At 45.0% G+C, this 72,089-nt stretch overlaps 2 protein-coding genes across 3 annotated transcripts; both read left to right on the top strand.

Annotated features, from left to right (window-relative positions):
* Positions 1-16,064: 16,064 nt before the first annotated feature.
* LUM (lumican) lies at positions 16,065-37,184 on the top strand. 2 transcript variants are annotated; one of them, XM_054989429.1, is made up of 4 exons: positions 16,065-16,500; positions 18,306-18,351; positions 25,506-26,426; positions 36,122-37,184. In XM_054989429.1, exons 3-4 carry the CDS (start codon positions 25,526-25,528, stop codon positions 36,274-36,276), a joined length of 1,056 nt encoding a protein of 351 aa, XP_054845404.1. In that variant the 5' UTR covers positions 16,065-16,500; positions 18,306-18,351; positions 25,506-25,525; the 3' UTR covers positions 36,277-37,184. The 2 variants fall into 2 exon arrangements, with proteins under 2 accessions (XP_054845404.1, XP_054845403.1); XM_054989428.1 differs by lacking the exon at positions 18,306-18,351 and having other exon boundaries at positions 16,066-16,500.
* Positions 37,185-46,329: 9,145 nt separating this feature from the next.
* On the top strand, positions 46,330-51,192 carry LOC129336035 (uncharacterized). The gene is made up of 2 exons (XM_054988993.1): positions 46,330-46,481; positions 50,049-51,192. The coding sequence occupies exons 1-2, from the start codon at positions 46,331-46,333 to the stop codon at positions 50,648-50,650; spliced, it is 753 nt and encodes a 250-aa protein (XP_054844968.1). The 5' UTR covers position 46,330; the 3' UTR covers positions 50,651-51,192.
* Positions 51,193-72,089: the final 20,897 nt, after the last annotated feature.

The following is a 72,089-nucleotide window of genomic DNA, read 5'->3' on the forward strand; positions in this document are numbered from 1 at the left end:
AACATCTGACCTGCAGTATCATTTACAGTAGATATGGAAGTATACTTCTCAAACTGTGCAGTGATCAGACATGAAAACATGATTGCCAGGTGAACTTATCTTGGTCAAATATCTTCAGTTACATACAAAGAAAGCTCCTGATTGGCTCACCTTTAAGATTTTTGTCAAAATTTGTCAATAACTGCCCAATAACTTCCTATGCTACACAGTCATTTCATGCTTTGAGAAGATTTAAAAACAACAAAAAACACACTTTCCAGTCTCCAAAGAAGAGACATGTATCTACTGGAGTCATACCACATCATTAAAATGACATGATTGCAAGTTCAGAATTGCTTACAATTCATCCTCAATTTGCATTTGTGCAGCTCCCTGCTTTTTGCTCCTGCTCAAGCAGCACCATTCAAATGTGATTGCAAGAACTAATTGCAAGATTTGTTAGGTTCATAGGTAGAAAGGCAATGAAATCACACTGAGTCAACTAAGTAGTAAGTCTACACTTAAAAATCTCAAACAGATATTGAAACAATTGAAACAATTAAAGTCAGTGCTGACAGATAGGGGCAGCTGGAAAAAATGTAATCAAACAAATGGCTGCAACCACACATGTCTGGATGCATCTGAAGAGCTCAGTGTGCTATCAACTCCTTGATCATGGCAAACACGCAATATGTGAGTTGTATATATAGTGCCCTCAAGTCATAGCTGACTTATGGAGACCCCTGGTGGGGTTTTCTTGGCAACAGACTATCAGAAGTACTTTGCCATTGCCTGCCTCTGCAACCCTGGTCTTCGTTGGTGGTCTCCCATCCAATTACTAACCAAGGCTTCTGAGATCTGATAAGGTCAGGCTCACCTGGGCTATCCAGGTCAGACTCTGGGGGTGCTGGAGTATAACTAGCAATAATACCAAAATGTATTGAAGCAGACTTGTTTATGAGATCATAGTCAAACATGGGGGGGAAATCTAAAAATGACTGTATTCATGGAGAAAATTATTTACAATTTTCTCACAATGCATTGAAGCTGCTTGGGGTTATATTTTGTTCACTCTTGGAGGTCCATCCAAACAAACAATCTAATGTCTGATTCCAAGATTCATCCTTCATTCCTCTGGTTTGGCAGGGAAAAAGAAATGCCTAGCCCAGTTTTGAACTCAGGAGCAGCTCATAGTTTTTTTCTCCGACTGCAAATAGGAAAGGGGAATGTCTTTTCCCTGCCAGCTCTTTTTCTGCTCCTTTGGGACTAGAGCTTGAGAGAAAGGAAGCAACAGTCCATCTGTTGGAAAGCTGTGCCATGTTTGGCCACCATTGCTGAGCAGCAGCAAGGAAGTCACGTCTTGGCATATGCACTGCTCCCTCTCTCAGTGTTTAGTAGTGTACTGTCGATGGGCCAATGCTGAAAGATTGGGTAAGGCCAATGCTGAAAGATAGGGTAAGAGCCAGGTCCAGTAACAACTTAAAGACCAACTAGATTTCCAAGCTTTCGGGAATTAAAGCTCCGTTTGTCCAGGAGCTTTGACTTGTGAAAGCTCTTATCTTGGAAATCTAGTTGGTGTTTAAGGTGGTACTGAACCCGGATCTTGCTCTTTGACTGCAGACCAACATGGTTACCCACCTGAAACTATCTTGCCGAAAGAAGAGCAACAAACTACAGATGCAGATAATAACTAGACATGGGCACTACCCCCCCCAAAAAAACTCCAACCATGCGGTTCATGGTTCGTAGGGTTTCTACGAACCACAAACTGGTACGGAACTGGCCCAGTTACGAACCAGCTCATGGTTTGTGGAGAAAGCCAAAAACGCCCTTTTTCTGCCTTCTCTGCTGCCCTGCGCCCCTCAAATGGTAGCCGCGGCTGCCATTTAAGGGGTGGAAAAGCCATTTTCAGCTTCCTCTGCTGTTCTGCGCACCCACAGGGCAGCAAAGGATGCCAAAAAGGGGGCTCCCGCACCTCAAATGGCAGCTGCGGCTGCCATTTGAAAGGTGGGAGGGCCCTTTCCCACCTCCTCTGCTGCTGCGCGGGCCTCAGCATCAGATGGAAGATAAGTGGGGGGCTGGGCCTGGGGCTTGTAAGGGGGGTGAGGGGCTGGTGCTTGGGGGTGGAGGTTGGGCTGTTTAAAGGGACCTTCTGCTTGCAAGTGGCAGGAAAAGTTTAAATGGCCATTTCCCCAGGGGAAATGGCCATTTAAACTGGCCCTTTAATACGAACCATAGTCCAGTTCGTGGAAGTTCATGGAAACGAGCTTCCACGAACCCTGGTTTCCGGACCCCAAACCGGGCTGGTTTGTGGGTTTTTTTGGTTCATATTCAGGTTCGTGCCCATCTCTAATAATAACAATAATAACAAATTATTGTTATTATTGTAATGTGAAAACACATTGCTTACTTTCTACAAGGGAACATAGTCTACCTTGTTGTTGTTTTAAATGTATTTGTTTTAGGATTTTGTCCCAGTAACAAGAACACAGAGCAGCTGACAGGATATCACTCACTGGCAGCTACAGTTAAACTGCTGGTGGTATTTTTTCTTGTTTTTCAATAGAAAACAGATGATTTTTGGATCAATGCTTGTGTTGTAAATAAAAAACACTTTTGGTGTATTCTGCACAGTGAGGACAAAGACACTTTCTGTTGGAGGAAAGACTTTTTCTTTCAACAAAAGGATTCCTTTCTTTAACTGAAGATTCATTAGTTAGTGGAAAGTAACTATTTTATCCAACTCATTGTTTCTTATTATTGCCACAGAACAATTTAGGGAAGGGAAGACATATCAGCTGGAATTTGAGTGAGACATTATGTAGTGTTATGCTAATGTTGACATCAGAAACAAAGCCAAAGTTTTATATTATAATACTAGACAATCGTTTTTAATAGTACAGACTTTTTTAAATACATAAATTAAAATCCTAAGTGATCAATCTTAGTGTTCCCACTTTATGGATTGCATTTAGGGTGCTATACTCATTCCTGGGGATATGCAGTTGGAAATTTACTAATCAAGTTCCCACATAAACAACACTTGCAAATTTTGTAAAATGTTCTGAACCTGAACAGAATAATTTCTGACATTCAGTAGCAATCAGAAGCTTTCTGTTTTGATCATTTATTCTGGTAACTGTTTATTTTTATCGTCTTTGGCAACAGAAAAAAGAGTAGCATGAAAAATCATGTCTGACAAGGATGTTGTCCAACCAGAAAGTTATATCATCTTTTCATGAAGAGTGTTGTTTCTACCAATAATTGTACTATTTAACTGGCTTTGGGAGGGCTTTTATAACATGGGGAAGTTCAGAGGCAGAATCTCAGATGATTTTACTCCCTTGTCATTGCCAGTAGCAGATAAAAGGGAATGTCTTTACTGGTATACACTGGCAAGCAGGAAAGGTTTTGGCATCCTTCAGCAACAGGCATATTACCTACTCAGTACCTTGAAAGGAATAGAGAAAGGGGCTAAGGCTCCCCCCAAGATAGTAAGAAGAAATCACACGCATATACTGTTCAGATGTTTGAGTAAGATTAATCAAATTAATCAAATGGTCTTTCTATGTGATTTGCTGATCCAGGATATGAAATTTCTTCAGTGGCTTTAGTGTATTTAAAAGCTCTGCAATCAGGGTTAACTTAATACAAATCTGCCCTTTCACATTGAAAATAGGGAGGACAGGTTCTGAGAGTGAGAGCAGACTGTTTCTGAGAGCAGGCACAGCTAATCCTCCTCTTTCCCTTCCCCAGCTGTTCTCCACTTCCTGAAGCATATTTTCTAACAGCTGGATTCCATACAGGAGGATATCGGACAGGCTGGGAAAGAAATTGTTCTGTTTGCAACCAGGCACCTGAGGCAGGCATTGAGGCACAAACAGCAAGCACTATAGAACTGTTGATTGCACAAAAGCTAGAGCTGTACTGAGGCTGTTTATAGCAGTATGTGCCTGCGGCTGTAGCAGTGGCCTTGAGTCTGCAGGCACTCACAGCTGGACCTTATCCAGCATCCTGCAAAGTCTTGTGAACTGGTGTCTCATATTCAGCTAAGAGGCTTCAGGCAGCTGGTCAGACTGATGCACTCTGCTGTATGAGCTGTGCTTCTGCTCAAGCTTTCCAACTGTGGGATCCCTGGCAATAGGCAGCTTTCCTTCATGGGTCCCTCAGCAATCCCAGGTTCTGGTGGAGGCTCCTGCTCCAGAGGCACCTGGGCTTCTGGTCTGGTACACACAGCTGGCCTCAAGTCCTCTGACAGCCCCAGAGGGGTTAGAGGATGAGGCACCTCAGGATTTTGCCCTCTATGGGATCTTCCACTATGGATAGAATTGAATGAATTTGAATAAGAGGATCCCTGGAACTCTCTGCCATACCACTTTGTGGCTATCTGCCTAGCCTTGCCATTTGTCCGGCCATGGTGGGTTAACCTCCACCCTTGGTTCCAATCCCCTACCCTTAAGAAAATCAGAAGCAAGAGAAAATATGGTTGTAGAATAGCCTCCATAGTGATCCTCTAGGAATTACGTTCAGTATTTATGGTAAAGACCACAGAAACATGGTCTATATTGTCTTTACCATAGAGATTAGGGGAAAATCCTAGAGCATCACCTGGAAGTGACCTCACTACCATCCACCATCCTCAAAAATCTCCTACCCTCACATACCTATGTACAGAGCTGAGAAGTTTCCAGCCCTGCATTACTTTACTGTATCCGGATTCATCCATGTTATGACCCCAGCTAGGGCCTCTCTTTAGCATGCTGACTAGTGGCTGCCCTACAACCCCAAGGATTTGGCTTGGTCAGATAATTTTTCCTGTTCAATAGAGTATCTTGCTCCTCTACCCCAAAGAATATCAGGTGCCTCAGAGACTACTGCAGACTGAAGAAACTCTCTTGCCAAGTGGAAAGTGCTTAACTGTTTTAAACCTTCCCTTATACAGGTGAATGACAAGTTCCAAAAGAACCTGGATCCCCAATATGAGCAGTACTCATTCTTGAACTCTAGTAGGGCAACAAACAAGAAAGAGTTGAGGGAAGTCCAACTCAAATGGCCATCAGTATTTGGACCTCACAAATAATGGGTTTCTGTCTATCTGGGATGGAGATACTAGTGGGAGAGTGAATGCCAAAACTTCTGTCACAGATAACATGTTTGTGCCTAGCTAAATATTTATGCGTTGTGAAGATCTAGAATTGGAAATTAAAGCAATTTGATTTCCAACACTCCTGAAAATTCTGTTCTGGAATTAAAGCACTAACAGGAGGGTCGTGTCAGCCCAGAACAAGATGAGGCCCCTGTTAATGCTATTTGTCATTTTACTGGCCAAGAGGTGTTTGGTTAGTGAAAGGGACAACGCACTGTGAATCAATGCCTATGGCATTACCGTATATTACACCTGACCTGACTTTTTTATCTGTGAGTCTTGATTGAGTGAACCCAGCACTGAGGGCTATTTTCCTTTCTGAACTCCACCTATAACAAGCATAATGATAATAATATAAAAGTTTATTGCTGCAGTTTGGGGGATTCATGAGAATACATCCTTATTCCCCCCTTTTTAGTACAGCAAGGCAGGAATAGCAGATGTTAGTTCAAGTACAGTTGGCAGTGGGAACCGAAAAGGTCATTAAGATCCTGGATCCCTTTCCTGACTGTTTTGCTCCCCGCCACCACCACAATTAACCTAACTATGTCCTTAAATTATTAAATTGTATGGTTTTTCTGCTGCTCAAGATTTATGAATCAATTAGCTTCTAAAAGAATAAAAGGAATTTGTATGACATTTCGTAGACTCAAGAAGAGGGATGTAGTTTATATGACTAATGGGAGGAGCTAAAATTGAGGGAAGTTTGGGGTGGAGCTTCTGGAGTGCATTAAGCAACACTTTATCTTTCCCTCCAATAAATCTGTTGACTCAATTAGTCTTTTACTTCTCACTTTTAATACACAAATGATAGTGGATTGGACTCTATAATCCCTGCAATCACCAGTAGCCCCTTATTGCTCAATAAGACCAATATTTCTGGTCTTGGTATACAGAAAAAGGTTTCTTGTCCTGCTGTGCTGAGCTGGAGAGCATGTACTAAACCCACCACTGCACAGATTGTCAAGAAAGGAGACCTCGGCCTGATGACCTTGGCAATCTGGATGCTCATGTAAACATTTTTGTTTCATTTTCAGCCCCCTCCCTGAAAGGAAGCCTCTTCAGAAGTATGAAAGCATTCATGAAATCCCAACCCTACACCATTTCAGGTCACATGACCCCAATCTGTTAAGAACAGGATTTGGTACACACAGATGAATACTAGATCAATTTCATGATTTTTGTTTTTAAATGTATGTGGCAGGCTTAACATGGAGTATTGGAGAAGAGATCCGTTGTAGGTAACCAGATTAGGTTCTAACCTCAGATCATGAGATTTCCAGTTCATATAAGCTGTCACTATTTCTCATCTACAAGTAGCTACCAGGCCATGGTTCTTTTATCTGAATGTCTTTTGTCAGGTTGTTTCATTCAATCATCTGTATTTATTTGCGTGAACATATAAGCTGACTCAGGCCTAAATGCAATCTCAAACACCTTATGAAAGCATAGTAAATGTATTCAAAAATGATGTTGTTACTGTTTCTTATTTCATTGAAATATTTGTATGTCATGTTCCCAGCCAGTTAGGGCAGATTCAAGATGTCTTAAGCATACAAGGAGAAGCCATGCTGCTCTTTGTTGTTGCCTTTTAAGAGGTTTCTCTTATTTTCAAGGGTGAATTTTGACAAACCTAGCCTATCCATGGTGAAGAAAATGTTTTAGAGAATCCAAGAGAGGTTTACAACATTCAAAATCCTTTAAATCATATAAGCTTTCTGAACTCCTGAGTAGAGATGGGCACGAACTGCAAGACGAACTGAAGTTCATCACAAACTGGGCCAGTTCGTGCTTCGCGAACCAGCAATTCATGGAAGCCTGTTTTCCATGAACTTCCATGAACTGCTCTGCCAGTTTGTTTGGTTCGTGTAAAAGCCTAATGCAGCAGCACGGAAAGGGGCATTTCACCCCCAATCAGCTGCTTGTCGGGGATCTCCTGGACAAGCAGCTGATCTAAGCTGGTAGGGGGTGAAATGTCCCTTTCTGTGTCCCTTCATAGCAGCACAGAAAGGGGTATTTAAACCCCACGAACCACAAACTGGTTCGTGAACTGGGGCAAGTTTATGAAAGTTCATAGTTCATCAAACAGGACAAACCATGAACCACACAGTTCATGTTTCCCCCGGTTCATGCCCACCTCTACTCCTGAGTCAGTTTTTGGAAGTGACTGGTTGAGGTGCATATCAAAGAGGAGGTGATGTAGATATGATGGTTAATGATACCAATCTCCTTTGACCCTATATCAGACAGACAGCTTGTTGGACTTGGAAGGTGATACACGTATATAAAACCAAAAATTAAACACAGACAAGGAGGAGGGTCAGTAAGGGCATGCCAGACAAAACAGATGTCTTCACCTGCTGGCAGAAGACGATGATCAAGAGGGAAGAAATTTCATAATTTTGGTGTCATGAAGGCTCTTTCTCAGGTTGCCACCCATCTAGTCTATATCTTACTTTATTACTGTGCAAAACAGTAGAACCTTTAAAGTTGCTATACACTGACGATGTCTTGGAATCTATAAATCTCCTTTTCTGATGTAATAAAAATAGTGGAGTACCTTTTTGCCCCACTATTGGGAATAAGAGACAGAGACATAATCTTGGGTAATAAAATGGGCCGCTTTATTTAAATAAACAACAGCAAACTTAAACTACGGCAAGGGCCTAACTAGCGGTACAGGTCAGGCCCTGGGGTCGCTCCGTACCCCGCCCTGACCTGTCTGGGCGAGACACCCGCTGCCCCGGGTGCGAGCCATCATTAAGTGGCTGGGACCCGGCCTGGCCAGGCGAAGTGGTTCACCCCTGTAAAGCTCCCCCACCCGGCCGTACGGCAGCGGGGGGAGACTGGCTTGTACAGGGGTTCCCCACCTAGGGCGTCCAACCACGCAACTGGGCCGTACGGCAGCCAGCCACTTCTGGCAGACCCCGATTCCCCACCAATGGGGAGGTGCCAAGGGTGCTCACCGGCCCGCTACAGATTGTTTCCTAACTAACAACCTGCCACCCGTGACTTTAACTCGGCCCCCCAGGCCAGTTAACCTCAACCCCACAGTACGAGGTAGGCGAAAAAACTCTAGCCACCAGGGCCAATCAGGGGCTTAGAGAGAAAAAATTCCTACCTGGCCCCAAAACTGGCGGCCGGCTAGACCCGCACTGCTAGGGTGAGGTGGGTGGGCCGAGCACGAGGCGCAACTGAAGCCGAAGGGGCGGAGGAGCCAGCAAACGCTGCAAGACTCCGCCCCCCAGGCTAAACCCCAGATGAGGGGGTAGAGGACTCTGCCTCCATCCCTTCAGCGGGGCAAAGAGCTGCCACCAGCCTAAGGGGGCAAGCCCCTGGCCCGGTTGGCAGTATTGCCCCACTATTGGGAATAAGAGACAGAGACATAATCTTGGGTAATAAAATGGGCCGCTTTATTTAAATAAACAACAGCAAACTTAAACTACGGCAAGGGCCTAACTAGCGGTACAGGTCAGGCCCTGGGGTCGCTCCGTACCCCGCCCTGACCTGTCTGGGCGAGACACCCGCTGCCCCGGGTGCGAGCCATCATTAAGTGGCTGGGACCCGGCCTGGCCAGGCGAAGTGGTTCACCCCTGTAAAGCTCCCCCACCCGGCCGTACGGCAGCGGGGGGAGACTGGCTTGTACAGGGGTTCCCCACCTAGGGCGTCCAACCACGCAACTGGGCCGTACGGCAGCCAGCCACTTCTGGCAGACCCCGATTCCCCACCAATGGGGAGGTGCCAAGGGTGCTCACCGGCCCGCTACAGATTGTTTCCTAACTAACAACCTGCCACCGCAGAGGCCAAGCCTCTGCTTAGGCCTCAGCGCCCCACAAATGGCTTAAGGCCAAACGCAACCCTTGCCGCAGGTCATTCAAGAAAATATCATTACCTCTGCTAGAGAGGTGTACACCATCCCCTCTGTAGAGGCCAGCAGACTCGGCCAGGATCTGCGGATGGGGTAAATATATCCCCAAACCACCGGTCATTGCTTTAAAGAGGGCTCTATTGGCCATCCGCCTAGCCCTTTCAATAGCATTGTGGTCCAATGCTTCCCGCCACACTCTGCGCGGAAGCATTGCCGACCAAAAGATCAGGACACCGGGCCATCTCTTTCGAATCTCCACGAAGTCGTCCCGTGCCTGCCATGAAAGGGCCACGCCCTTTGTAAGACCCAGATCGTTGCCACCTAAATGAACAACGAGAATGTGCGGGGGAGGGGAACTCCTTCCCGTGAACAACAATGGCAGTAAGCCAGCCCAACGCAGGCCTCTTCTGCCCTGCCACTCCACCGTGGCCCAGCGGCTGAGTCCAAGCTGGGACCCCATCTGCGTCCTCTTCGCTTGGTGCGCCGCCCAAAAGACCATGCTATGGCCACAAATGAGGATGCGTACCCTCTCGCGCCATGCCACAGCACCTGAAAGAAAGACAATATCAGCATGATTGGCTCCCGATCAAGGGCCTCACATAAGATTTGTAGGCAGCGGAACGCCACCGCCCAACCTTTTGGATCTCCGCTCCGGAGTAACCCATAGCTGCGGCTGTAGAAGCCGCACCTATGCGGAAAGAATGGGTCCCAAATTTGACCCCATCTAGCCCCAACTTTGAGAGGGCCCTACCCGTGACAGTCCAAAACTGGTACTTTGTCAACGGGGAACCATTGCCATGGCAGAACAATGCCCCGGGCGCTGCACCCCGAGCCCTGAGGTACTCCCTCAAAGCCCCCACTGGGCACAAATCTTTAAGTGCGCAGCGACCGATAGTCAAATCTACCCCTTTTTGATGCTGGTCGGTCTTGGAACGCCTAATGCGAATCACCACGTGATCTCCCCGTAGCTGAACATCAGCTGCCGAAATAGCACTACCAGAATCATCCTTAAGGGACCGGGGGACGAGCTCACTAACTCTAAGAGCTCCGAAAAACGTGATCAAGGAAGCTGCATGGAATAAAAGCTCCTCAAAATGTGAACTGCAAACCGAGGGCCACATGGCCCTCAAACCCTGAAGGATACTAGGTGAAATAGGCTGCCTGGCGTCCTTCACAACAGCAGTCTCCCTGGACCAACCCTCCAACATCTTCCTTATGCGGAAGTCACCTGTGGGGTCGACAAGGCCGCGAGCCTTTGAGGCAAAGCCCAAAGCGGCCAGCTGGCTACGAATGTATTTTACCCTGTAACCCCTACCTTTCTGGGCGACACAAAAACGAGCTACGTGCTCGACTGGGATCGGCCAAAACTGAGGTAAACCCACCTCCTGCCTGAAGCCACCAAAGTGCCTTACCGCCCTGTCGTAGGCTCTCCTGGTACTAGGGGCCAGAGCTAACTGGATAGCCCTGAAGGCCTCGGATTCCCAATCCTCCATAGCTCCGGAGGAACCTGGGCAGGCAGCAAATCCGCCTCTGGGGCAAGCTGTCGAAACCGGTTCATCTGCAGACGAGACAAAGCGTCTGCCACCTCATTGTGAACCCCAGGCACATGCTTGGCTAGAAACAAAATATTAAGGTGAAGGCACTTCAACGTGAAGGCCCTGACCAGCTTCATCACCTTGGGGGATCTGGATGAGAGGGAATTCATGACCTGCACCACTGCCATATTATCGCACCAAAAGTGCACCGAGTGGTTGGCCATTTCCTCTCCCCATAGGTAAACAGCCACTAAGATTGGGAAAAATTCGAGAAATGTTAGGTCCCTACATAGACCCACGCGCACCCAAGCGTCAGGCCACTTTGCAGCACACCAGTGCCCCCTAAAATAAATTCCCAAACCTGTAGAGCCAGCTGCGTCGGAGGAAACCTGCAGCTCACCCTCCAGCAACAATTCCTGCCTCCAAAAAGAGACGCCATTGAAGCTGCTCAAAAACTGGCTCCAAACTTCAAGGTCCTGTCTCATACCAAGAGAAATCCGAATCCTGTGATGTGGGAGCCGGAGCCTCCCCATCGCCCCACAGAGGCGCCTTAAAAAGGCTCTGCCGGGTGCCACCACTTTGCAAGCAAAGTTAAGGTGGCCTACCACCTGTTGGAGCTCCAATAGAGAAACCTTCCGTTTACTTAAGAGGGACAGTAATCTCGCCCTTACTCTTGGAGCTTCGCAAAGGGTAACCTGGAAGTTTGTTGCTCTGTATCCAGCTCAATACCAAGGAAGGTCAGTACCTTCGTGGGGCCTTCTGTCTTCTCATGTGCCAGAGGGACACCTAATTCCTCAGCTAGAGCCATAAAGCCACTCAATAGCCGGGCACATTGTCCAGACCCAGGGGGTCCAACGAAGATAAAATCATCTAAATAGTGGGCGGAGTCACGGCAGCGCTGCCTCCGACGAAGGGCCCACTCCAAGAAAGTGCTGAAACGCTCAAACACAGCACAGGAAACCGAACAACCCATCGGAAGGGCCCGGTCCATGTAATAGCTGCCCTCAAAGGCGAACCCAAGGAGCTCAAAGTCCTCCGGGTGAACAGGGAGAAGGCGAAAGGCAGACTTGATGTCGCATTTTGCCATCTCCGCACCACGCCCACATCGCCTTACAACTTTGACTGCTTGGTCAAAAGATGTGTAGCGCACCGAGCATAAATGCTCAGGTATTGCGTCATTGACTGAACCACCCCGGGGGTAAGACAGATGGTGAATTAGGCGGAATTCACCAGCTGCCTTCTTAGGTACTACTCCGAGGGGAGAAACCCGTAAACAAGGAACAGGAGGGGAGGGGAAAGGGCCTAAAACCCTGCCCTCCGCACATTCCTTCCGGATTTTTGCCCTTACTACGTCCTCCATCCCACCCACGGAACGCAAATTAGGTGACATAAAAGGTGTCCTGGGACCCTGAAAAGGTATCCGAAAACCGAACGAAAAGCCATGCAACAAAAATTGGGCATCAGCCCTGTTAGGGTAACCAGCCAGCATGGCCCTAAGTACCCTCACCTTTATTGGGCTGGGGCCCTTTACCAGGCCCCTGCTGCCCAGGGGGGCCACCCCCTTTTTTACCAAATGGCCGCTGTCTTTTACAGGCATTAAGGGCGTGCGGACCTCTGCATGTTGGGCACTCATGGCCAAAGCGGCAGTTTTTACGGCTGCAAACCCCTTTTGAGGTGAACTCGAAACAAAGCAGTCGGGGCTGAACCGACTGCCCCGCAGAGGTGCGGGAGCCGTAAGTACCCTGCTGAGACACCCAAGAAGCCGGCGATGCACGCTGGACGATGTGACCGCTATCTGATCTATCGCCGACTGAGGATTTTGCCGGGGTCATCAGCTGCAACCATAAATGCTGATGCACCTGATCCCAGGGTAAGGAAGGATTAAGCGCAGCCCGCATGCGGAACTCTTCATCATATTGCATCCAGGCTGCTCCGGCAAACTCCGTATGGGCCCTATAAATAATATCCATGTATTGGAAGAGTGGGGCGGCCCTCCAGGGCTGAGCCCGCGCTATGACCCCCGCGTAAATGAGAAAGCCTGGCAGCCAATTAGCCCAGGTTCTGTCGATCTTACGGCGCTTAAGGCGCTCCTTGTCCCTATCCTCCAGGTCTTCTTTATCCTTCTTCTCCAGTTCCCTGAAGAGAAGGGTAAAGATATCTACATAATCCCCGCGCAAAATCTTTTCCCTCGTAGCCGGGGTAAGGTGATCACCTAATGGCATAGCCGTGTCACCCACAGGAAGAGCCCTATAAGGCACAGAACCATAATGGGACCATGGAACACCATAATAAGACCCCCATGACGGCACGAGGCCCATGCCTTGAGCCTGGGCTGAGGGGGCCATCCAGCCGGCTGCCCCAGTTGCCCCGTGCAGCTGGCCCGGGACAGCCGGCTGGTTCCAGTGGCTCCAGTCAGGAACCAAGCTGGGACCAGGTGGAGCACTAGCATGTGTACATGTAGCATGTTGTATAGTTTGATGTGCCTGACCCCATGGCCAGGTGCCCGGTTGCTGGGCAAGCGAACACTTACCCTCGGTCTCAGGAGGTTGCACCACCAGCGCCACTTGCCCAGCGTCCTGGGTCCAATTCCCCTCCATCTCTGGTGCTGCCGGCTCATTCACTTCATCCTCGACGACCTGACTGGCCGCAGAAGTAGACGGAACCGATGTACTACCAGAAGATGCCCCCTCTAAAACTGCCAAACGAGAGAGGATATCATTAAGAGACGCAGCCTTAGACGCAAGCCTAACCGGTCTCTTAGATGCAGGCTCAGCCGGCCGAGCGGCAGATGCCCGTGCCTGCTCCAAAGCAGCAATCCTAGCTAATATATCACGTCTGGCGGGAACATCATCCTCCTCGTCAGATGACAATGCCGCGGCAGCGCGTTTTGGCGGGCGCCTGGCTGGCTGCTTACCCTTCGAATTACCCACCCCCTTCTTGGGCCCCATCCTCAAGAAATCTCACAAGCAGGGAGCAGTGGTGAAGACAACAGCAGGCAGTCACTGCCACCCGCCGAGGTAATGGAACCAGACCCAACCAGCTAACAGCTGGGGGCGTGAGCGGAGAGGAAGAGCCTACCCACTGCCCACTACTCAGCTCAGGGCAGCAGTGGGATGTGAACCAGCAGATCCAGAGCCAAACCACTTAACCACTTTGTCAAAGCAGCTCTAATACAAGGACGAAGGCCCCGTAAATTCTGCCCCCTACCACCGATAAGGAACAAGGGGGGGGGTATGAAGGCCCCGGAAAAATACTGCCTTATCACTTAACAGTGCGGAGGCCCAGATGGCTGCCTGACGGAGACCCAAAATGGCTGCCGAGGTGGGGTCAAAATGGCCGACGCACAGCTAAAAGGGGGGGGCGTGCTGAACAGCACGGCTGTACACGAGCCAGCACTGGCAGGGGAGGGAGCAAACTGCCCGCTGCACCCACCCCTGAGCCGCCCGTAAGGCAAACGGAGGCGGCGTTGGGGGAAGAGACGGCTATCCCCTTATGCGCCCCCCTCCCAAGCCGCCCGCCCGGCCAACGAAGGCGGCGGCGGGGAGAGAAATAGCCTTCCCTTTAGGCGCAAATCCGCTGGCGCCGGGAACAGGGCAGCGGGCCGGCCGAACGGCAGCCGCGGAGCAAGAAACGCGGCAAAGCCGCCCCCTCAATCCCTTCACTCCCTCGGTTGCTATGTGCAACGGGAGCGGAGGCGGAGAAACGGCCAAACCCCACAAGGGGAAAGGAGCGGGCAGCCGCCGCGCTTCCGAAGCCCAGCCGACCCAACCAGCCAACACGGGAAAGCCGGGATCCAGCGCAGAGCGATGCGGCCAAAGACGCCTCAACCCGACGATCCTCGTAAGGAAAGGCCTCGTGCTGGGGAGCAAGCGAAGAGCTGTTGCTTCCACCGAGCACGAGGCGCAACTGAAGCCGAAGGGGCGGAGGAGCCAGCAAACGCTGCAAGACTCCGCCCCCCAGGCTAAACCCCAGATGAGGGGGTAGAGGACTCTGCCTCCATCCCTTCAGCGGGGCAAAGAGCTGCCACCAGCCTAAGGGGGCAAGCCCCTGGCCCGGTTGGCAGTATTACTTTTAATACCAATCAAAATATTAAGCATGAATTACCTAGCATCTTCTAATGAGATTCTGCATATGAATGCTGCAAGTCTTCTATCAGAGCAGCAACTCCACGGTTGGGATTTTTCTGTATGCTCCTTTGTATGCCAATTTTGTTCTGCTTCTTGGGAACATACCCTGTGTTAGACCTTCTGCCCAATTACAACTATTTTTCTCCATCTGTTTGACTATTAAATAGTAACATTTGATTTACATACTGCCCTTCAGGACAACTTAAAACTCCCTCAGAGCAGTTTACAAAGTACATTATTATTATCCCCACAACAATCACCCTGCGAGGTGGGTGGAGCTGAGAGAGCTCTGGAAGAGCTGTGACTGACCCAAGGTCACCCAGCTAGCTTCAAGTGGAGGAGTGGGGAATCAAACCCAGTTCTCCAGATTAGAGTCCCGCTTCTCTTAACCACTACACCAAACTGGCTCTCTGTCACATTTTGTTTAATAAACCAGCTGCTTTATACTGCTAGGTCCTACCAATAAACGGTGGTTTCTGGGAAGATTAAGGGGAGTGCTCTGGGTCCATCTTCATTGGGACCCCCTAGACCAGTGTCACAGCAAGAAGGCCTTTTCTTCTCCAGGACTGCCGGGTGCAGAAAAGGGAGGGCATGAATATGGTGGGCTTTGGAGAGCACCCTCCAGTGGTGGCAGGTTATGTTTCCCATGAGAAGCCCAATGAAGAGTTCTGGGAAATTCAAAGAATTGTGCTTGCTTTTCTATGATAAATTCAGGGGGTTTTTTTCCCCCATGGTCCAACATGGCTGCCTTCATTTGTTGTCTAATGTGATTTGTTTCTAGACTGTCCTGAAACGCCTCTCTTTTGTCCCTCTTGTCTCTCTCAAACCAGTTGAGTGTAAAGGTGAAGGTTTCTTAACAGAAGAACATATGCCTTAACAAACAGAGGTCTTTGATAGAAGTTTCGTGTAGATATTAGAGCCAGAATTAATACTTACACTCTGCCAGTGAATTTCCTTATTATTTTATGACATTATTTTTGGCAGTACCTTATTTCAGCAACTGTCCTCCAAGCTTTAGGATGCATTCTTGAACAGCATCCACGAAACAGACAGCACAGAGTTGATTGGTTCCAGACTCTGAAGGTCTAAGCCCTAACAGGGCCACATGTAGTTTTAGATAAACCACCAGCTTTCTGTTTCTTATCTTTAAGTTTATATGTGCAATTGTTTTCTTTATGCAAATATAACTTTAAAAAAGAACATTCAAAACTTTATGTGTCCCTTTGACTGTGTGGAAGAATATTTTCACAATGCAATGTGGCAAAAGAAAATCCTAGTTTGGTTTCATCACTGGGGTTATTTTTCCACTCCAGAGGCTTTCATTAAGCTATTACGTTCATAACTTAGTAGAAAGAAAAACAAAGGGGGAAAGAATGACTCCTTTGGTTCAAGAATTGTGGCTACAGTGAGGTTTGAGTGTTATTTGTTAGAGCTTGCTGAGGACTCTAAAATCAGCTGAAGAAATGCAATATCTGTTTGCAATTTGGGTATTATTTAAATTGTTTTTCCACTGCAGGATTCTGCGCTATGATAGGCAGCCTGAACGTTCCCAGTCTGCTTAAAGAGGTTATCTCTCCCGTTCCATAGGGAGAAGAGACGGGTTGTCCTTTACCACTGTCCACCTGCACTTGATTAGACAGCAGCCGCTTTACATGCCCCACCACCAGAATCTCATGATGACACAGAGAACAGCGTGACTAGGAATTTTTTCTTCCCCAAGCTCCTGTATCACAGAGGATCTGGCAGCAGATTACCTTCTGACACTGTTTATAGCATATATTGGTTGATCCAGTCCCTTACTGAATCTGCTGTGGGAATTAAAGAAAGCAGCTTCACATCAGAAAGGTAAGTGCTTTAATGCTAATGATCAGGCTGCTGAATGATGCACTAATGAGAACATGTCAGGCAAACTTTGCCAATTTACAGACTGAAGGCAAGCAGTTGCTTTTGTGTGTTTGCCTTTGCAGTTTGTTTTAAAGTGCTCCACATGTTTTGTGGCTTATCGCTGTTCTTCTTTTGCAGAACCGGCAGGCTTCTAAGAGAACCATAATTCAATACAAACGGCCAAGGCTTGGGGCAGGGAGGGGGAAGCAAACACCAAAATAACAATAGTAAATAATCGTCCAAAAAATGAATTAAATTGGAAGAACACGTTTCTTAATTTACCATGTTGAACTTTCCAGTAATTTCCAAAGTTAATATGCACTTCGAACTAAACTTACAAAATCTGATGACTACATTAACATGCATTATTTAAAGATAAGGAACAAATTTATTTTGCATTTTTAAAGGGTAATATAACTAAGTAACTAACTGTTCTTTTCAAGTTCATTGGTATCTTCATTCGAAACTTTTTGAAATAGACAGAAATGTTTGCTTGATTTCTATTAGGGAACTTCCCCCCCCCCAGACAGTATGAGCATAATTGTAAACAGAGTTACATGTTTTTAAGTCCATTCAAGTCTATGCACTAAGAAGGTTGTAACTCTGCTTAAGATCACACTGCAATTTCAATGCAACTTTTTAAGGTGCTCTTAAATAATAACACTTTGTAAACCGCTCTCGAGTGCGCATAAATCGAATGTTATTGTTGTTGTTGTTGTTGTTATTGTTGTTGTTGTTGTTGTTGTTATTATTATTATTATTATATTGATATAAACACACATGTGTATGGAAAATTAATAAGATTTCAAAATATAATTAGGTATGTTTCCCAACCTTTGCAAAAAAATTCTGAAAGGTAAGGCTTTATCATATGGATACTCTACACAGTTTAGGATTCAGTAGGAAAGTGACATATTGTGATATCCTCAACACACATAATATATTGTCTGTAAACACATAATTGATAATGGTAATGATATTACACATTTTATATGGAAGTATACATATACTTGAATACATATATCTGAGGTTCTTGTGTCTGCTCTTATGGAATGCCAGATAAGCATGATATATTTGACCTTCTTACTATTTAACACCATTATCTTTTGAAATTAAATTAAAATCAATGCATGCACACATAGCAACATATTCAAATAGCAATGTTTTTAACAACTTCTTCAAAGAAAATGCTAAAATGCTTATTATAATTATTAAAAATATTGTATTCTGTCCATCTAGCAGTCCATTTTTTCAAAACATTGCTAACTGGAATGTCTTAATGTTGAGATGAGCACAAATGACAAGGTCAATGTGTGCCAGTGACTTTACATTGTTTTAATGAAATAGCAAATGTTTATTTCCGTGATTGTTTAACATGTCAAGGCAGCCTATACATTAAGTCTGCTCAATTAATGATAATCTACAACAGCTGCAGCTCAAAAGTATTTTTTGGCAGTTGATTCAGTATGTTCTCATACAAGCACAGTTATGGTTAAGTTCCACTAAAAATGGGCACTTTTCCATTGTCTTCAATACAATCTCAACTGCACCTAATAAAGAAAGATCTCATCCAAATTTTTCTCCAGCTCTATCCTGTCAACACTTGCAAGACATCAAATGGGTTCTAGCTTGAAAATCTGCATGGAAAAAATAACTGTATTTCATAAATGTATGCCAAAGCTTAGTAGAAGTACTTATGACTCAGTGGCCAGAATAATTTTAACATACTGCAATCCCTATACATCAGTTTCTTCTCTTCTCCAAAGGGTGTGCATTGAAACATATTAGACAAACAGCTTCAAATAACTCAAGGTATGTTTGCAAGTTACAGTATTTGATATGATATTTTATAATTTTTATGTGATGAAGAGATCAGAATGTTTCAGATTAGGCACAGCCCAGGTGCTATGCAGATAATTAGTTCAAGTACAAGTGGGGACCCATGAGAGTCTCATGGGGAAATTCTCTCATCTTCTGGCTTCAGACACCCTCCCAGCCCCTTTTCTATTCTTTCCTCCCACTGCCACCTTGTCCTTCTCCAGTCTTTTCACATCCATTCCCTACTCCTCCCCCTTAACACCATCACTGATCCCCACCTCCCTCTTGCCCTCCCACTGCTCCCTCTCTCCTCCTTCTGACCTCCCCACCATCTCCCTCTTTCTCTACCTGCCCACACCTCTTTGCCAGGTCTGCCTACCAATTCACACCTTCCTTATCACTCTGCCTGCCCACCCACTTCTTGCCATTCTGCCAGCTCCTCATAGCTCTGCCCATCCCCACCTCTCAGCCATCCCACCCATACTTCTCCTCACTGCTCCACCTACCCATCTGCCCTCCTTGCTTTTCTGCTCACCCCTTCTTGCCACTCTGTTTGCCTTCCTACCCACCCCTCTTCCCACTTCAGCCCCCACACAGGCAAGCAACCCTCCCCACCTACCCCATATATTGCCACTTTCTTTGCCCTGCACCCATCATGACTTTGCAGAGGCACTTGAGGACACTTTTGTCACCAACACTGTCAACATCTCAGCTCAACCTTCATGTCAGCCCCTCAGGGGAGGCCGAGAAATGTCTCTCCTGAACCAGCTGATGCGTGGATCTTGGCCTCTGATGTTGCCATCATGGTGAGCAGCTTTTTCTCCTCCCTCAGAGAAGAGAGAGAGAAAGAGAGAGAGAGCAAAAGATGGCAGCTGGGCCAACAGAGGTGCATTGTGTGTACATGTACAAATGTTCCTCTGCTGGGGGGATTTCACCCCTCTATTTTTCTTCAAGTTTCCAATTTTTATGCAAACCTAGCAGGTCCCCCATGTTTGCAGGGAAAGGCCCACAGGCCACAATACACAGATTTAAGTATCCACAGATGGGGCCATGTTGACTATTAAGATATATTGATGATTAAATAGTTTGATTATTATTTATACCACACAAACATAATATTCTTGTTTGTACAAGAAATGAGAGTTTGCTACCTGTACATCATATACTGCCCTTTCATTCTGAGGTAGCTATATACATTTCCAAGATAAAGAAATCAACAAACTGTAAAATGAGGACACTAATTCCCTGTCATATGTGCTGACATGGACACCCTGAGTAAAAAAGGAACAGGAAAAAGTGTGTTGGCCTCACTCCCCTCTCATGATACCAGCTACTCATATATTTCATTTATGTGGAGACAGAACCTACAGGCATACAAATTGTCCATCCATAGAAACTGTTCCTATGATCAGGAACAACAAAGAAAGATTTCAGTTCAGTAGCACCTTCAAGGCCAACAAGACCAACAAGATTTTCAAAATGTAGGCTTTCAAGAGTCACAGCTAGAGATGGGCACGATCGGCATTATGATAGAAAAATACCCACGATAATGGCGTTCGCGCGATTGGGACCCGGCGGATCGGTGCCGCCCACGGCGACTGATCCAGTGTTCGGGGTGGGGGGAGGCTTCATCGGGGCTTGATTCAGGCCATCGGGATCTGATCAGGGATGCAGACAATCAGGCACCAGTAATCTATTCCCGGGGCAACGGAGCCGGGGGAATGCCTGAGCTGTGTTTGCCCTCCTTCTGTCGCCCTGGAAACACGAATGGAAGCCCAGCTTTCCTTGATCAGCAGGGCTTCCTTCCAACCACGGAGCAGCAACACATTCACCACCAGTTGGGAGAAGAGACCCAGGGGAGGGAGGGGGAAGGGGGTGTTCCAAACGTTTTTTGCTTTTTTAAAAAATGGGGCTTTGTAGGAGGAATGGCTGTTTTTCTGTCTGTTTTTAACCTGCTTTTAAAACACTGTATTTTGTGGGAAAACCTCATTTACGGCTCTGTGTGTGTTTGTTTAAAATATGCTTTTGGAAGACTGGCCGCTTGCTTTTAAAATTGGGTGGGGAGGAATGGAGGATTCTGTCCCTGCTTTTTTTAAAAAGCTGGCTGAAACATGTTGACGGGGTGTCTCTCTCTCTCTATTTGGAGAGGCAGGGACGGGTTAAAAACTTTTCCCCCCTCTGCTCTAAGTGTGTGTGTGTGTGTGTGTGTGTGTGTGTGTGTGTGAACGTCCCCTCCCTGAGGGGAGGTGGCTCGTCGCCAGGTTAAAAGCTCCCCCCTGCTCTAAGTGTGTGTGTGTGTGCGCGTGTGTGTGTGAACATCCCCTCCCTGAGGGGAGGTGGCTCGTTGCTGCCTCCCTGTGCCCGCTGGGCCCAGCGGTTGCCGCCACCACCCACCTTCCCACATAGCTGGGAACAGCGGGAAGCCCCTCCGCTTTGGCCTCCCCGATCCGATCCACGGATCGGAAACGGGAGATGATCGGTGTGGGTCGGTGATTTGGGGTCGTTGCCAGTGCCTATCCCCGATCAGCTTGATCAGTGATTTTTTTTGGATCGTGCCCACCTCTAGTCACAGCTCCCTTCTTCAGACACATGTCTGAAGAAGGGAGCTTTGACTCTAGAATGCTTACATTCTGAAAATTGTATTGGTCTCTAAGGTGCTACTGAACTCAAGTCCTGCTGTTCTACCACATACCAGTATGGCTACCCAGTACCACCTAAAACTATCTTTATCACAAGAGCATCACCTACATATATACAGATTGTATATAACACATATGTGAACAGAAGGGATGGTTCCAAAAAAACTTGTCATGAGAGGAAGCTGGACTAGTGCATTAGCTGCCACTCCCAAGCATTGGCTTTGCATTGGCCTTGCCTGTGCACATGTCATATATAGAGTGTCATAGTTTTACTACAGCTAGACAAATCCTATCCAGCATGGCAGTACAACTATTGCAAATTTCTCCAAAGAGACACTGGCCTGTGATGTACACCCCAAAGGTGGCCTCCCACCTTTGGGGTGGGGAAGGTTCTCCCCACCACTGCACTTTGTTAATTGTTTTATTATTTGTATATTGATTTTAGTTTTTGTTTTTATCAATTTTAACTGTTCACCGCCCTGAGCCCCTGGGGATGGGCGGTATATAAATTGAATAAATAAATAAAAATAAATATACCAAGCTCACAGGTATCCTTGTCTAATGGTGGCGCTACATTAACACTCAAGTTAAAATCTATTTCTATTGTTTGTTCAAGTAAACAAGTGGTTCAGTATGTGAAATGTGATGTTGTCTTTTTCTAACTTGTTTTTGGAGGCATGCCACATGAGAACTTGTTATGAATATATGGGCTATCATTTGCTAATGACAGTTTGGGTGCAAGTACAAGTGTGATGCTGAGTATGTATATCATATTTCTGTTATTTTTAAATATTTTAAGGGGCAGCATATGTTGTATGGTCTAATATAGCTCTTTGCAAGTGTTTTAGGTAAATTAGCAATGGAATTTGGTGAAGTTGAGCTATTTGCAAAAAGTACTGGCTTTCTGAGCACCATTTCATGCTTGGAATGGTTTCCCCTTCTCTGGCTCTTTTCTTTCTCTTCCTCATTGCTCTTCCTTCTACCTATCTTCTTGCAGCAGTTGTTTCTATTGCTGGTAATTCTGACAAGCTAGATGACATTCATTCAGTCTATCAGATGAGTAAGTAGAGAGTTTTCTCCTTTTCCTTCCCTTTCCCTCCTGACTTATTCCTCGTTCCATAACATTGGAAGTATGCCTAGGGCACTCTGAGAAATGTAGTCTACAGGATGTCTAACATACAATGTCAGGCTTTCTGTGGACTGTTTTCTAAGATACATACGCTGACTCTGCACACGTTGGATAATGCACTTTCAATGCACTTTATCAATCGTTTGAGGTGGATTTTTTGTTCCGCACACAAAAAAATCTGTTCCAAATGATCAATAAAGAGGATTGGAAGTGCATTATCCAACATGTGCAGAATCACCGATATATAGATGAAACTTAGATGCTGCCCATTAAAATGAATAGAAGGGGAAGGCCAGGAAGGGGAGAGAGATTTCTTCCCACATAATTGCTGCTGTCATCAAATGGATGATTGTCAAGGAGAAGTAAGGGAGGAAGATAATGGGGAATGCTTTTGGGGCTCAATATTTAGTTTGTCAGAGAAGAACTAAAAGCTTCATATTGAAAAGTGAGTATTACAAACTGCCCAAGGTCATACTTCCAAGCTCAGAGGTACAGGCTCAGCCAGCAACTCTAGTATCTCTGAAGGGAATCTGACATGTGAAGAAGTTCTTGAAACAGATGATATATGGCTTTTGTATCCCATCCTTCTACCAAAGAGCTCAAAGTAATGTACTTGCCAATGTGAGGATAAACTAAAGTGATACAGTCCCACTATACCCTCACATGGACAAGTAGGTTAGTCCAAATGGTAGCAACTGTCTCAAACTAACCCAATAAGCCTCAGAAAGTAAGACCAGAACCAATGGGTTGAAATTAAATCAAAAGAGTTTTCAGCTAAACATTAGGAAGAACTTCCTGACAGTAAGAGTGGTCCCTCAGAGGAACAGGCTTCCTCAGGAGGTGGTGGGTTCTCCTTTTTTGGAGGTTTTTAAGCAGAGGCTAGATGGCCATCTGACAGCAATGCTGATTCTGTGAACCTAGGCAAATCATGAGAGGGAGGGCAGGAAGGGTTACATCAGTACTTAGTTCTCGTGGCCCCTTCTTACATGCACAGGGTAATGCTGATTGCCACTTTGGGGTCAGGAAGCAATTTTCTCCGGGCCTTCCTGGAGGTGTTTTGCCATCTTCAGGGCATGAAGCAGGGGTCACTGGGGTGTTGGGGGGGGAGGTAGTTGAGAATATCCTGCATTGAGCAAGGGGTTGGACTAGATGACCCTGGAGGTTCCTTCCAACTCTATGATTCTATGCCTCATCTGAGTGGGATTTGAACCAAAGTGTCCTCATTCCAACACCAATGGTCTATTATTTGGCAATAGGGCACTTTTCTTTCATATGTTTGAACCATATGTTCACGAACCATATTCCTGTTTTTAATATTTATCATAGCTTTATTGTACAATTCTCTGTTTATTGTACAACTGGCCATACTGAGCTGTTATCAAAATGTATTTTTTTAAAATATTTTTATTAAGAATTTTCAATTATGTACACAGGGGAGTGGTGCAATAATACTGCAAAGTGATATTCTTATATAACTTGATTATACATCCAATATAATAACTAATATAAGTTTCATGATATAATATACTTGGTTGTCAAATTCAGCCTGACATATATGTCTTTCCATCTGTCTACAAAAGTTTTGTTATTTTCTAAATTCAGAATTGAGGTAAGTCTGTCCATTTCTATACAATGTAACAACTTCTCTATTAATTTTTTCTCATCAGGTACACACTTTTGTTTCCAGACCTGTGCATATACCAGTCTTGCAGCAGTAATAATATGTTGCAATAAGTATTTTTGTTCCTTTGGAAACTTGCTATCAAACATAGACAATAAAAATATCGTGGGATCTAGGGGAATATGCAAATCCAACATTTTCTTTATGAACAATGAGACCATATTCCAGAATTCCTTAGCTTTTTTACATGTCCACCAAGAATGAAAAAAGGTACCTCTTTCTACATCACATTTCCAACATCTATCGGAACAAGCATACATTTCTGCTAGCTTAGCTGGAGAGATATACCATCGATAATACATTTTATAGTGGTTTTCTCTGTATGCAGTTGATTTAAAATTTTTAATATCTCTCCATACCCCTTGCCATCTATCTAGAGAGATCTGATACCCTATATTCTGTGCCCATTTAATCATACAGTCTTTAACTTGTTCGTCAGCCATTTTATAGTTCAGAAGATATTTATAAATTTTACTTTAAAGCTTTTGATTGCTAGATAGGAGGATTTTGTCAAATTGGTTTAAATCTTTGTGGATTCCATTTTTTTTTTGTCAGAGTTGAACCTTGATTGAATCTGGATATATTGCCACCAGTTCAAGTTGTATCCTTCCAGCTTTAGTTGACTTGATGACTTTAGTATCTCTGCATTTACGAGGAGATCTCTGTATGTGAGTGTAGTTTTATATTGTAGTGCATCCTTGGATATGGCTTCCTGAGGAGAGAACCACGGTGGGATCTCAGGTTTAATGATGGTCTTTTTATCTTCCATGTTCTTATTAGGCATTTTCTGATCCAATGTTCCGTAAAGGTTTTCGGTGTTTTATTTGTATATGTCCATAAATAGGAGTGCCATCCTGAGGGGAGGTCATGACCTCCAAGAGTTAGCATTCTTTTGTCTGATAGAGTTATCCATTCTTTCATCCATACCAGGCAAGATGCCTGATAATATAATAGCCAATTTGGTAGTGCAAGGCCTCCATTTTCAATTCTATCTTGGAGGAGTTTATATCTAATTCTTGCTTTTTTGTGTAGCCAAATAAACTTCTTTATTTTTTGATCTAATTCATCGAGAATTTTAAACGATGTCAGAATGGGTAAGTGTTGTAATAGAAAAAGTATTTTTGGCAAAACATTCATCTTTACAGTGGCTATTCTACCCAAAAAAGATAAGTGAGTTTTACTCCACATATCCAAGTCTCTGTATATTTCCTTAAATAGTCTAAGCTAGTTATCTTCATAAAGAGAGCTGCCTCTTGATGATATCTGTATACCCAGGTATCTAACTTTCTTTGAGGTTGCAAATTGAGTTTTGGTTTCTAATATCTTAATTTGTTGTTTGGTCATATTTTTGTAAACGGTTTGTGTTTTATGTCTATTTATTTTTAGACCAGCATAGTTGGCATATCTTGCAAATAAAGATAATAAAGAGCCAATGGAATCTTCTGGATTCTCCAGGATAATGTATTAATACTCAATTGTCATTGTCATGTTTCAGCCAATCATTAATTGCATGTCTTACAAAAGAGTCTTTGGTAGAATTGTCACTACTTGCTGGATACCTATGGCATAATAATTTATAATTAATAGCACAGAGATTATAAACAAAGATTTTTAAAGTGATGTGGAATGAGAACCCTTTAGATATACTTCTCTGTTATGTCCATTCATCTAACGGTATTCATTTCATCTCCCTCAACAGAAAGAACACACACTGCCAAGATGCATCTGAATTCTCTCCCTTTCTTCCTTTTCTTGATCGGTGGCATCTTCTGCCAATATGATTATGATCCTGTTGGATATTACCCTTCAGAGCCAGATTATGGTTATGCTCATCCCATGTATGGGCCATCTACAGCACTCTGTGCACCAGAATGTAATTGCCCTGTAACCTACCCATCAGCCATGTATTGCGATGACCTTAAGCTGAAAAGTCTCCCAATCATTCCTTCTGGAATTAAATACCTATACGTGCGAAACAATATGATTGAAGGAATCGAAGACAATGCTTTTAATAATGTAACAGATCTGGAGTGGCTAATCCTAGATAATAACCATTTGGAAAATTCAAAAATTAAAGGCAAAGTCTTTGCCAAATTAAAGAGTTTGAAAAAACTGCACATGAACTACAACAACTTAACTGAAGTTGTTGGGCCACTTCCCAATACCATGGATGACCTACAAATCACTCATAACAAGATTTCAAAAATCAACCCCAATACACTAGAAGGATTAGTGAATCTGACCGTTGTTCAACTTCAGCACAACCAACTGACAGAAGATTCACTTTCTGGGGTTTTTAAAGGCTTGAATTCACTTTTGTATCTTGACCTGAGTTACAATAAACTTTCTAAATTGCCTCGGGGACTGCCCCCTAATATACTGATGCTATATCTTGACAATAATCAGATTACCAACATTCCTGATGAATATTTTCAAGGTTTTAAAGCACTGCAGTTTTTACGTCTATCTCACAACAAATTAACAAATTCTGGAATACCAAGCAATGTTTTCAATATTTCCACACTTGTTGAGCTGGATCTCTCCTATAATCAGCTGAAGAGTATTCCAACAGTGAATGAACACCTCGAAAATTACTACCTCCAAGTCAATCAGATTAACAGTGAGTATAATTTGCCATGTTTTGAGGTAAAGGGGGATTCTTTGTGTAGGAGCATATATACCCTTTTGTTCAATCTGCAGAATTCTTTTCTTGAGTGCTTAATAATACTACAGGGAATAATGACATGGCATTTTTTTCAAGATGCTAATCTCCTCATATAGATCACTATAGCCCCAGAACAACCTTCTAAATGGAAAACACCAGTCTTCTTTCTTTTCTTTAAATATGAGCCCCTAGAAACATACAGCAGCTGATATGAAATTCTGAAACATTTTAGTGAAGTCCAAACACACACACAAATCGGACATGTGCAGTGGCAAGCTCAACTTGTAATCAATAAAGTCAAGATTTAGGAGGCAAAAACTGCAATGTAGTTCTTCAATTCACATTATTGTTTCATAAAATATCTTATGAAAACTATCAGCCTATCTTGCCACAACATAATAGAGATAAACTACTATGAAAATCCTTTGCACAGTGCTATTAATATAGACAGTGCCATTTCAGCCATGAGGAATGGTAAGGGTGCAGGATTCATGATTTTCTTAAGAGAAATAATGTTAGGAATAGTTCTGTCCTTGAAGCTTATTCCAGCTGAAGCAAATAGCATGTTTTGAGAAGTGCACTAGCATTCTACATCCTTGGGCTTTCTGGGAAGTATTATTAAGGTCAAACAATCATAGGTAAAGAGATAGGAAGAAATTTCATTTAAAGAATGGCTATAAGTGCCAAGTCAATGGTCACACAGAATGAGTTATAGAGAGTTATAGGTCCCAGTAATAAGTAAGTAACTGAGCAAAAGTAAAATGTATAAAATTCCTGGACCCAAAGAGACAGCAGACAAACAAGGAACTGTGATGAACAGTTTGTCCAACTTGTTATAAATTCATATCTATCACTCTATCTAGTTTATTGGTTTAGGCAGCATACATGTTATCCCTGTGAGCTACATTAGGTTAGGAGAAAGAGAGAGAGCTTGACTAGCCAAAACAAGCTTCACCACACAGCAGTGACCTGAACTTGGGGTCTCCCAGATCCGAGCCAAATACCACAATGGCTGTCCAATAGACAAAGTAAGGAAGTAAGATTTGGCATTACCTACTTATTTTATTTATGAAGCACCTTGGGCAACCAAAATGACATAGATCTATTAAGATATTGTGCACCCATTCATGTACTGCACAAAAACCAGTTCAGTAGTAATATTTTGTTTGCCCAGACCATAAGTCAAAAGCATCAAAGCTGGAACATCCACCAGTGAATCAAAAGCTTTCCTAATTGTAGATGTTGAAATGCTCATTTTACACACTGAAAGCATAGGCGATACCCAGAGCAAGTTCACCAAATCAAGTAACTTGAAGAGTAGCCATTGTGAGCACAATTATTGATATATAGTTGGATATTTAAGCACACTGTATTAGACTTTATGTTTCAGTGTATCCTTTGGTCTTTCACATACCCATATATCCAACATTGCCTCAGCAATGCCACTTTAAGAGATGTATTCCATTATCCTATGATACGGAGATCATATCAACAAAGCTATATAAAGTCACAATCTTAATGTATGTTCTAAACTCAAAAAGGAGCAGGGAAAAATGTGTGCTCATGTTAGTGTCTTCACTAGACATGGGCATGAACCAAAAACATTTAATGAACCAGCGGTTCGTGGTTCGGTGCCGACGACGATCCCGAGGTTGCAAACCACAACGAACATTTTCCATTGCCGAACCGGTTTGCGGTTCGCAGTTTGTGGGGCGCAGGACGGCCGCCATGGCACTTAGAGAGCCCATATTCCCAGGAAGTCTTTTGCAGGCTCTCCTACAGCCATCATCCAAGTATGGACAAGATTGCAAAAGGGATCTTGGAGTTATACCCTCTCCAATTCAAGGGCCCTAGGAAATTCCCACTCGACACAATTAGAGCCACCGGTTGACGTTGGCCCAGTGTACAGAAGGTGAGTGTTGACAGTGGCCGCCGGGCCTAGTGGGCACGGGGAGGCAGCAACAAGCCACCTCCCCTTTATGGGGCAGGGGGGTCTGGCTGCTCACCAGCAGCATCCCCCATGTGCCCACCCGCCAGGCCAAAGAGGAGCGCGCTGGTATTCCCGGCGTGGGTGGGAGAGGACATGTCATTCGGACGGAGGCCTGATCCCCCAGCAAGCGAGGGTCCTCACATGAGGGTCCCACTGAGGAACAGTGCAGCAGCAGCTGACACCATTCACCTTACTGCCTTGCCGGAAAGGACAGGGGAAGAGGAGATGTCATTTGGAGGGGAAGTGGGAAGATTCACCAACAGCTGTGAGGCCTCCTCCAAAGCTCCCACTGAGCTACTCTGTGGTGGCAGCCGACAGTACCCACCTTCCTGCCTTGCCAGAAAGGACGGGAGGGAGAGGAGATGTCGTTTGGAGGGGACGGAGTGCTCCAGAGAGGGACAGGTCAAAAGAGGGTCTGTGAAGTCAGAATATCCCAACAGCCATGAGGCTTCCTCCAAGGATCCCACTGAGGAACTCTGTGGCAGCAGCCAGCATCAACAACCTTCTTGCCTTTGCGGAAAGGATGGAATAGGACAGGACCGGAGAGGTCATTGGGAGGGGACTCAGTGTTCCGCAGAGGGTGAGGTCAGAAGAGGGACCGTGTACTTGTGTGGGAGAGGAGGGCCTATCCCGAGACTTCCTAGCTGCATTGCGCAGCAGGACCGGGATGGAAGGACTCCACATCCACCCTGATGGAGTGCGCAAACTGCTGTGGCAGAGGCTTGTCTGCTCCCCCTGTGTCACAGTGGAGGCTGTCACCAGCATCACTCACCTTCCTGCCTTTGCGGAAAAGACGTGACTGGTCGTGGCGGCATTACTCATTCACCCCTGCCCAGAGGGGACCACCGCTGCTGTTGGCAGGGGCCACCGTGACGTGCAATTTTATGTGCAACAGCAGTTGATCTGTCCCTCGTGGCCCAAAGCTGAACTATCATACAGCACCCACCGTCCAGCCTTCATGGAAAGGGTGTGAGGGTGAGGAACCCAATCCCCTCTGCTCAGAGGGGGCAGCAGGTGCCCATGGAAAGGGGGGGTACCGTGCAGTGCCACACTAACACCAGCAACAGCAGCAGAGCTGCTCCTTGTGGCAGAAAGTGGCATCAGCTCGCAGCACCACACCTTCCTGCCTTCACGGAAAGGACATGACTGGTTGTAGCAGCATTACCCATTCACCCCTGCCCAGAGGGGACAGCAGCTGCTGTTGGCAGGGGCCACCATGATGTACAATCTTATGTGCAACATTAGGGCTTCCTGGCCGGTGCCCATGGAAAGAGGGGGTACAATGCGGCATAACACTAACACCAGCAACAGCTCCTGAGCTGCCCCTTGTGCCCAAAAGCAGCAGCGGCAGACCTCAGCCACCTTCCTGCCTTCGTGGAAAGGACACGTGACTGGTCGTGGGTCCCATTCCCCCCTTGGACAGAGAGGACAACAGGTGCACATGGATAGGGGTGCACCATGCAGCTCAAACCTGTCAAGGTCAGCAAAAGCTTCTGAGATGCCCCTTGGGGTCCAAAGCAGTGGCAGCAGACAGCACCCAACTTCCTGCCTTCGTGGAAAGGGTGGGAGGGACCCATTCCCCCCTGCTCAGAAAGGACACCGGATGCCATGGAAGGGGGGGTACCATACGGTGCCACTCTCACATTGGCAACAGCAGCAGAGCTGCTTCTCATGGCCAAAAGCAGCATCAGCTGGCAGCACCACACCTTCCTGCCTTCATGGAAAGGACGGGATGGGAAAGACAGAAGCGGTTGGGAGGCATCTGAGCAGATCCAGAGAGTGAGAGGTGTGAAGAGGGAATGGGAACTTGTTTGGAAGAGGAAGGCAAAGGGTCACCTGCCATGGAAGCAGCCCCGAGAACTAAGGGAGCTTTGAGCCCGCTGTGGATGAGCTGGGCTGGCTACAACCCCAGGGTGGCTCAGAGGCCGGGTAGGTCCAGGTCCATGGGAGGGTGCCCCAGTTGGTTGAGGTTGACCTTGATGAACGTCAACATGTCCACCAGGTCCAGGTGCAGACGTGCATGGCTGGGACGGAGGAGGTCTCTCAGGTGGGAGAACACCCGCTCGCTCTGCATGCAGGTGGGAGGGCAGGACAGGATGTTGGTGGCGATCATGACAGGTCTGGCCATCGGTCAGATTTCTTCGCCCAATATTGCAATGGGTTGGCATGGGGGGCTAGGTGGCCTCTGAAAGGTACTCATGCACCATGGCCCCTGCCGAGTCCTCCACTGAGAGGGACGCACCCGCCGTGCAGCGGCCAACCACGCAGCCCACCGATGAGGCCCAGAGATCAAATGTGGCCATTGAGGTGGCTCCTCCCTGGCATGGCTCTCTTCCCACCTCCTCTCCCTCCCCCTCCCCCTCCTCCACCGCCTGCCCCTCGCTGCTGCCTGGTTCCTTCTCTCCTACCCTCTGTCTCTGGAAATGGAGCACTGCACTGCGGAGCTCCTTTTTCCAGTGCTGCATCTGACCTGCCTGCGCGGCGATGCTGCCCTTGATGTGGGGGTCACAGAGAGAGTCCAGTTGGCATGGCGCCTCATCGCATAGAGGATGCAGGCATCCAGCAACACAGGCCTGGATCCTCAGGACAAAGTCCAGGAGCCTGAGGAGCAGCTCTTGCCCTTGCTGGAGCTCCTGGGCCAGAAACTGGTCGAGGCCGTGGATCAGAGGGAGGACCCGACCCAGGCTGCCCTGGTAGGAGCACAGGAGCTCAGTGGCATCCTTGAAGGGTTTCAAGATCTGGGACATCTGGGCAAGGACTCTCCAGTCCATTGAGCTGAGGCTCAACTCCTCTCCCATCCTCAGCACATCCAAAGAGGACAGGATGTCTTCCAACGCGTCCTTCCACTCCACCAGACAAGATATCATGTCGTAGGTGGAGTTCCAGTGGGTGGTCAGGTCCTGGAAGAGTTGGTGCTCAGGGTCCCCTCCCGCCCGCTGCCTCTAGAATCGCTTGCGGGAAGAGTGTATGCTGTGGGAGAAGTGGGAAGCGATGCGACGGCAGCTGTTGAGCAGATTGCGCGTCTGCAAGGTTCCCTCATCCCAGCTGTCCCTCGGCTTGCTCCCCAGCTTGAGCACATCCTGCATCATGAGGTGCAGCTTGTGGACCATGCACACCAGGCCCAGGAGGCATGCCTCTTTCAGAGCTGCCAACATGTTGGCTCCTGCATCCATGACCATGAAGCCATGGACAAACCCTTCCACCCCGGACATCCACTCCCTCAGAGCCACCTTTATGGTGGTGGCGATGTTCTTCCCGGTGTGGACCTCATTCATCCCCTGGGCCTGAAGAAGAACCACCCTGTAGCCCGAGGTCAAGCTGGGCACCTTTTTACAGCTGCCAGATCTTGGCCTGGGGAGGTGGAGGTCCTCTGGTTGCCACCAGTGGGCGGTGATGGCAAGGTACCCGTGATGGCAGCCGCTCCACAGGTTGGCCGTGAAGTGCACTGTTCTGCCTTGGGCGGCCGACAGGTCTCTGCACACCATGTCTCGCACTACCTTGTATAGGGTGGGCACAACTCGACGCCCAATGGTGCACTGTGACGACATGGAGAACAATGGGGCAAAGTGCTGGAGCAGCAGTTGGAAGCCCATGCCCTCCATGACCTATAGGGGGAAGGCTTGCAGGGCAATCGTCTGTGCCACCACACGAACACCTGCCTCCTAAGCCCTTGACCTCACCGTATTCAGCGGAACCCCCCTGACCCCAATGGAACAACTTCCCCCAGAGCGGCCTGCCTGATCCTTTTGCTCCCACCAGCCGCACCCTCGGGGCAAGGCTTCTTGCTTGGGGTGCATTCCAGGGGCCCTTCCATCAATCCCGGATCAGACAAGCTGGTGGCCCTTTGTCTCCCCCCGATGGATGTTACACTGGCCGAGGATGGAGACCACAGGCTCGGGTGGTGCCTCTTCAGGTACCGAGTCAGGGCTGTTGATGACAGGTGCTTCAGGTCATTGGCCCTGTGACCAGGCCCTCTCTCACACAGCACCGCGCCACGCAGGGGTCAGTAGGAAGGGACCAAAAGTGCCTCTAAACATTGAGTTTGAACGGTGGCCCACTAACAGTTCCAGGGGAGGGAGAACAAAGGGTTGCTACTAGATGTGCCATGGAGCTGGCAATGAAAGATGGAGTGATGGGTGGACTGCAGGCAGAGATAGCATCACTGGTAGTTTGGGATGGGGACAGGCTGGATGTTTCCTCGAACCCCAACCATTTCTCCAAGGATCCCTCAGCCTCCTCCTCCCCCAAAATTTTCAGGAGTTCCTCTTCGCTGCCGGCAAGAGCTCGTCAGCCTCCTCCACAGCCTCATCTGGTGATTTTTGGGGAGCGGGAGTCTCTGCTGCTCCAGAGTCCTGCACAGCACTGCTTCCCATGCTGCAACCAGGACAATCTCTGCACTTCCCCCCACGACAACTCTTGTCCCCCACCCGAAACCTCATTGTGCCAGCAAACAACAATTGAGAAGAAGAAAGGAGATGACACTGTGAACCCTCAGCCGAGGTGCCCACCGAGCTTTGCCCCAGGGCCTGGCAGCAGCCCTGGCACCAGAGAGAGGGAGGGACTAGAGCCCTAGCCCACCACTCCCATAGACCTGAACAGATCAGGCACTAATGTGAACCCTCGGCCGAGGTGCCCACCGAGCTTTGCCCCAGGGCCTGGCAGCAGCCCTGGCACCAGAGAGAGGGAGGGACTAGAGCCCTAGCCCACCACTCTCACAGACCTGAACAGATCAGGCACTAATGTGAACCCTCAGCCGAGGTACCCACCGAGCTTGCCCCCAGGGCCTGGCAGCAGCCCTGGCACCAGAGGGAAGGAGGGACTAGAGCCCTAGCCCACCACTCCCACAGACCTTAACAGATCAGGCACTAATGTGAGCCCTCAGCCGAGGTACCCACCGAGCTTGGCCCCAGGGCCTGGCAGCAGCCCTGGCACCAGAGGGAAGGAGGGACTAGAGCCCTAGCCCACCATTCCCACAGACCTGACCCAATCAGCCTCTGATCAATAATGGGAGCCCACGGCTATTTATAAGCACAGGTCCCATTGAACAATGCTGTCAGAGCTGCCTATCAGGGTTTGCAGAGATGAGATTGGAGTGCCCATGGCTACAGAACACCCCCTCCCCACTCCCTCCCCTGGGTATCTTCTCCCAACTTGTAACCGCTTTGCAGATCCGTGGTTGAAAGGAAGACCTGCCGATCAAGGTAAGATGGGCTTCCATTCGGGTTTCCAGGGCAACAGAAGGAGCGCAGACAGAGTTCAGGCATTCCCCGGCTCCGTTGCCAGGGGAGTTGATTGCTGGCGCCTGACTGTCTGGCTTCCCAAACCACAGCCGAACACACTGAACCAGGCCTCTTCCGAAAGCTGGTTCGTTGGCCGTGGACAATCATGAACCGCCAGATTGCAATCACGCGATCGCCAATTTCGTGGGTTTTTGTAGTTCGTAATGCGGTTCGTGCCCATCTCTAGTCCTCACATCTACTGCAAAAATTAATTTATACATGTTATTCCCATTCCACGGTGCTGATATATTATTAGATCAGTTTTGAACAAGCAGAAGACCTGCACGAACTCACAGGGGCACCTCTCCCACCCCGTTTCCCCCCATACACTATTCCTCTTTCCTTATCAACCCTTCCTCCCATAGCCTCTTCCATTTCCTTGCTTCAATCTCTCCCACCAACCAATCCATATCTACTCCCTTCCAGGCTACAGTTTTCCCTTGTTCCATCTCTCTGACAGCCTCTCTTCTTCTCTCCCATTCACCTAACTACCCTTTTCTGTTCATCCTTCCTTCCTCTGTCTTGTGGAGAATGAGATGGAACATTACAAAACACAAGATAAAATTTTACATTACATGAGTTGCCAATGAATTTAGTGTAGTGCAAAATTTCAGAATTGTTAGAGGGACCAGTTCAACCAAAAGATCTGTAGGAATTTCAAGGGGAGATTTTAAACAATTTTATCAGAATAGCTAAGAATGTGATAAATATACAAATATCTCCTCAAAAGAATATTGGGATATAAATACATAACTCCAATACAATTATATAACTCCAATAAAAATTACATGATAGACAAATGAAATTATAAGATATTATTTTATACATTTACACTACTCACACCCAACAAGACTTGATCCAAAGCTACATTAAGGAGGCAATATCAGAACTGTTAATTGTGTGTAAGTTACGTGCCATCAAGCTGCTTCTGACTTATGGCAACCCTATTAATTAATGACCTCCAAAATGCCCCGTCATTAACAGCCTTGCTCAGGTGTTGTAAACTGGATGGCATGGCTTCCTTTATTGAGTCAACCCATCTCATGTTGGGTCTTCCTCTACTGCTTTTAATTGTCTTTTCCAGTGAGTCTTTTTTTCTTATGATGTAACAATTACCTCAGTTTAGTCATTTTCGCTTGTAGAGATAATTCAGGCTTGATTTGGTCTAGAACCCATATATTTGTCTTCTTGGCAGTCCATGGTATCTGTAAATCTCTCTTCCAACATCGTATCAAACTTCCTCCTGTCAGCTTTCTTAATTGTCCAATTTTCACACCATTATACAGTTATGGGGAATACTGTACTATGAACTGTCTTAATTTAGGTCTTCCTTATACATAAAGATCATACTAGTTCTTTCACAGCTCAATATCCTTTGGTTAATTATTAACTAATACTCATTAAAAATTATAATTTGACCCACAAATTAAACTTGTTAATGGTCAGTTTTGGCCCACTGTTTTTGCTTTGTTTGTCTTTGTTTCATAAATAGTATTTCTTATGTTGCAACTCTGTTACCCCCTTCTGATCTATCCACAAAAAATGCACTGAACAAAAATATTCCTAGTTCTTTATAAATCTCTGTTAGACTTTGGAATTATTATTTTTGCAGCTTTATTACAATGGTGGCATATAATCACGTTATTATCCACAACCATACAGCTCCTGTTGGAAAGCACAGCCATTTTAAGGTGATGTGTCTGTTACCTTTCCAACCTGTGCTGCTGGCAGCCAGTTCTTGAGGGGAAGACAATCTCAGGTGTTGGAGCTCACCTTGGACCTGAATAGTATGGTTATGGGACAAGTCTGGGATGCCACAGGAGACCCCTATTGTCGCAGCCCATGCTACCACTGTCCTCCTTACCCATTTAAGATAGTTCTTCAGTAAGCCAGTTGTGATCAGAGGAAGCAACTTTTAAGTACCCCTTTATTGACCTTTAAAAGACTGTATGCTTAAACTTTGATTTCAGGTTATTTTCAGACCTTTTCCCTATAAACTCATGTATATGGTCAATGCAAGGGGAAAGAGCACAGCTACAGGCCCTGACTCTAATCTTCATGTGCTCAGTAAACTATGGGAATAGGCCCTACACTTGTACAAACTATGTAAATATAGACTTGTGAAATCAGACTTTGTCTTTTGCAGGGTGCCAGAATACACGTCCTGACTCCTGTCCTGAACCTATGTGCAGAAAGTCTGTGTGAGCAGAAGATCTGTTCTCACAGACTATTGAATAGGTTGGGATGTGTGAATTGGGTTTGAGACCCAACACAATGGAAATCTTTTGAATCTTCCTCAAGCTTGTCTGATCATTTCTATACATAAATGCAGTAAGATGAGTATGTTTGTGTTTATTAACAATGTGTCATTGATATTACAGAATTTCCAGTGAGCAGCTTTTGTAAGGTTGTTGGAGCACTTGCTTATTCCCGGGTCAGACATCTGCGTTTGGATGCAAATAACCTCACGAGAGCTGATCTTCCTCAAGAAATGTACAACTGTCTTCGTATGGCTGCTGATATCTCCCTAGAGTGAGTTGCGACGATTCACTTCATACTGAGGCCATCTCTATTTTCCTGTTCGACGCCAGAGTTACACTTTAAAAATAGAATGACACCCTGCATAATTATTTCTTGTGTTTGTTAATAATTAGCATGATTTTGACCACCTTTTAAACAGTTTGTATTTATATGTACCCTAAGTCTGAAGTACAAAAAAAATCTTAAAGCTATAGTCTCATAGAATGAGGACAATATTTTTGTGCTTTTTTAAAAGACTGTTTTAGGTGAGACAATGAAATACAGCCTGAGGTTTGTTTGTTTTTTAAGCACTGGGATACACACAATAAATACACCCTACATTCCTTGTAGGTGTGCAGTCCTACTCAGGTTTGCCAAAGTCAGGCATATTATTATCTAGATGGAGTATTTACTATGTTAGGGCTGGACCATTTATGTACATTATTCCCACAGTTTCCTATCAAAGTTCTATGTCCTTTCATAACTTTATTTGCAATTAATTGCAATTATATTTCACAGAAAACCCATAATCCATTATAAGTATATAAACTAATAACATTCATAGGAAAATATATTTCAAGAACCCATTAAGGATGATTCATGTGAAGGATTAAGAACTTTTAAAAATTTTGTTAATGCCTTTTTCTTTGTTAAATAAATATGTTTTTTTCTTGAAAAACAAAAATGTTACTTTACAGTGAAACATATACACCATTATTGTTATTCAGTTATTTGCATGCTATATTTAACATGATTGTAGAAAATAAAACATAGCAAATAAAAATACTGAGTCCAGATTATTGTCAAAATACATTTCCATTTTTTTAAAAAAATGTTTAAAAATGCAGATGAAAATAGACAAAAAAGCTATTTTATATTTTGCTTAATTATTGTAAAACTCCATTCAATAAATGTTTTTTTGTACTTTGTAGTTTTAAACGTTCTTAAACAAACTTTTTCTTAAAAAATGACTACCATTTGCCTTGCATCAAATTCCAGTAAATTTACACATGGATCAGAGCATGCTAAAGCCATTACTCTTTACAAAACCCCATGAAATCGATGGGGCATGAACATATGTAACTGCATGCAGGATTGCAGACAACAGCTGTTGAAAAAGCCACACGAGGTCCTTGTTTAGTATTCAGAAATGCCTGATTGTGTAGAGACGAAATCTATTTTATTGTGTGACTAAATGCAAAAATTCTTAAGAATACTAAAAGACACAATTACTTGGCAATTTAAGTGCCAACTGCATAAGAGAATAGCAGGATGGCAGCAGGAAATTCCTAGTCTCACTTGCACTTACATACCACAGAGTGGAGTAATACTTCATCCTATTACACTCAATAAATAGATTTAAATGTGACACCGGTCAAGCAAACAGCTTCCCTGTGAGATTTTGCTCATCCTCGCAGTTAAACTGGGCAGCAGCCTGTGCAAAGCAGGTTCCTGAGATGAGAAGACTGCTCTCAAGAAGACTTCAGCCAGAGGAAACATTCCAGCCAGTCTTCCTTCATTAGCATGCGAAAACAAACACAGACCATGCTTTTCCCACATGCCCGCTAAACTCTTAAGACAATCGTGACTCTTATTTTTCATATCCCTGGGTTCTCCAAAGCATCCCCAAACCTTAAAATCCCACCTGGTCCCTGGAGTACATGTTCCCTTGGCTCTACTAAACATGGGCACCCTGAAACTATGCAGACTTTCAAACTGCAGAGACTTTCAAAAGGAGTTTGTGATACTAAACAGATGCCTGCTGTTTAAAGTGGGGAGGGCATGACCAAACCCTTATACATACCTAAAATATCTCTTTGGGACCCCCTGTCTTTCACAATTAGAAGAACACTACATTTCCCACATGTGAGGTTATTCCCATGAGTGAACTTTGGCTCTCACATATTCACAGAAATTTAATACAGAACTGTACTATAAGTGGAAAGTAAAATACATGTGCAATGGCTAATAAACCAGGTCCTTTGTCTTACTTTTTATCTTACTTCCAGATCTATATCTTGAAGCATAGATTGTGATCAATAACATGGAAAGCTGTTCTCAAGACTATTCTATTCTTGATTAAGCTTTTCACTTTCCAAGTGCACTACAATGTTAGCCAGACTAAGAAAATATGGTAAATGAATAAATAAATAAAATAAATGCTCTACATCTGAATTAAAATATTTTCAGCTCTTGGGAGTGGTTTGAAACTTGTCAATCTGACAGTTATTCTGGCTCCTCAACCTTCTGGTTTAACTTTCCCAGAGCAGTAGGAGGAGCAACATGACAAAAGAGTGATTCAACATTTATATGCATAATGAGGCATCATATAAGCTGTTCTTCCATTCAAATCATATTGATTGATGTTTTTGTGGACAGATTTTCCACTTCTTGCAAAGAACATAAAGCAATGGTGCAGTTGAACCAAAGTGGTTTCTGCTCCCCTGTCCGTCATGGCACCATCTCACTGGCTTTAGGAAGAATATTTCATTCTATACACATGTGGGTATTATGTTTACATGAACAATTTCATTTCCTGAGCCTGAACATACTGCTTAACAGGCAGACGCAAACAATTTATTTGAACATGCTAGAAGACAAGGCAAAGATAGAAACATTTGCTTGTCTGTGTAGATAGAAAGCCCTCCTGCAAAATGAGAAGGAAGATCTTTGGTTGTACATGCTGGCAGGCAGGCAATGTTCCAAGCTTTGCCTCTCCACCATAGATGGTCCACATACCTTGAAGACTGGCAAGAAAGGAAATAAGGTAAAGTAAAATAAAGAATAAATACATACTCACTTAGAAAATTCGGCAGCCATATGTGAATTCTATACGCACAAGCAGAAGTGTTCAGACCAAAGTCAGTGTTGGACTATAGTGGTGTCCTATTTTCAAACTTATTTTTGATTTTGGGACATTTTAGAACTGGGGCAGGGTTTAGCTTTCCTTGCCTGAATCTGACTCGAGCTTTACAACAGTAAACAGCCCACCTCTCACTGCCTGGAAAGATGAAACATGGAAGTTGGTTTCTTGGATGTAATGAATAATTATCTTCAGATTCAGAGTATTTATTTGAAACTGGCCATCATTCAGATTGGATCAGGAGATCACCTAGTAATGTGTAAAGTAGGAAGGACTGGCATTTTATGCACATGTACTCAAGGTGTGGGCAAGGGCTAACCTGGTTTTCTCCTCCCCTCCCAGATCGCACTACTATTTGAAGCATACTTTTTCTCAGACAGTTACTGAAAATGGGAGATCAAGTAGACGTGGAGAATGATATGTAGAGAAATAAGGCACAAAGGAAAGCAGGGTCAATCTCTCTTTGCCTTCATTGTCTGTTTCTCAAAAACCAGACTCCCATCACCACTTGTGGATCCTGGGAAAGAAGCAAAAAGCTCAAGAACATGCTAATGTATCCCTTCTTCTGTCCATTCTGCAAGTGAGAATTTTAATTTTGCATCCCTGCTGATGGTTTGGGAAGACAGCTGCCTCTCCTTGTCATTTCTGTGGCTGGAACTGATAACACTGATTGCTAGAACAAAAACTAGATCCAAGGCCTGCCTCCATTTCTATCCCTTGCATAGCAATTCAAGCAATTCATTTCCATCAATGAAGGGAAGAGCCAGTTCTCAATTTTCCATATGCTTGTACAATTGTGATTTGTTTAACCATCTTAAAAATACTAAAGGAAAGCTGGGCTGTAAATCTTACAAATAAATAAATAAATAACTAGAATGTCTATATAACAAGGAAGTTTAGGAAGTTTAGAAGGAATGCTCCACAAATTTTAAGCATACATAAGATTTGTTAAGTTCTACCTAAATCTTACACCTCTTAAGTTCTTGAAGAAAAAAACCTGAATCCTTTCAATCAGCATCATGTAGTCACAAGTAGAGATGGGCACGATCCAAAAAAAATTGCTGATCCAGCTGATCGTGGATCGGTGCCGGTGACGATCCCAACTAAACGATCAACACCGATCATCTCCCGTCCCCGATCCGTGGATCGTGGATCATGGAGGCCAAAGCGAGGCGCGCTGCTATTCCCAGCTATGTGGGAAGGTGGGTGTTGGTGGTGGCCACTGGGCCCGGTGGGCACGGGGAGACAGCGACAAGCCGCCTCCCCTCAGAGGGCAGGGCGTCTGGCCGCTCGCTGGCATCACCCCCCATGTGCCCGCCCGCCAGGCCAAAAAGGAGCGCGCTGGCGAGAAAAGAACGGTGGGTGATGCCGGCGGCATCTGTGTTTGTGTTTGACCGTCTGTGTTTGGCTGTCAGAGCTGCCCATTAGAGTTTGCAGGGATGAGATTGGAGTGCCCATGGCTACAGAACACCCCCTTCCCCCTCCCTCCCCTGGGTGTCTTCTCCCAGCTGGTGACTGCTTTGCTGCCCCGTGGTTGGAAGGAAGCCCTGCTGATCAAGGAAAGCTGGGCTTCCATTCGGGTTTCCAGGGCGACAGAAGGAGGGGAAACAAAGCTCAGGCATTCCCTTGGCTCCGTTGCCCCGGAAATAGATTACTGGTGCCTGAGTGTCTGGCTTCCAGATCTGAGCACGATCCAGCCCTGACCCAGCCCCGATCCAGCCCCCTCCAGATCGCTGGATCATTGGCCGTGGCCGATCACGATCCTCTGAGTCACGATCGTGCGATCGCCATTATTGTGGGGTTTTTTGGATCGTAATGCGGATCGTGCCCATCTCTAGTCAGAAGATCAAAAAAAAAGGGGGGGGGTGCCATCTACCTCTGGAAAAAATTAAATTTATCTGGATCTTGTTATCAATTGATTTCAAAAATGACCAAGCCATATCATCAGAAATTGCTGCCTCTTTGACTGCAATTTTTTTTAGGCTTGTAAAAAAATGTATATCATTAAACCAAATACCAGGTCATAGGGAACATAGGGATCATAGAATCATAGAGTTAGAAGCGGCCATACAGACCATCTAGTCCAACCCCCTGCCCAGTGCAGGATCAGCCTAAAGCATCTCTGACAAATATTCATCCAGCCTCTTCTTGAAAACTGTCAGTGAAGGGGAGCTCACCACCTCCCTAGGCAGCTGATTCCACTTTTGAACTACTCTGACCATGAAAAAGTTCTTCCTAATATCCAGCCGGTACCTTTGTGCATGTAATTTAAGCCCATTGTTTCAGGTCCTACCCTCTACTGCCAACTGGAACAGCTCCCTGCCCTCCTCCAAATGACAGCCTTTCAAATACTTAAAGAGAGCAGTCATATCCCCCCTCAATCTCCTCTTCTCCAAACTAAACATTCCCAAGGCCCTCACCCTTTCCTCATAGGGGTCAGTCCCCAGACCCCTGATCATCCTCGTCACTCTCCTCTTCACCCTCTTGATTTTGTCCACATCCTTTTTGAAGTGAGGCCTCCAGAACTGCACACAATACTCCAGGTGTGGCCTGACCAAGGCAGTATATAGAGGGGCTATGACCTCCTGCGATTTCGACGCTATGGCCCCTTTGATACAACCCAGGATTGAATTGGCCTTTTTTGCCACCGCATCACACTGACTGCTCATATTTAGTTTACAGTCCAGCAAATGCTCAACTTAGAGAATAATCTTCATTATTAAGTAGAGATGGGCATGAAACAGGAAAAAAATGAACCCTGAGTTCCGTGGTTCGTCATGTTCCACGAACCATGAACCACAAACTCACAAAATTGTCCTGTTTCATGAAACAATTTGTTAGGGTCATGATTTGTCAGATCCCAGGGCCCTACAACGGCCCCGTTCATACCCAGAGATGCCAAACTCGCAGGCACCCTCACCCGACAACCTTCCCAGCAAGGACAAGAGCAGAAAATAAGAAAGACGCTTTTCAGTTTCTTTTGAAGCAGCAGCAAATCCAGCCAAAAGCTCTCAAATCCATTCTCACTCCAAGTCCCAGTAACAACTCCTCTCTCTCCCTCTGTCTACTGGAACGGAAAGCAGGAGGCACAGAGCCATGCCTTATATAAGAAACACTCACATAGAGCAGAACAGGAGGTCTCTGGTTGGCAGACAGACCTGCCTAAGAGGGTTTGGAGGGATGAAAGTGGTGTTCCCATGGCTACAGAAGGCCCATCTCCCCCCTGCTTGTTGCTCTCATAGAACAGAATGGGAGATCTCAGATTGGCAGGGAGAGCTGCTTATCAAGGTTATGTGGGCTAAGATTGAGGTTTCCATGGCAACAAAAAGTCTGCAGACATCTCGAGCCTATGTTGCCTAGGGAGTCAATGGATCAGTGCCAGCCTGTCTGGCATCACAAAGCATTCTTGAATCGAACAAATCAGCCCCAAAAGTCATGGATTTTGTGAAAAATGCAGCTCCACAAAACGCATTTTTGCGATACACAAAGAAGCCCAATTTGTCACAAAATTTAATTCATGCTCATGTCTGTTATTAAGGTTTGCATCATGTACAATGCTAGCACAACTGTACTTCATAAATGGCAAATTCTTGCTTCCCCCTTGCTTCAGCCTTTGATTGAAAAACTACGTTGTCCTGATAAATAATAGAGATTAAAGCAGAAACAATGAGTAGACTGAAGGGTAAAATCACCCTCCTTCTATTATTCAACAGAAAATGAGTGAAAGGGAAGGTAAAATCTATGTCAAAGATTTTCCTGACATTATTGTTTAAAAAAATAAACAAAAAGATTAACAGGTATGTCCTTTATAACCCATGTATTTCCCTTCCTTATCCTAGCAGCAGCAAATGGGGAGTGTTGATAAAAAAGGCAGTAGCCTACCAAAACAAGCAACCAGATATAATAGAAATCAGAAATATATCTTCTAGACAGTGGAAATTCCAAAGTATTTATTTTTATTATTGTACCTGTGCCTCGATGCACTGGGCCACAGCACTCTGCCGGAACTCCAACAATAGCCAGCAGAGGCCTCACAGTTCTCACTGCCACTGTAAGATCAAAGAGTTCTACCAGTGACTAAAACCAATCTCCTAGTCAGCATAGGGTCACCAGGTCCCTTACCTTCCCGGAGGGAGGAGGGACATCTGGCTCTTATCTTGCTGGTCTCCTTGCATTCATACTTCATATGTGCGCACTCCGATCAATCTCAATAACATCACTCTCAGAAGTGACATCATCACAGTTGGAGGCAGGCATGCTCTTGCCCTTCACAGGGATCAATTATAGCCCCTGTGAAGCACAGGAGTATGCCCACCACCAGGTGTAATGATGTAATTTGAGAAAGTGATGTCATTGTACCTGTGGGGAGCATGTCTGCTCTGCGCCGGCACAGGATTTCTTTTGCCTTTGGGGCCCATTCCCTGAGGCCTTTTTCCCCGGCCACTCACCAGCCAGGTGAGTCATAGTGGGGGCAGAGGTTGGGAGCAAGGCATCTCCTGTCCCCACTGGGGGACTGGAAGCCCTAAGTCAGCATGTCAAATGAGAACACTTTGTCCTCAGATGGTTAAGTATGCTGTGCTAGAGCAGTTTGTTTTAAAGAGGGTGTTAAATAGAGATGCAATGCTGAGAGCAAAAATATCTACATGCAGTGCAGAGCAAGTTTTGTTATAGTGCTTGAACATTGCATGGCCATGGGACACAGCTGCCTCTGAACCATACATTTATTTGCAGACTTGATGTACGAATGTATAGGTTCCATGGAGCTCAACAGAATTTAGTTCCAAGTAAATGGGTATAAGATTTAAACTTTTGATCCATCTGCTATGCTCACTGAATTGTGTTTGATCTATGCAACCAATGGATGCATTATTTTCTTAAAATTACACATTCAGGTCAAATGAATGTTCATAATGACCATATACAACTATTTGCTCAGATCACCAACCAATGATATTTACAAATTATTTACAAATTTACCAGGAGTGTTGAATAACTACCATCCAGTCTCTAATTTACCATTCTTGAACAAGATGATTGAACGAGTGGTGGCAGAGATTTTTGAATAAAGTGTTTGAATCCATTCCAATCTAGTTTCAGGACTAGTTATTGGACTAAAATGGCACTAGAGCCTCGGTGCATGACAAGCCCCAGAATATATACAGGGGGACTTGTTAATTCTCCTGGACCTCTCAGCGGCTCTTCATACTATAAATCCTGGTATCTTTCTGTACCATCTTTTGGGGATGGGACTGGGAGACACTGTTCTGTGGTGGTTTCAGTCCTACGTTGCAGGTAGGTTTCAGAGAGTGGTGCTGGGGGACTGCTGCTCAGCCCCTTGACCTCTGGCCTACAGGGTACCGCAAGTTTCCATCTCATCTCATCGTGGTCTTAAAGCTAATAAGCTGATCAACCAGAAAAAGACTTCAATATAACTAAAAAGTTATTGCTGTTCAATATTCATTAAAAACACACAGCATTTAAATGCAGCAGCTATATATTTATATACATCTCATGTTATGTTAAAATCAAGGTCTGCTAACAGAGTCATTAAATGATAACTAAAAGAATGAACAGGCTTATTTAGATGAGGATACAGAAATTTTCTTCTCAAATCTGAATAAATTACACAGAAAAAAGAAATGTTCAATAGTTTCTACCGAAGACTTATCACAGATACAAACTCTAAATCCCTTTCTTGGCCTGTAAATCATCCATGTAGGATGGCAAGTGGAAGTGAATTCATTCCTGCAAGAAAAAAATCTTTGGTAATTCGGCCCTCCCAGCTGGCAGCCTGTGGCTGCTTAGGATGGGGGCCACGTTTGCAGCCCCGGAGGGAGAAAGCGGCTATCCCGCTCCTTCCTGTTCACGGGCTTTTGAAGGGGTGGAGCCAAGCCTTGGTGAGGCGGCTCTTCCCCTTCAGCCCCGCAGTTGAGGCTCGTGCGCTCGGGAGGAAGGAGGCTTACCTTTCTTTCCCTTTGAGCGGAGCACGGCCTTGTTGCAGGGCTTCAGCAGCGATGGCGGCGGCGGCAGTGACTACTGCCTTCTGAGCCTGCTGAGCCAGCTGTCCCCTGCCTTTGAAATTAGAGCGTGGTCCGGCGAGGCGAGGCGCAGCCCAGCGAGGCGAGGCCCAGCCCGGCATGGGCTAGCACGGCGGGGCGCAGCTTGGCGCCAGCCAGCACTGTGCGCAGCCCGGCGCATCGGAGTGGTTTAGCTGGCTGCGGCTGGCTTTTTGGAAGGCGCACGGCGTGGGAACGTGGCGGAGAGCAGCGGTTCCGCTGTTCTCTGGGTTTGCTGTTGTGGGGAGGGTGTTCTTGGGCATCTGTGGGAGATTTTGAGAGCGGCCCTGGGAACCCCCCCTCCCCCGTTGTGCTTTATCAAGGGGAGGTTTGTGGTGGCTGCGGCAGTTGGGGGTTTGGGTTATTCTCCCCCCCCCCAGCTTCGTCGGCTGGGTGGCCGCTTCATCTTTATCTCAGCGCTATTGCTGCCTGCAGCTGGGGTGAGGAATTTTGCCAGCCTCGCTTGTTTGGGCATTGAATTTGGGCATTCTTAAACGCCAGCTATATACAGGCTGCTTTGGCTTCTTCCAGAGCTATTACTGGCTGCAGCTGGGGTGAGGAATTGTGCCAGCCTCGCTTGTTTGGGCATTGAATTTGGCTTTATTAAACGCCATCTATATATACATAGATATTTGGCCCAGGGGAAGCCCCCTGGTGGCCATTTTACACGGCATTCTGTTTGGTGTCCATTTTGCCTGGCAAGCAGCATAGCCCAGTCTAATCTATTTTGTCAGACCTCAGAAGCTAAGCAGGGCCAGCCCTGGTTAATGCTTGGAGGGAGGCCGGGTTTCATTGGCAGAGGAAGGGAATAGTAGACCACCTCTGTTTATCCTTGGGTAAAGGTATACGTAGGTTTTAGAGCTGAGATGCCTAAAGGAAAGGCCAAAGGCTCATCTAAGGGCAAGCAGGCTGTCAAAAAGCCTGCTGCAAAGCGTGTGGTTCCAGCTTTGTCTTCCTCAGATGAGGAGGATGAGGGTGTGCCTATTTCCCAGATTTTGGCACACATTGCAGCGCTGGAGAAAGCCAGGAGCGTTCCTCCTGCAACATCAGGGGGGACAGTACGTCAGAAATCTAGTCGGCTAGCCACAAAGTCGGCTTTTCGACGCGATATACTCACACATCTTTCTGCCCTTGAGGAGTCTGCAGGTGTGATGGCTGGCTTGTTGAGCGGTGATGTCCAGGCGGCTGGTGAGGTTTTGGAGGTCCAAGAAGCCAGTGGTACTGAACAGGCCTGGGCGGACGAAGGTGGGCCACTTGCATTGGCTGTGGAACCTCCAGTGGCTGAATCCGCTGAAGATACTGGTAAGAACACTTCCACACCACAGAATTATTCATGGCCTTGGGGGCCTTGGCCTCAAGGAGTTCCCTCTACACTGCCTGGCCATTCACAGGCACTTGGTTCTTAGGCTGGTTCCTCTCAGGCCTTGGCCACGGCCACTGTTGATTCACCATGGAGTCAGCCTAATAATTGGGGACAGTTTGGGGCCGCAGCACCTTCTGGCCATGGACAGTCTTTAGGATCTCAGGTTAATTGGTATGGGGGTGTCCCTCATGGGGCTTCTGGGCAGCCTGCAGTATGGCAGGCTTATCTCCCTGGTGGTTGGGACCCTCAAGTTGGGACGGTGAGTTATGGTATGGTCCCCTTTAATGCATTGCCATTTGGCGATACGGCTCTTCCCTTGGGAGATCATTTAACTCAAGCCACTAGGGAGAAAATCCTACGTGGTGAATATGTAGACATCTTTACCCTTCTCTTTAGGGAACTAGAGAAGAAGGATAAGGAAGATTTAGATGAGCGTGATAAAGAAAAGCTTAAGCGTAGAAAGGTGGATAGGAATTGGCATAATTGGCTGCCTGGAATGTTCATTTATGCGGGTGTCATTGCTCAGGCGCAGCCCTGGCGGGCAGCTCCGCTTTTTCAATATATGGACATTATTTACAAGGGCTATATGGAGTTCTCGGGCACAGCCTGGATGCAATATGACGAGGAGTTCCGTATGAGGGCGGCCCTCAACCCAGCTATGCAGTGGGATCGCATTCACCAGCAGCTGTGGCTGCAGGTAATGTCCCCTGCAAAACCCAATCCGTGAGACCACTCTGATAGCGGGCACTTTCTGCACAAATCTCATTCTCCTTCCGGCCCCCGCACGGCTGCGGGGCAGGCAGTTCAACCCCGCTTGCTCTGTTGGGAGTTTGGGTCTCAAGGGGTGTGCTCTAGGAAATCTTGTTCCTTTCGGCATCAGTGTCCCTTCTGTGGGGGCCCTCACCCCTTCACGGCATGCCCCAGGCAGCCCCAAAAAGGGGGCAAGCACGGTGGGGGTGGGGGCAGTGGCTCCCAGCAGCCTTTTAGTAAAGGGACCCAGCCCAATAAAACTGAGGGTCCTTAGGCAGCTTCTTGAAGGTTATCCCAAGCGCAGTGACGCATTGTTTTTGTTACAGGGTTTTGAGTTCGGTTTTCGAATTCCGTTCCGTGGCAATAGGGTCCCCTTCATGTCACCCAACTTGAAGTCTGTGGTGGGTATGGAGGAAGTGGTACGGGCAAAAATTGCCAAGGAATGTGCGGAGGGCCGGGTGTTGGGCCCATTTTCCTCCCCCCCAGTTCCTTGCTTGTGGGTTTCTTCGCTGGGTGTGGTGCCCAAAAAGGCAGCTGGTGAATTCCGTCTGATCCACCACCTGTCTTATCCCAGAGGTAGCTCGGTTAACGATGCCATTCCAGAGCATCTTTGTTCAGTGCGCTACACTTCATTTGACCAGGCGGTCAAGGTGGTGCGGCGATGTGGGGTAGGTGCAGAGATGGCGAAGTGCGATATTAAGTCAGCTTTTCGCCTTCTACTGGTTCACCCCACTGACTTCGAGCTCCTGGGATTCTCCTTTGAGGGTCAGTTTTACATGGATAGGGCGCTCCCTATGGGCTGCTCTATTTCATGTGCTTTGTTTGAGCGGTTTAGCTCGTTCCTTGAGTGGGCATTGAAGCATCAGTTGCAATGCTTTGATGCCTGTCATTATTTAGATGATTACCTTTCAGTGGGACCGGAGGGATCAGGACAGTGTGCCCGTTTATTAGCGGGCTTTATTGCCCTAGCTGAGGAATTGGGGGTCCCCTTAGCCCATGAAAAGACAGAGGGTCCAGTTACTGTTTTGACCTTTCTGGGCATTGAGTTAGACACCAGGCAGCAAGCTTCCCGTTTGCCTGTGGAGAAACTACGGGACTTACGTGCCCGTCTGGCATCATTCCAGGGGAAACGTGAAGTTTCTCTCTTGGAGCTTCAGCAACTAGTAGGGCATTTGAATTTTGCCTGTCGTGTGGTTGCTCTGGGAAGAACGTTTCTTAGACGCCTGTGTGAGGCAATGAGTAAGGCCAGTAAGCCTAATCATAGAATACGTATTACTAGAGACATGCGGGCGGATATACAAGTCTGGGAGGACTTCTTGGGCTCGTTTAATGGCGTCTCCTTTTGGAGAGAGGATGTGCTGCTTGAAGCAGAGCTTCAAGTTACTTCAGATGCATCCGGGTCTACTGGTTTTGGTGTATATTTTCGTGGGCACTGGTGTGCAGAGCAGTGGCCTGCTGAGTGGGCTGGTCAGGGGCTCACCAGAGACCTGACATTCCTTGAGTTCTTTCCCATCCTTGTAGCAGTTTGTTTGTGGGGGAAGGACCTTGCGAACCACTCTGTGCACTTTTGGTGCGATAAAATGGCTGTGGTCCAAGTTGTTAACTCCTTTCATCCAAATCACGCAGGGTAATGAGGTTAGTCAGGGTTTTTACACTGCAGTGTTTGCGATTAAATATACTGTTTAGAGCAAAGCACATCCCAGGGGTGAGCAACTGCATCGCGGACGCTTTGTCTCACTTGCAGATGGCGCGATTTCGACAGCTTGCCCCTGAAGCCGATTTGCAGCCAGCTCTGATGCTGCAATTTCTGTGGCAGATTGGAGAGCAGAAGCGTGCAGGGCCATTCGTTTAGCAATTGCCCCCAGTACTCAGAGAGCTTATGACCGGGCGGTGCGACAGTTTGCTGCTTTTAGACAGGCGGCTGGTCTGCAGCAGGTATGGCCAATTCCAGCTCTTCACCTTATGCAGTTTTGTGTCGACCGCAAAGGTAAGGGACTGGCAGTCAAGTCAATTCGGAGTCAGCTGGCAGCCTTAGCCTTTGCCAGTAAGGCTCGGGGCCTGTCTGAAGCCACTGGTGATTTTCGGATATGGAAAATGTTGGAGGGGTGTTCCCGGGAAAAGGGAGCTCGGAAGGATGATAGATTACCCATTTCTCCTTCCGTTCTCCAGGGACTAAATTCAGTCTGGGAAGATGTTTGCCATTCTAGTTTTGAGGTCCTTCTCTTCCATGCTGCTGCCTTGACGGCATTTTTTGGAGTGCTGCGGGTGAGTGAGCTCGTCTCGCTTTCCGCTAGGGACACGTCGGGGCGAGCGATGGTAATGCAGGACCTTAAGTTTAAAGGCGAGGCAGCCACACTTAGGGTTCGATGTTCCAAAACTGATCAAAGAGGTTTTGGGTGCGAGATAACGCTTGGTCCTTGTGCAGAGCAGGAGTTGTGCCGTGTACGTGCCCTGCGTTTGTATGTGCAAGCCCGGGGAGAGAGCCCGGGGGTCCTATTCTGTCATAGTGATGGTAGACCCCTGACGAAATATCAATTTTGGGCGGTGACTGGAAGAGCGCTTGGCAAATTGGGTTTCTTGGGCGTCAGATTTGCAACGCATTCTTTTAGGATTGGCGCTGCCTCCACGGCGGCGGCTATGGGTTACCCTGGGCCGGAAATAAAGAAGGTTGGGCGTTGGCGTTCATCCGCGTACAGGTCATATATTCGGCCGCTTCCTTAGGTTGAGCGTGTAGTTAATGCTGTTCTTTCTTTTAGGTGTTGTGTCTCACCGTGGGAGGCTTCGGATCCTCATCTGCAGGCACAGCATGGTGTTTTGGGCGGTCCACCAAGCCAAGAGGACGCAGATGGGGTCCCAACTTGGGCTCAGTGAGTGGGCCACGGTGGAATGGCAGGGCCGGCGGGGCCTTAGGTGGCCTGGGTTGATGCCGCTGCTGTTCAGGGAAAGGAGGGGGCTCCCTCCTCATATCCTGGTCATCCATCTGGGTGGGAATGACCTCGGTTTGATCAAGGGCAAGGCCCTTTCCTTGCAGGCGCAGGCGGATTTGCAGCAGATATGCGTGGCATGGCCCGGTGTCCTGATTTTGTGGTCAGCGATTTTGCCACGTCGTAAGTGGCATGAAGGTCTTGACGCCCGGGGTATGAATGAGGCAAGGCGCAGGGCTAATAGTGCTCTTTTAAAAGCTCTGGGTAATGGGTTGGGGATTTATTTGCCCCACCCCAGAATACGGGCTGCTGCTGCCCACCTCTACAGGGATGATGGGGTTCACCTCTCAGAGGCAGGTAACGAACTTTTTCTTGAAGATTTACGGCAAGGGCTCAGGATGGCCATAAGCCACCTGTGGGGAGCAAGGGCCTAAGCAGAGGCTTGGCCCTGCCCATGACAGGATAGAGTTGAAAAAAGGGAGCGGGCCGGCGAGCACCCTTGGCATATCCCCACTAGGGGGATTGCAGTCTGTCAGGATTGGCTGGTGGGCTTCATGGTGACCAGCTGAGAGGGCAGACTGCTACTGGGACCCCCTAGGTTGAGTCCTTCACTCGGGCTGCATGGCGGAGTGGTTGGAACTTCAAAGGGGAACCATTTGCCTGGCCGGCCGGGTTGCAACCGTGTGCTGTATGGCTTGCACCCGGGGCAACGGGGCTCGCCCAGACAGGTCAGGGCAGCCGTCCTGGTGCGGACACCGGGCCTGACCTGTACCGCAGTTAGATCCCTTGCCGTATTTGCAGTTTGTTAAATTGTTTAATAAAGTGGCCCTTTTAAATACCCAGATACTTTGTCTGCCTCTTTATTCCTGACTGGGGGGGCAATTTGGCCCTCCCAGCCAGCAGCCTGTGGCTGCTTAGGATGGGGGCCGCGTTTGCAGCCCTGGAGGGAGAAAGCGGCTATCCCGCTCCTTCCTGTTCGCGGGCTTTTGAAGAGGTGGAGCCAAGCCTTGGTGAGGCGGCTCTTCCCCTTCAGCCCCGCAGTTGAGGCTCGTGCGCTCGGCCCACCCACCCTCCCTTTACCAGTGCAGGAGAGCCGGTCGCTGGTTGCCAGGGCCAGGTAGGAATTTTTTCTCCGTTCCCCTTATTGGCTGATGGGGAGAGGAGTTTTTTGCCTACCTTGCACTGCGTGCTGGGTTGGGGGTTAGTTTATAGGTGGAGCCGTAAATAGGTAATCATTTGGCAGGATAGAGTTGAAAAAAGGGAGCGGGCCGGCGAGCACCCTTGGCATATCCCCACTAGGGGGATTGCAGTCTGTCAGGATTGGCTGGTGGGCTTCATGGCGACCAGCTGAGAGGGCAGACTGCTACTGGGACCCCCTAGGTTGAGTCCTTCACTCAGGCTGTATGGCGGAGTGGTTGGAACTTCAAAGGGGAACCATTTGCCTGGCTGGCCGGGTTGCAACCATGCGCTGTATGGCTTGCACCCGGGGCAACGGGGCTCACCCGGACAGGTCAGGGCAGCAGTCCTGGCACGGACACCAGGCCTGACCTGTACCGCAGTTAGATCCCTTACCGTATTTGCAGTTTGTTAAATTGTTTAATAAAGTGGTCCTTTTAAATACCCAGATACTTTGTCTGCCTCTTTATTCCTGACTGGGGGGGGGCAATATGGTACCATAATACTATAGAAATAATATGGGAACTGGTATTGATTAAAGCATGAATATCCAAAGTACATGGGTGAACATAGATGTGACTTCCCTTCCTGAAGACCATGCCATTCTTCTGCCATTCTTCCATCTACAAACCAGAGTATAAGCACCAGTCTTCCCTAAGGCCAGCAAAGGGTCACAGTTCAGATCAAGTGAGTTCAACTTATCTATGAGCAAATGAACCCATCCAGGTTTAAAAGAATCTAGTACTGACAGTGAAATTAGGGATTCCTTACTCTCTAGATTGATTGCAAGCTAATATTTAATTAACCATTAACTAGGCTTTAAAAGAGATTGTCTTCTGCCCAGTTTCCAATAGCAAGGAGGATGAGGTGATACATCTAGGACATGCTAAAATTGATCTAAAAAATTTTATCTGGATTATATCTAGTCACGTAGCCAGTCTACCAATCCACATTGGAAGAGCGTACAAAAAGAGTGAAATTATTTTTGTTCAAAATGCATCCAAAACTGCAGGAACATATTGAGCACCCGTGGTTAAAAAAAAATCCTGAAAATTGCAACTGTACTCTTAGTATTTATAGATATCTCTTTAGTGTGTAAAGCCAAAGAGAGTGAAAGTTGAAATGTAACTCCCAGATATTTATAAGATTGAACTTCTTCCATAATGTGACTTAAGATATTCCAGCGTAATAATTTCATCCTATGAGATCTAGCAAAAACTAGAAGCAAGGTTCCATCTTATCCCCCATGCTTTTCAACATCTACATAAAGCTGCTGGGAGACATCATCTGAAGATTTGGCTGAGTTGCCACCAACAGGCAGATACTCAGCTCTATCCTGGGCTTCCAGCAGTCCACAGGGAGGCTGAGGAAACCATTAACAGGTGTCTGGAGGCAGTTTTGAAATGGATGAGGACGAACAAACTGAAACTTAATCCCAACAAAATGGAAGTGCTACTTATGACTGGAAGGTTTGACCCAGGAAATGAGGTATCTCCTGTTCTAGTGAGGGTTCCTCCTAAAAGAACAGTTTTGTAGCTTGGGCTTACTGCTAGACCTAGAACTCCTGCTGGATAAACAGGCAGTACTAGTAGCCAGGGGTGCCTTTCACCAGCTTCGGCTGCTGAGTCAGCTGCAGCCTTCCTGGACAGGAAAGAACTTTTCACTGAGGTGCATACCCGGGTAACATCTCAATGAAATTACTACAGTGAGGCTTGAAGACAGTTTTGAAGCCTCTCTGGAAGTTGCAGTTGGGACAGAATATGGTGGCCAGAATGTTGATTAGAATGGGTTGTAGGGACCATATCAGTCCAGTCTTGTTCTATCTACATTGGCTTCCAATTTGCTTCCAGGGGACATTCAAGGTGCAGGTATTAACCTTTAAATCCCAATAATGGCTTGGGGCCAGCATACCTTAAGAACGATCTTCTCCCATATGAGCCTACCTGGCCACTCCAGATATCTTTGGAGGCCCTGCTTCAGGTGCCCCCAGCAGTTGAGGCAACTCAAAATAGGGCTTTCTCTGTCGTGGCATTCAAACTTTGTAGCTCCTGCCCCACGGAGATGTGTCTGCTTCCCTCCATCATTGGCTTCTGCTAGTGGGTAAAGACTAGAGATGGGCATGAACAGAAAAAAAATGAACATGATGTTCATTGTTCATTGCCATCCACGAACAGGGACTCATGAACAACCACGAACATGTCCCTGTTCACGAACATGTCTGTGGTTGGCTATTCGTGGGGGCCAGCAGACTCTCCTCCAGCCATCATCCAAGTCAAGATCCCTACTGCACCACTTCCAGAAACCTGACCTGAGCAGGGACCAGGAAAGGTACTAATAATAAATAATAGCTTGGCCCCAGAGCCTGGCAGCAGCCCTGGAACTTGAAGGGGTAGATCCCTATCCCACCACAAACAAAGAAAATTCAAGCTCAAATGCACTCTATCAAAATGCTGACAGCAACTTTCTCCCTCTCCACTGTCTGCAAACTAAGCCAGAGCTGGGAGCCCCCCTCCCCCCTGCTCTTTGCTCCCTTGTTGTAACAAATTTGGAGCTCCACACTTGAAAGGAAGACCTGCCTATCAAGCTAAATTGGGTTTAGATTGGGGTTTCCAGGGCAACAGCAGGAGTTCAGACAGAGTTCAGACAATCCCTGCCTAAGTTGCCAAGGGAATTGATTGCAGGTGCCAGACTGTCTGGCTTGAAAAACAGCAACAAACAGCAACAAACGAGGCTTGCAACGACCACCTGTTCATTTAGAAATGGGGTCTCATGATCATGAACAGCTTGTTTGCGAACAGCAGATTGGGCTGTTCGTGGCTTTTTTTTGCTCGTATTGCTGTTTGTGATCATCTCTAGTAAAGACTTGCTTTGTTTGGCATGCCCCCAATATGTGTGTTTCTGTGTTTATATGGTTTTATTGAATCATTTTTAGATATTTTATTTTAAATAGTTTTAATATTGAAATGTTTAATGTTTTTATATTTACCATCTTGGGAACCCTACTTGGGTGGAATAGATAGATAAATATTAAATAAATAATAAATATGTATTAAATTAACAGCAACTAAATAGACACTTCTTATACATTCAGTTATCTACTAGATAGTGAGGACTAAGCTACTACACTATGCTCAATATTGTCTGTGGCAACAGATTTATGACAAGATTTATACACCAGATTGGTAGATAGTATGGCCAAGAGAAACATCATTCTAAATCACTGGCATAGAATTGTGGAACCTTTGTGGAATCACTATGGTAAAACAAACACTGTAAAGGAAAAGGAAAATATACTGGAAACTAAAGGATTTCCACAATAAACTATACTAAACACAATCTGGAAATTTGGTTATAATAGCCAAGCTAGCATTCCTTTTAGATGGAATATTTTACTGAAGCAGACAGTAATAATTACCTTGGATAAATCATATATACAGTTTGCCTGAAAGACTCACCTGATGGCCATGAGAGTGGTGAGCTAGCATGTGTTCCATATAACAATGAAGATATTTCACCCTAACTATTTTGCTTTGAATTGGGGATTCAGGAAGAAATTTATCACATAAACTAGGTTAAAGTGGAATTTTTTTAGTGAATCATAACTTGATCCTAAAATCTCTCAGTTGTTTTAACCTGATTTGTCATGGAACCCTCAAATACATAAAAGGCTATTTAAATAAGTAGTTTGAACATTAGATGGTCATAGAGCTGCCAGGTCCCAGGGGCCAAAGTGGAGGGGGCAGTGCACATGCCCTCCTGCACTCCCCCATCACATTGGAAAATGATGTTATTTTCCAACGTGATGAGGGAGCCATGTTATTCTGAAGTACATGATTTGAGTCCAGTGGCACCTTACAGACCAACAAAGTTTTCAGGGTATGAGCCTTCAGATATGAGTAGGAATGGAGGTCCCTGAGCCAAAAAGTGGATGGGGTGTTACAAGGAATGGATCAGAATACAAAGGTACAATGCAGCTTGATTAGATGGGACGGGTGTAGCGAAGGATATCAGGATGTAAAGGTACAATGGTGCGATGCAGCTTGTACCAGCAGAAATTTGCATCTGTAGTACAATAAGAATCCTATATCTCTATTCAGCCCATGGGTTGTCCATTGTTCTGAATTTGTGAATGAACTCCATTTCAGCCGTCTCATGTCGTAATCTCCCCTAGAAGTTTCTTTGAGGATAGCCACTTTTAGGGCAGCAGTGGATTGTCCTGTATGTTCTTCCACTGTTTTTTGAGTGTTGTGATTTCTAATGTCAGATTTATGCTTAGGGACTGACTTGTTTGTCCAATAGGGGCGTACATAATGGAATAAAAGAAACTGAAGATACACCTGAGAATCAGTTTTATTTTGTTAAAGCAGCTTCCAGAATGCTGAACCAAATCCGGGAACTGAAATGGTAACAATTAACGAGTCCCTCTCACTAAAGAGTTGATGTGTTTCATTTTGCTTTGTACCTTGCAGAAGCAGGCTGGCACTGGACTCACCTCACAGGGCAGCATCTTTTTTTCCTGAATAGTATTCACCTGTCACATTTCAAGGGTAGAGACTCTTATATTATTAATTAACTGTTGGCAGGAAGGGGGAATGAACGCAATGCACATGAGTGCCCCTCCCCTATAATTGCTACCTGGGAAATGACACTGTCCCCCTGTCAATAAGGTCCTTGCAAGGGGAGACCCCTTCCCTCCCTCCCTATCAGCTTTGGAAATGTTTGGGAGGGAGACTTCAATCATAGGCTGCAATTCGAAAGACACTTCTCTGGGAGTAAAAACTATTACCTAACATGGGATTTATATCTGAGTAGACCTGTTGAGGCATATATTTTGGTTTGGTTTGCAGCACTGCCCAGGCACTGATCTGTCTCCACACTGCTCCCAGGCACTGGACAATCACTGTGAGGAAAAGTGCTGCAGTGGGGGAGAGGACAGTCTGGTCAATCAATTGAACTCGATAAAAACCTTGGAAGACTTCAATCATAGGCAGCAATTCTAGACACTTCCTTGGGAGTAAGCACAGGAAAACATGGCACCAAAGGTAATAATTTATTAGCACTACAGAAAAAGAAAGAAGTGAAAATAAAGCAGGATTGTTTTTAATGTTGCTGCTTCTAACCCACTTTCCCACAGTGTGCACCCACTATTACTTGTCTCCTTCAGGATCTGTTGTTGTATGTATATGTAGTATAATTAAGAAAAAGCTTGATGGGTAGATGGTTTAGAGGGAGAAATGTGTTCTGTGCGCTTTTAGTGCTGCTTTGTGCAAAAACAACTGCCCCAAAGAGTCTGGAAGCCTGCATTGCAAAGAATGGGGCCAAAACTCATGATAATGAAGAAAAAAAAGTGCATCTGATCCGAGCTGGCAAAGCCCCAGCCAGAAAAATATGGTAACAGCATATCTCGCTATCTAGGTCCCCACAGGATGCAGTAGAAATCTTAGATCGCTGCCTGACAGCCATGGTGAAATCGTTGAAAAACAACAAATTGAAATTGAACCCAGACAAGACTGAAGTGATGCTTGTTGGGAAGCCAGAGATCCTGAAGGACATTGTACTCCCCACTTTCTTTTTTTTTGAAAAAAATTTTTATTGGGTTAGAATCCATTATTTTTTACATTACATTCAATTTTCCCCAAATTTTTCACTTCTAACCCCCTCCCTTTCCCCCCCTTTTGTTGACTTCCAACAGCTTTCCCACCCTTTATCCCTTTTCCCTTACTTCTATTAAATTCCTCTATCTAAAACGGACTTCCGGTTTGGGATTTATGGAGGTCTAACGCAGCTCCATTTGCGGAGCTGACCGGACTGCCGTTTTAAGCGGCCGGCGGGGTGAAAATTAGCCCGCGGCCGACTGCTCTCAGGCGGAGAGCAGGCAAAGAACGCTCGGGACCCTAGGGCGCGTTGATCTCGGAACGAGGGGGGCTCTACACAACGGGTCCCCTCCCGATCCTTGAGGTCCCACCCTGAGACGGGTCGGCTACAATCTCTGCGGCAGTTTTGGGGCCAACTCGGCTGGCATAAGACCTACATACCCAAGCTTCGATTGGGGGAAGAAGTGGAAAGGAGAATCTGAAATCGAAACAGCGATTACAACCCGAGAAAAGTGAAGGGAAGGTAAAGATCACTATCTTCCGATACGGGACAGATTGATAAAAACAGAGAGGAAAAAAAGTAGACTTTTAAACTGCAACAGACTAGTGAAAAGGAGGGGAAGCTTCGGCAGGAGTTGTATTAGAAAAGAGACTAAGTTTAAAGAAGTTATTAAAGAAATCGGACTATTGTTTTGAATACCTGTGGCTTTGGAGCTGTGAGAAAAAGATACCATCGCGAGATCTGCTGTGGGAAGACGGGAGACAGGAAGTGCGTAACAACAATAGAGCGGCTGGAGAGAAGCGGCCCTGGCTGGAGGGCAGGAAGAAGGGAATCGCCATCTTTGAGAGGGGAAGGGCCGCGGCCTCAGCGGAAAAGGAAGTAGGCCATATTGGATTATAAAATCATAGAGAGACCATAGAGAAAAGACGCCCGACATTTTGGACCCTTTAAAATTAATTTATGCAAGAAGACTGGGACATTTGAAATAAAAAAGGTACTAAATTTAACGCCACGGAGTTAAGGAAGAGAGCGGACTCGTGGGAGCGAGCTAAAGCAAGCCCCACAATGTCGAAGAAAGAGTGGCAATCGGCAATAGAAAACCTGGATAAAAAACTTTTGGAGGTGATTAAAGAATTTAAAGACATGAAATTGGAGCTGATTAAAGAGGTTAAACAGACAGTAAAATCGGAGCTGTCAGAAGTAAAATCGGAGCTGTCAGAAGTGAAGAAAGGTATGGAAACAATACAAAGTGAATTACAAGGGACGCAGCAGAGAGTCAAAACAGTAGAAGGAGCGATGGATAACCTAGCAGATACGCAACAAACAGAGATGAGGCTGATGAGGGGAAGGATGGCGGTTGCGGAAAGCAGACATATGGAGAAGCAGCTCAGATTTCGCGGCCTGCCGGAAGTGGAAGGGAAGACAGCGCAAGAACAGATGACGGAGGTGTTAGCTGAATACCTGGGGAAGGAGGAGGAGGATGTTGTGGCTATCCTAGATGTGGCATATCGTGTGAATTCGAGAATTGCAACCCAGAGGAAACTACCAAGAGACGTGATTGTACAATTTACAACAAGAAACATGAAAGAGAAGATTGTGACTAAACAGTTTCAAGATCCATTGGAGATCGATGGCAAGACAATTATCATAATGAAGGAACTACCCAGATCAGTGTTACTAGATCGGAAAAAATATAAAGGGCTAATCCAGATGCTGAAGGACATGAAAATCAGGTACAGATGGGAGCTCCCAGAGGGTTTGTCCTTCGAATTTGGAGGCGCTAAAAAGCGTATCAGATCTGAGCGGGAGATGGAGCGATTTATAAGGGACAATGAAAAAGACTTACCAACAAGATTATGAATATGGAGTGTAAAGTTTTATCTTGGAATGTAAATGGACTAAATTCACCGAACAAGAGAAAAAATATTTTTCACTGGCTATTAAAACAAAAATGTGATATTGTTTGTTTGCAAGAGACTCATATTCGAAAACAGGATGTAAAATATCTAAAACTGGGAAAATTGGGCAAAGACTTTGTAGCGGCCTCAAGTAAAAAAAAAAGAGTGGTGTTGTATGTAAAAGAGGAGCTACAACCAAAATTTATAATGAAAGATGTGGAAGCCAGATTTGTAGCAGTGGAATGTACTTGGAATTTAAAGAGAGTGTTGGTAGTCGGAATTTATGCACCCAACGGTGCAAAAGAGAGCTTCTTTGAGGATTTGAGGAAGCATTTAGATGATCTTTCATATGACCAAATAATTCTTGCTGGAGACTTCAATGGAGTGACAGACTTGGAACTGGATAAAAAGACTACAATGACACAAAAGAAAAGAGGACTATTACCAAAGCTCTTTTTTGAGTTGATTCAACAAGAGACTCTTGAAGATGTATGGAGGAGAGAATATCCTAAAAGTAGGCAGTTTACTTTTTATTCTGCAAGGCATTCCACGTTATCAAGAATTGACATGATCTGGGCCTCAAAAGATTTGGCGTTATGGACTAAAGATGTAGAAATAATGCCGATGGTAGGCTCAGATCACAACCCAATTATGTGGAAGCTGGGGAAAAGGAGGAAAAGGAAAGCATGGAGAATAAATGAGGATTTGTTACAGGAAAAAGAAAATATGGAAATATTGAGAAGAGAGACAAAGTTTTTCATTCAATACAACGTGAATAAAGAAGTACCAACTGATAAAGTTTGGGATGCTTATAAGGCGGTTATAAGGGGCATACTAATGGACTTAAATGGTAGAGCAAGAAAAAAGAAAGAGGAGAAGAGACAAGAGATTGAGGAGAAAATAAAAACTAAGGAAATACAGTTAAAAAAGAGGCCAGGGAAAAAGAAATTATATCAGGAAATCAAAATATTGCAAGAACAGCTAACAGCAATGAGTAATAAAGAATTGGAGTGGAATCTCAAAAGGCTGAATCAGAAAGTGTTTGAGGGTGCAAATAAACCTGGGAAGTACCTGGCATGGCAACTGAAGAAAAGAAGGGAAAAGAAAACAATAAATAAAATTTGTGAAGATGACAAAACGTATTTGGAACAGAATACCATTAGTAGAGCCTTTTATAAATTCTACGCTAAACTGTATAATAAGAAAGAAGTAAATAAAGACTCAATAGCGTCATATTTGGAGAAAATGACACTTCCAGAAATCTCGGACGCTTGGAGAAATAAACTGAACAGTGAAGTAACGGACGAGGAAATAAGTAAGGCAATACAATCTGCAAATCTAGGAAAGGCGCCAGGGCCAGACGGACTTACAGCTAAATTTTATAAGACTATGGCCAATGAGCCGGCACCATTCCTAAAGGAGGTGATCAATGGAGTTTTAAGGGATCAAAGGATTCCAGACACTTGGTCTGAAGCGAACATATCATTGATCCCAAAAGAGGGCCAAGACTTGACTAGTGTGAAAAATTACAGACCTATATCGTTACTCAACAATGACTATAAAATCTTTGCGAAGATGCTGGCGGAGAGACTGAAGGGGTGGCTTTCGGAAGTCATAGAGGAGGAGCAAGCAGGCTTTCTGCCAGATAGACAAATAAGAGACAATTTAAGGACAGTGATTGATGCTATTGAATATTATGATAAGCGTTGTGACAAAGAGGTTGGTTTCTTCTTTGTTGACGCTGAAAAAGCATTTGACAACTTAAACTGGGACTTTATGTTTGCCACTATGGAAAAGCTACAATTAGGAGAAAGATTCATCAGAGCAATTAAGGAAATTTATAGAGACCAGACTGCAGCAATTGAGGTAAATGATGAATTGACCAAGAAATTGACTATAAGCAAAGGAACAAGACAAGGTTGCCCGTTGTCTCCACTGTTGTTCATTTTAGTATTGGAGATTCTGATGATACAAATACGACAAGACGAGGAAATTCGAGGAATAAAAATAAAGGACTATTCATACAAGGTCAGAGCATTTGCGGATGACATAATGTTAATTGTAGAGGACCCACTGGAGAACATGCCAAAAGTGATAGATAAGATCAAGGAGTTTGGAGATTTGGCAGGTTTCTTCATTAACAAAAAGAAGTCAAAGATACTATGCAAAAACATGACTAAGCAGAAACAACAATTGTTAATGGAAACAACGGATTGTGAAGTAACAAGTAAGGTGAAATATTTGGGAATTGAATTGACTGCAAAGAATATAGATTTGTTCAAGAATAATTATGAAAAATTGTGGATTCAGATTGAGAGAGACTTGATTAAATGGAATAGGCTCAATCTGTCATGGTTGGGTAGGATTGCAGCGGTTAAGATGAATGTGTTACCAAGAGTGATGTTTTTGCTACAGACAATACCAATCATCAGAGACTCTAAACAATTTGAAAAATGGCAGAGGAAAATATCAGATTTTGTATGGGCAGGCAAGAAGCCTCGAGTGAAAATGAAAGTTTTACAAGATGTAAAAGAAAGAGGCGGAATGCAACTGCCCAATCTGAGGCTTTATCACGATGCAATCTGCCTAGTTTGGCTGAAAGAGTGGATGACATTAAAGAACAAGAAACTATTAGCCCTAGAGGGATATAAAAAAATATTTGGGTGGCATGCATACCTATGGCATGACAAAGTAAAGGTCAACTCGATGTTCCTACACCATTTTGTACGCAGAAGTCTATACACAATCTGGAAGAAGTACAGAATTTACCTACAAGAAGGAACTCCTTGGTGGGTAGTTCCATATGAGGTGATAGACCCGAGAGCTGTTGACAATGAACGACAATGTTTGACATACAAAGAAATAACTAAAATAGAAGCATCTAAACTTAGAATAAAGACGCAAGAGGAACTATCACCGAACTACGATTGGTTCCAGTATAGACAGATCAGAGATTTGTATAACTCGGACTCTGTAAAGGGAGGTATACGAATAGACAATTCGGAACTAGAGCAGACCCTTTTTAAAGAGGACAAGAAAAGAATATCCAAGGTATACCAAGTACTGTTGAAATGGTATACTGAGGATGAGACAGTTAAAACACAAATGGTGAAATGGGCTATAAATTTTAATAAAGAGATAACAATGGAGGCATGGGAATACTTGTGGAAGACTACAATGAAGACAACGACATGTACAAATATTAAAGAGAATATTTACAAAATGATCTATCGTTGGTACATGACACCAAAGAAGATTGCGCTAGGGAACTTGAACACTTCTAATAAATGCTGGAAATGTAGGAAGCATGAGGGCTCCCTCTATCACATGTGGTGGTCGTGTGATGTAGCTAGGCAGTACTGGGGGGAAATAATAAGAGAAATGAGTGAAATTTTACAATTTCAAATAAATAAGAACCCAGAACTCCTGCTACTAAACTTGGGAATGGAGGGAATTCCAGCCCATCATAGGACGTTGATATTTTATATGACAGCAGCAGCCAGACTTTTGTACGCGCAAAAATGGAAAGTACAAGAAGTGCCAACTATTGAGGATTGGATTTACAAATTGCTGTACATGGCAGAAATGGACAAGATGACAAGAAAACTGAGAAATCTGGACTCAGGGCAGTTTAACACAGATTGGGAGAAGCTGAAACAATATCTGGAGAAGAAATGGGAAGTGGGAGGAAAACTGTGGCAGTTTGAGAACTACTGAAATATAATAAAATGTAGAGGGGGGTGACTTTACCGGGGGGGGAAGAGATAAATGTGAATTTATAAGCAGTTAGATTAACAGATTGATATATATATAGATATATATAGGTTAATAGATAGAATATTGATAGAAAATAATTAATGATAAGGTTTAAATATAAGTATTGAGTAACCAACAATATTTTCTTTCTTTGATAAGATTTGTATAATGCACCAAACTGAATGTATAGAAGAGTCAAATTGATTGACTATGTGATGAGTTATATAGAATTACCATAAAAAGATATAATGAGTAATATACAGAGAATAAGTCAAATTGTTTGATTTAAATGTAAGATTTTTATGGTTCATGATATATAGGTTTATGATATATAGAAATATTTAAAACTGGAAATGGGATAAATTGTTTATCCAAGATGGAAACAAAGACTTACAGTTTGGGTATATAACAAGAAAAGTAGTTAAGGATGTACTGCTTAGTATAATGGAGAATGTATATTTGTTTTAGATAGAGGAACTTAATAGAAGTAAGGGAAAAGGGATAAAGGGTGGGAAAGCTGTTGGAAGTCAACAAAAGGGGGGGAAAGGGAGGGGGTTAGAAGTGAAAAATTTGGGGAAAATTGAATGTAATGTAAAAAATAATGGATTCTAACCCAATAAAAATTTTTTCAAAAAAAAAAAATTCCTCTATCTAAAACAAATATACATTCTCCAATATACTAAGCAGTACATCCTTAACTACTTTTCTTGTTATATACCCAAACTGTAAGTCTTTGTTTCCATCTTGGATAAACAATTTATCCCATTTCCAGTTTTAAATATTTCTATATATCATAAACCTATATATCATGAACCATAAAAAATCTTACATTTAAATCAAACAATTTGACTTATTCTCTGTATATTACTCATTATATCTTTTTATGGTAATTCTATATAACTCATCACATAGTCAATCAATTTGACTCTTCTAAACATTCAGTTTGGTGCATTATACAAATCTTATCAAAGAAAGAAAATATTGTTGGTTACTCAATACTTATATTTAAACCTTATCATTAATTATTTTCTATCAATATTCTATCTATTAACCTATATATATCTATATATATATCAATCTATTAATCTAACTGCTTATAAATTCACATTTATCTCTTCCCCCCCCCGGTAAAGTCACCCCCCTCTACATTTTATTGTATTTCAGTAGTTCTCAAACTGCCACAGTTTTCCTCCCACCTCCCATTTCTTCTCCAAATATTGTTTCAGCTTCTCCCAATCTGTGTTAAACTGCCCTGAGTCCAGATTTCTCAGTTTTCTTGTCATCTTGTCCATTTCTGCCATGTACAGCAATTTGTAAATCCAATCCTCAATAGTTGGCACTTCTTGTACTTTCCATTTTTGCGCGTACAAAAGTCTGGCTGCTGCTGTCATATAAAATATCAACGTCCTATGATGGGCTGGAATTCCCTCCATTCCCAAGTTTAGTAGCAGGAGTTCTGGGTTCTTATTTATTTGAAATTGTAAAATTTCACTCATTTCTCTTATTATTTCCCCCCAGTACTGCCTAGCTACATCACACGACCACCACATGTGATAGAGGGAGCCCTCATGCTTCCTACATTTCCAGCATTTATTAGAAGTGTTCAAGTTCCCTAGCGCAATCTTCTTTGGTGTCATGTACCAACGATAGATCATTTTGTAAATATTCTCTTTAATATTTGTACATGTCGTTGTCTTCATTGTAGTCTTCCACAAGTATTCCCATGCCTCCATTGTTATCTCTTTATTAAAATTTATAGCCCATTTCACCATTTGTGTTTTAACTGTCTCATCCTCAGTATACCATTTCAACAGTACTTGGTATACCTTGGATATTCTTTTCTTGTCCTCTTTAAAAAGGGTCTGCTCTAGTTCCGAATTGTCTATTCGTATACCTCCCTTTACAGAGTCCGAGTTATACAAATCTCTGATCTGTCTATACTGGAACCAATCGTAGTTCGGTGATAGTTCCTCTTGCGTCTTTATTCTAAGTTTAGATGCTTCTATTTTAGTTATTTCTTTGTATGTCAAACATTGTCGTTCATTGTCAACAGCTCTCGGGTCTATCACCTCATATGGAACTACCCACCAAGGAGTTCCTTCTTGTAGGTAAATTCTGTACTTCTTCCAGATTGTGTATAGACTTCTGCGTACAAAATGGTGTAGGAACATCGAGTTGACCTTTACTTTGTCATGCCATAGGTATGCATGCCACCCAAATATTTTTTTATATCCCTCTAGGGCTAATAGTTTCTTGTTCTTTAATGTCATCCACTCTTTCAGCCAAACTAGGCAGATTGCATCGTGATAAAGCCTCAGATTGGGCAGTTGCATTCCGCCTCTTTCTTTTACATCTTGTAAAACTTTCATTTTCACTCGAGGCTTCTTGCCTGCCCATACAAAATCTGATATTTTCCTCTGCCATTTTTCAAATTGTTTAGAGTCTCTGATGATTGGTATTGTCTGTAGCAAAAACATCACTCTTGGTAACACATTCATCTTAACCGCTGCAATCCTACCCAACCATGACAGATTGAGCCTATTCCATTTAATCAAGTCTCTCTCAATCTGAATCCACAATTTTTCATAATTGTTCTTGAACAAATCTATATTCTTTGCAGTCAGTTCAATTCCCAAATATTTCACCTTACTTGTTACTTCACAATCCGTTGTTTCCATTAACAATTGTTGTTTCTGCTTAGTCATGTTTTTGCATAGTATCTTTGACTTCTTTTTGTTAATGAAGAAACCTGCCAAATCTCCAAACTCCTTGATCTTATCTATCACTTTTGGCATGTTCTCCAGTGGGTCCTCTACAATTGACATTATGTCATCCGCAAATGCTCTGACCTTGTATGAATAGTCCTTTATTTTTATTCCTCGAATTTCCTCGTCTTGTCGTATTTGTATCATCAGAATCTCCAATACTAAAATGAACAACAGTGGAGACAACGGGCAACCTTGTCTTGTTCCTTTGCTTATAGTCAATTTCTTGGTCAATTCATCATTTACCACAATTGCTGCAGTCTGGTCTCTATAAATTTCCTTAATTGCTCTGATGAATCTTTCTCCTAATTGTAGCTTTTCCATAGTGGCTAACATAAAGTCCCAGTTTAAGTTGTCAAATGCTTTTTCAGCGTCAACAAAGAAGAAACCAACCTCTTTGTCACAACGCTTATCATAATATTCAATAGCATCAATCACTGTCCTTAAATTGTCTCTTATTTGTCTATCTGGCAGAAAGCCTGCTTGCTCCTCCTCTATGACTTCCGAGAGCCACCCCTTCAGTCTCTCCGCCAGTATCTTCGCAAAGATTTTGTAGTCATTGTTGAGTAACGATATAGGTCTGTAATTTTTCACACTAGTCAAGTCTTGGCCCTCTTTTGGGATCAATGATATGTTCGCTTCAGACCAAGTGTCTGGAATCCTTTGATCCCTTAAAACTCCATTGATCACCTCCTTTAGGAATGGTGCCGGCTCATTGGCCATAGTCATAAAATTTAGCTGTAAGTCCGTCTGGCCCTGGCGCCTTTCCTAGATTTGCAGATTGTATTGCCTTACTTATTTCCTCATCCGTTACTTCACTGTTCAGTTTATTTCTCCAAGCATCCGAGATTTCTGGAAGTGTCATTTTCTCCAAATATGATGCTATTGAATCTTTATTTACTTCTTTCTTATTATACAGTTTAGCGTAGAATTTATAAAAGGCTCTACTAATGGTGTTCTGTTCCAAATACGTTTTGTCATCTTCACAAATTTTATTTATTGTTTTCTTTTCCCTTCTTTTCTTCAGTTGCCATGCCAGGTACTTCCCAGGTTTATTTGCACCCTCAAACACTTTCTGATTCAGCCTTTTGAGATTCCACTCCAATTCTTTATTACTCATTGCTGTTAGTTGTTCTTGCAATATCTTGATTTCCTGGTATAATTTCTTTTTCCCTGGCCTCTTTTTTAACTGTATTTCCTTAGTTTTTATTTTCTCCTCAATCTCTTGTCTCTTCTCCTCTTTCTTTTTTCTTGCTCTACCATTTAAGTCCATTAGTATGCCCCTTATAACCGCCTTATAAGCATCCCAAACTTTATCAGTTGGTACTTCTTTATTCACGTTGTATTGAATGAAAAACTTTGTCTCTCTTCTCAATATTTCCATATTTTCTTTTTCCTGTAACAAATCCTCATTTATTCTCCATGCTTTCCTTTTCCTCCTTTTCCCCAGCTTCCACATAATTGGGTTGTGATCTGAGCCTACCATCGGCATTATTTCTACATCTTTAGTCCATAACGCCAAATCTTTTGAGGCCCAGATCATGTCAATTCTTGATAACGTGGAATGCCTTGCAGAATAAAAAGTAAACTGCCTACTTTTAGGATATTCTCTCCTCCATACATCTTCAAGAGTCTCTTGTTGAATCAACTCAAAAAAGAGCTTTGGTAATAGTCCTCTTTTCTTTTGTGTCATAGTAGTCTTTTTATCCAGTTCCAAGTCTGTCACTCCATTGAAGTCTCCAGCAAGAATTATTTGGTCATATGAAAGATCATCTAAATGCTTCCTCAAATCCTCAAAGAAGCTCTCTTTTGCACCGTTGGGTGCATAAATTCCGACTACCAACACTCTCTTTAAATTCCAAGTACATTCCACTGCTACAAATCTGGCTTCCACATCTTTCATTATAAATTTTGGTTGTAGCTCCTCTTTTACATACAACACCACTCCTCTTTTTTTTTTACTTGATGTCTTTCTTCGACATCGTGGGGCTTGCTTTAGCTCGCTCCCACGAGTCCGCTCTCTTCCTTAACTCCGTGGCGTTAAATTTAGTACCTTTTTTATTTCAAATGTCCCGGTCTTCTTGCATAAATTAATTTTAAAGGGTCCAAAATGTCGGGCGTCTTTTCTCTATGGTCTCTCTATGATTTTATAATCCAATATGGCCTACTTCCTTTTCCGCTGAGGCCGCGGCCCTTCCCTTCTCAAAGATGGCGATTCCCTTCTTCCTGCCCTCCAGCCAGGGCCGCTTCTCTCCAGCCGCTCTATTGTTGTTACGCACTTCCTGTCTCCCGTCTTCCCACAGCAGATCTCGCGATGGTGTCTTTTTCTCACAGCTCCAAAGCCACAGGTATTCAAAACAATAGTCCGATTTCTTTAATAACTTCTTTAAACTTAGTCTCTTTTCTAATACAACTCCTGCCGAAGCTTCCCCTCCTTTTCACTAGTCTGTTGCAGTTTAAAAGTCTACTTTTTTTCCTCTCTGTTTTTATCAATCTGTCCCGTATCGGAAGATAGTGATCTTTACCTTCCCTTCACTTTTCTCGGGTTGTAATCGCTGTTTCGATTTCAGATTCTCCTTTCCACTTCTTCCCCCAATCGAAGCTTGGGTATGTAGGTCTTATGCCAGCCGAGTTGGCCCCAAAACTGCCGCAGAGATTGTAGCCGACCCGTCTCAGGGTGGGACCTCAAGGATCGGGAGGGGACCCGTTGTGTAGAGCCCCCCCTCGTCCGAGATCAACGCGCCCTAGGGTCTCGAGCATTCTTTGCCTGCTCTCCGCCTGAGAGCAGTCGGCCGCGGGCTAATTTTCACCCCGCCGGCCGCTTAAAACGGCAGTCCGGTCAGCTCCGCATATGGAGCTGCGTTAGACCTCCATAAATCCCAAACCGGAAGTCGTACTCCCCACTTTCGATGGAGTTCGTCTGATACTTGCAGACTCAGCTAAGAGCCTAGGGGTTATACTGGATCCAGCATCATTACTAGAAAAACAAGTTAAGGCAGTGGCAAAAAATGCTTTCTACAACCTCACTCTAGCCTGGAAGATGGCCTCTTATCTTGACACACCTGACATGGCCACGTGGGTCCATGCTATGATAACATCAAGGCTTGACTATTGTAATGTTCTATACAATTAGTGTAAAACGCTGCAGCTTGACTGTTATCAGGAGCGAGCAAGAGCATGAACATCACTCCCATCCTACAGTTGCTCCATTGGCTACCCATCAGTTACCATGCTCAGTTCAAGGTATTAGTTATTACATACAAAGTTCTTCATGGCTTTGTTCCGGCATACCTATGGGACCTCCTCCCTCCCTATGATCCACCATGGCAGCTTTGTTCATCTGAACAGGGTCTCCTGTAGGTGCCAGGCTGTGCATGGGTGAAGTCAACAGCAGCCCATACACAGGCTTTCTCTGTGGTGACCCCTATTCTGTGGAATGACCTGCCTGAGGAAGGCCTTTTACTCAGATGGGAGGGCTGTATTGTAGGGAAGGGGGTCTCAGGTGCTTCACTAATGAGTTAGGGACCATAGACATCATCACTAGCATACGTAATAGCCTTACGTATTATCTGTTGCTTTAGATATGAACTCCTATGTATCACCTGTGCTCCATGTTGTCTAATGTTAGTCCTAGAGTTGATTATGTTCTGCTTCACTATTTTTTTTTTATTCTGCATTGGATTCTTGCTAATACTATGGCTGATTCCGCACACCTTGGATAATGCACTTTCAATGCACTTTATCAATCATTTGAGGTGGATTTTTTGTTCCACACACAAAAAAATCTGTTCCAAATGATCTATAATGAGGATTGGAAGTGCATTATCCAATGTGGGCAGAATCTCTCTATGTCTTTTAAACTTGTATCTATTTACCCTATGGCATTGTTTATGGAAATGTCCTTGATACTGTATTGAAATGTACTTGATACTGATTGTACTAATCTCATACTATGTAATCCACCATGTGTCTCAGTGAGAAAGGCAGACTATAAATGGCATAAATAAATAAATGGATGCATGAATGAATGAATAATAACTAAAATCAGCCACTGTACCAGAAGACTGGAGAGCAGCAAATGTTACACTTTAAAAAAAAAAAAAACATCAGAAAGGGAACCAGGAAATTACAGTCCTGTTAACCTACCCTCTGTCCCAGGCAAATTAGTAGAATCTAATCAAAGATAGAAGTATTAAGCACACAGAGGAATAAAGCCTGCTGAGAGAAAATCAGCATGGCTTCTGTAAATGGAAGTCCTGTTTCACCAATGTTTTGGAGTTCTTTTAGAAAGTGAACAAGCCTGTAGATAATGTCAACCAGGTATAATTGGACTTGGGGTGGGGACTGGGGGGCGGACAGTATATTGGCCGAGTTTATAAGTGACACAAAGCTATTTAGGATGGAGAAAACTACAATTGACTGTGAAGAGCTCCAGGAGCATCTCCACAAATTCGGTGAGTGGGCAAAAATATGGCGAATGAAGTTCTGTGTTGGCAAATGTAATGTGATGTATATTGGAACAAAAAATCCTATCTTCAGGTATATGATAATGGACTCTGAACTTGCTGAGACTGAGAGGGAAAGAGTGTTAGAAAAAGGGACTGGAGATGTCTCTGACTCAGACCTTCAAGACTACAAACAAAGCAGAAGGAAGGCAAAAACCATAGAGTGAGACAGATAGATAGGCTAGTATTAGTCTTCTTCCTGGCCACTCTACTATCATTCACTTTCTCTGATTGGTAGAATGTAGTCCAAGGGAACTTCCTTTCCCTCTCTTCTTCTTCCTCTTTCCTGCATGCACCAGGAGAAACAGCATGGTATCTCCTCCTAGGACAAATGAAGCAGATGGCCTGTTATCATTCTGAAGCCATCCTAGTTAGCTAGTCACTTTTTCTCTCCACTATACTTAAGTTTATGTACTCTCTAAATAAATAGATCTATTGGTTCTTTAACTTGAAAGAGAGACTGTCCGTGAGAAATTTGTAAGACAGTATGGTAAATATTAGTTTAGGCCACACTGCTGCGCTGAGGCTCAGGGGGAGCACTCTGTTCATAAAGAAACGAAGGACTGTATGACTGGTCCAGGCATCCTTAGTTAAACGTAATAAAGAGACCTTGAGCTCACGGTGGATAACTCAATGCAAGTGTCATCCCAGTAACATTTGTGGAAGCTCTTTTAACATTTGTGGAAGCTCTTTTCATGGAACTTCCATGAACTTTATACTGGTTCATTGGATCGTATTACAGGGGTAGTTTAAATGGCCAAATGAACATTTAAACTGCCCCTTTAAGGGACTTGCAAGGGCAGGTCCCCTTAAACTATCAGCTGGCAAGAGGCAGGGGAGAGCCGCCCCACCCGCCACCTGCCAGCTGATAGTTTAAGGCACCTGCTGCTGGCAGGTCCTTTTAAACTGCCCAAACCCCCTACCCCCCCAGCCCCAGCCCCCATCCCACACATACCTTAAGGAGGCCCGTGGCATCCTCCCCCTCCTCCTGTGAGGGCAACAAGGCCATTTTTGGCCTCCTCTGCCCCTGTGGAGGCCCACAGAGGAATGGAGGAGCCCGAGAATGGCCTTGCCGCCCCTCAAATGGCGGTGGCGTGGCCATTTGGGGGCAGCAAGTCCATTCTTGGCCTCCTCCGTCCCTCTGTGGGCCTACGCAGGGGTGGAGGAGGCCAACAACGGCCTTGCCGCCCCTCATAGGAGGAGGAGAAGGAGGACACCGCAGGCCTCTTTAAGGTAAGTGTGGAGTTGGGGTGGGGGTGGGGTGATGGGGTGGGGTTTGGGCAGTTTAAAGGGTGCTGCCACCAGCAGGTCCCTTTAAACTATCAGCTAGCAGTCAGGGGGAATCCCCTCCCTGCCGCCTGCCAGCTGATAGTTTAAAAGGACCTGCTGCTTGCAAGGCAAGAAAGGGCCCTTTAAACTGTTAAATGCCTCTTTCCCTGCTGCTGCTAAGTGGCTGGAAAGGGGTATTTAAAACTCACGAACCACAAACTGGGTTGTAATTGGACCCAGTTCCGTGCCAGTTTGTGCTTTTTGGTTTGTTAAAATCCATGAACCACGAATCTCAAGGTTTGGTTTTTTTTGGTTCATGCCCATCTCTATCTAGGACTAGAATAAATTTGATTTGATTTTGATGAAAGTGTCACCTAGGGTTGCCATCTCCAAGTCGGGTAATTCCTGGAGATTTGCAGGTGAAACCTGGAGACGGCAAGGTTTGGGGAGGGAAAGGACTTCAGCAGGGTCTATTGCCATAGAATTCACCCTCCGAAGCAGCCATTTTCTCCAGGTGAACTGATCTCTGTGGCCTGGAGATCAGTTGCAATTCTGGGAGATCTCCAGCCACCACCTACAGGCTGGCAACCCTAGTGTCACCCCAGTGTGTCGCAGGAGTCAAAACAACAAACTCTATGCCAGGGATTATTAGTAAAGGGATTGAAAACCAAGCAGTCAATATTTTAACACCCTGTATAGACATAAGGTGTGGTATCATTTAGAATACTGTGTGCAGTTCTGGTTAGACATGGGCATGAACAGCATTACAAACGGAAAAAACCCACGAACAGCCCATTTGTCTGTTCGTGAACAAGTCGTTCATGAGGCTCCATTCTAAATGAACAAGTGGTAGTTGCAAGCCTCGTTCATTGCCTTTGTCAGCTGTCCATCAAGCCAGACAGCCTGGGG

This window comes from Eublepharis macularius, chromosome 9 (genome assembly GCF_028583425.1).
Source record: "Eublepharis macularius isolate TG4126 chromosome 9, MPM_Emac_v1.0, whole genome shotgun sequence".
NCBI lineage: Eukaryota > Metazoa > Chordata > Lepidosauria > Squamata > Eublepharidae > Eublepharis > Eublepharis macularius.

Coding starts and splice junctions, on each gene's coding strand:
- LOC129336035 (XM_054988993.1), top strand. CDS start 46,331: ATGGCTGGCTTGTTGAGCGGTGATGTCCAGGCGGCTGGTGAGGTTTTG. Junction 46,482..50,048: donor TGAATCCGCTGAAGATACTG/GTAAGAACACTT, acceptor TCTTTCTTTTAG/GTGTTGTGTCTCACCGTGGG.
- LUM (XM_054989429.1), top strand. CDS start 25,526: ATGCATCTGAATTCTCTCCCTTTCTTCCTTTTCTTGATCGGTGGCATC. Junction 26,427..36,121: donor CCAAGTCAATCAGATTAACA/GTGAGTATAATT, acceptor TTGATATTACAG/AATTTCCAGTGAGCAGCTTT.